Genomic DNA, 70,940 nt, shown 5'->3' on the forward strand with positions numbered 1-70,940 from the left:
CTGTTGGTATTTTATTTGTATTTATAGTTGATAGATATTCAGCTTTATATTTTATTCTTGAACCACCTTGTTACAAATCCATCTGATCTCTTCATTTTGTTAATATTTTATTATTTTATTTAATATTGTCCGTTTTATCCTTTTAAATTATTTTTAACATAAAAAGATACTGTTTATCTTAAGTCATTTTATTTGTGGTTGATTGTATTTCACTCTTTGCACATTGTTCATTTTTGTAACCAAAAGTAATTAAAGTGATTAACATGTTACCAGAAATGCATTCAGTACACCACATTAAGTGTGCCAATTGGTACTGCAAGACTTTGAATGTTAAAGTGCAAATCAACATCTGACCACTTACAACACAGCTACAATAAATAAAATGGATATTGAGTATTTTAGATTTATAGTGTGCCAATAATCGACGATTGACATTAATAGGTCATATAGGTGACATAGAGGGTCCCCAAAATAAAATTCTGCTTAGGACCCCATGATGGTAGTTAAAATAACTACAGCTACAGAAATGAACCAATGAATGTAATCCACCCAAACTATTTGGTTACAAAAACAAAAACAATTTATACAAATTGTCATACTAAAAACTGTATATACCTTTCTCATCTGTTGTTACCAGAATGATCAACGTCTGGTTTTGTGTTACGTGTTGTTGTTTGTGAGTCCATTTTTATGTTATTATTAACTGTGACTTTATCTCACAGTTTGACTTCTTTTACAGCATCTTCAAAATATACTAATATAAAATATTTTTTTATTTGTTTAAAGATCTTACTTTTCATTTAATACTGCCCTTCACATGTATAACGTTTCCCAGAAGACAAAATAAGTACTATTTACCCTGTTCTTAATCAATTGTGTTGCATTTTTTTCCTTTTCTTTTTTCTAAGATTGTCTGTTTTTGCTTCAAGAAATGTGGCGAAAAACTGATATGCGGAGGAACACCATGTCCTCTTTTTTGGTGAACCATTTGTGATACATAAGTATTCAAAAGTATTCAAAATATTTAGATTAAGTTACAAAACTTGTGTGATCTAATCAAATTCATAACAAATTAATTTATAAAGCATGTATTTTGTAATCTGTGGGGAAATACATTTTAAAAGTAACCTTCTAAACCCTGCATGCAATGCTAGCAAATTAGTAAAATTCATCCTATCAAATAAACAGCAAGCTAGTTTAATAATTAAGGAAACATGGACCATTTTCTTATTTAAAATCATTTGGATGTACCATTTTAGTTATTTAGTCTCTGTAATCTGTTACAGAACAAGGTCAACATTTCTTTCTTAGCCTCCCTAGTTCATTTAATGTTTTCAAAACTTCAAATGAATCTCTCTTTTTAATATTGTAGCTATGGTCCAATATAGCTAAATTGCGCCCTCTTGTGCCATGACTTCGTATTATGTATTCAGAGTATTCTTATAACTGTCTGTGTTTATCTTTATTGACTATATTTTTTTAAAAGTCTGAAAATTTGACAATACACAAAAGAAGTTGACAGTACACAAACACACGCACGTGCACCTTTCTTTAAACTGTTTTGGCATTTAAAAAAATGTTTATTATTATTTTGTGTTTATTAAGTTTATTAAGGAGTTTTTATGACAGTTAGTTAGTCGCACTATTTAAGTTATTTCATATTTTTTGACATCTTTGCCTCAGTATTGGGGAAAATATGCTCAATGATTGTAGTATTACACATAAACAAATACACACTTCGAAATAATAAAAACGAACCTTCCATATTTGGTTCCATATTAAAACACAAGTGCATGTTTGCATATTAGTAGACATAAGCTAGAAAGTTGTTTTCGTCAAACAGCTGTCCCCCCAATGTAGGCCAAACCTGACACGCACAGACAATGTAAAGAATCAGACGTTGTACTAATTTAAATTAAATAATTTAATATTTCTTCAAGTAGCTATACAAATACATAGTCTAAAAACAAACACAGAGAACAGAAGAACGAGAACTTGTGAAACCCAATGAAGATCAAATAAATAGAACAGATTCATTTTTGTTATTTACAATTTATTAGATTTCGTTTTTTTTTCCAATTTGTCAGTTGTTCAAAACTATTCGCCTGTCGATAAATAATAATCATATAAACAAACAGGTTTTAATGTTACAAAAGTGTAACAATACATATTCTTGATTTTCCAAGCTTTCGGCTTTTTACCATTTGTTCATGTATTACAAAGGCCCAACAATGTCCAACATTAATTTTGTTGTTTATTTTGTCACCTTAATAATTTGCTACCTTTACCTTAAATTAACATAGAATATCGGATGTAGTTTGGTAACATTTATTTAAACCAATAAAAAACCAAGCATTATGATTAACACAAGAAATGTGTTGAGTATTGTAAGCTAATGTTTATTTTCCATAAGATGGCGCTAAATTATAATAAAGTCGAATTTAACAGGTGACTGACGTTGCGAATGAATTGTTTCATTTGAATTGAATGCTTTATTGTAAATAATTTTGTCTCAACTGCAGTTGATTATAATACTTTGTATACTGTAGGCTAATGTAGTTTTATCTGCGCTACGTGAATTTTGCAGTATGATATATTTGCTTTGGGCATCCCGGGGAGTATAAAATTAATTATAGTGATTATTGATATTATTCAGGTTATTTAAACTATTGATATTGTTTACGCAACTTATGTGAGACGCAGAAACGGCACCGAATGGCCCGGATGGTTGTAGGTTGTGGCTGTGGTACAGGGTCGGAGGAGATCCGGGCCAGTAAGAGAACCCTGATGGACCAACCCCCGGAGCAACCAGATTGAGCTTCGAAAAACCTGAAAACTGGATAGGAGCGAAGTTACTCTGAAATTTATAAATTGCTTGTTCTGTGGAAGATGGCTGGCACACTTGCGCCAGGCCGTTAAAGTCAAATTTGTAAGCGTAGCGCTTTCCGTGCACCTTCGTCATGATGTTCTTGTCGTAGTAATAGCGCAGAGCTCGGCTCAGTTTATCATAGTTCATGTTCGGTTTACTCTTGCGTTCCCCCCAGCGTCTGGCGACCTCGTCCGGATCTATCAGTTTAAACTCTCCATTGGTCCCCTCCCAGGCGATGCATGCCATATTGGTGCTGTCTGACAAAAGCTCCAAAAGAAATTGCCATAGCTGGATTTGTCCACTTCCTGAAATTAATAAATTTTTGTAGGATATATAAATGTGTAGTCTAAAAAGATATGATTTAAAATGACATCAAATAAACAATCCATGTCTCCTTTTTGCATACTGCATTAGTTTTTTCAATATGTTTAATAAAAGGACGCAAGAACCTTTGCCTTTGCCTTACACAGTCTATTAATAATAATAGCAATAATTATTATTATTAATACTATTATTACTATTATTATCACTATTAATAATAATATTATGATTATTGCATTTATAAATGTATTATCTTGTTCACATAATTCAGTGCATCGCAAGACTAACCTTTTTGCACACCTGTGTTGATGGGGGTCCAAGAAGAGCTTTTGGTTTCCTTGAGTAGATTTTCCGTAGGATCTGAAAGAAAACGTTTAAATAGAGAACTGTCAGTTATAATTCAGCTGTTTACTTAGGCCAGTTTCTAAATGCTGAGATTAAAACATCTTCAAAATATTATGATTGAATATGTTTGAAACGCCATCGGTTCAACTGATGCAGGAACATATTTCTCCATAATTTTGTAATGTTCTATAAAAAAAGAAACGTATCCATAATAGTTTGCTAATAATTTAAATAATGAGTATTCTTGTGTTGCTCCACGATGCATTTGTCCAGATTTTCTGCCTAATTTCAGGGATGAGGTCAGGAAGCGCGTCCAGGAAAAAGGATATCCGATTTCCGACAAAAGAGGACATGCGTTCCGGATGGAAAAGTCATCCTGCTATGGTGCGCAGCATGCACACACAGAGCCCTAGTATCGCCCTTTTCTCTTTCAATAATTTCAGCAATATTTCTAATTTTATCCACAAAAAAAGACAATGTACCTGAGAGATACATGTTAAACATAAGGCTTCCTCCGCAGTTCTGTCGCATTGTGGTGGTGGACGTGAAAGGGTAGGCTTTCATTGGCGCAAAGATTTTTATTAAACTTTATCTCAAAACTGTGATCTGGAATAAATGTGAGACAGATTGAAGTTTCCAGGCAACTGTCACAAGCCCCATCTCTGAGACAATATTCAGACAGCAATTTCCTTCGGTGCATTGGTTTAATTAAAAGAGCAATTTACCTCTGTCATCCCTCCCCGTCTCCACAATAAAAAGGAACCGATAGAAATTCGCCCTTATCAATCCACCATCAAGGTTTAATAAAGTTTCTGCGTTAAGATCGGAGTTTCTATGGAGAATTGAAGTGTTTGACATGGAAACCGGTTCAGATCCTCTTTCTTTTCCGCCTTTTACCTCTTTGCAAACAGAAAGGCCTGTTCCATGTTGGAAGAGAATATTTACCTTCTAACTACGCCCCAGTGCATAATGGTAAACAAGAACATTTTATCCAAACATAAGTTGCTTTAATACGCAATAGACGTAAAATGATAACTTTAAACCTTGCTTTATTATCACTTGGTCGTGTTGGTCCTGGAAATTTCCAAGAATTTACATTCTAAAGCATGTATAAAGGTTTTATGCAAAAATAAAATACTGTCCTTTGATATACTTCCTTCCTCTCTAGAATTAGCACTCATTTGCTAACTTTCTTAAGATTGGATTCACTTGTACAGGGTGAAACAGAAATCACAGCCGCGTGGCTTTATGTAATTTTATGTGATATCAATGAAACACTCAAACACTCGTGAAGAAATAAAACACGAGAAGGGAAGTAAACTTTATTGTATTTTTATGTACAAAGGGAAACATGTAAACGGACTGTATGCACAGAAGTGTGTATTTATTATCTAAAATGACGATGTGGTCAAAACATTTTTAAAGCTCCATGCACGGCAGCTCCATTGGTGGTGTATAGGGGAGATAGCGCATTTGTTTCCGTGTTTAATACCCATTTAGCAGATGCTAATTTAAGTCGTTTCGAAATCCTAATTCGAATGCTTAAATATGATTTGGTATACCTACAGAAATCACGTGAGCTTCAATTTAGTAGCCTAGAGTACACAGGCTAATGCAGATGTCCTTCCCTTACCATCACCCCATGTTACGCAATACAATTCTAAATGGTAAAGTTTGAAAAATGCACGTAAACATTTGACCATTTTAAAAATGTAGAATTTATACTAACTATATACTAATATACTAATTTATACTACTATACTTTTTTCATATCAGTATGTTTATTTGACATGATATAGTTTCACCAAATATATCATTACATAACATAACAACATAACAGAATAATTAGATAGCCAACATTTAAATACATTTAATGATCTTTTGAATTTTTTTAAATAATTCAGACTCTGATTTGTAGTTTATTCGTAGTCCACCCTGCACTGCATCTAATTGGTCACATTTATGATATTAAACAGCTCACGTGTTACTTACTTTCCGGTCTCCACTTTGTGTTTCCACTGAAGCCTATTTAGGCTACTTTGTATATCACTCACACAGAAGAAGACTCCCTGCAGCAGCTTTATATTAACTTAATGTTCGTAGGGCGAGCATTTCAACTCAAATAGCTGTAAAAACAATTCCATGTCCAATTTCTCTCCAGCACGTCGATTTGTCTCTAGCGTCCAAGACTTGCTTTAGCTGCCTGAGTCCTAAAACAGATCGCAGGCAACTTAAAACAAGCCTCGAATGCAAGGCCATTTTAGATTTCCCACACAGCACGAGCAAACGAAATTTTGCGTTGATAAGCGGGTGTAGACCTCATGGTGAAAGCATCCTTCATCAATCAAATACTATGTGGAGGCAAATTATTTTGTCAAAGTATTACATAAGACTTTATTAAATCTATTACATAAAACATTGTAGAAATGTTTAATGTGATTGTAGTAGGCTATTAGGCATGCAGCTGTAATTGGCCTGCATATACTTTTGATAAATTCATTACATTTTATAATCTTTAATCCATAATTTGCTCCCCTAAAAAGTCCACTTACCCGTTCTGATATATCAGACTGCAATCTGTCTATAGCTGCATTCAGCACTGGTGTCTTTCAACCACTGCACTAGAACCAGTGCTGCACTTTTAATCAGCTAACTCTAAAATGTGTATTTGATAAGGGTGTGTACAGGTGAACATTTATTAGGAGATCCTGGACTGGGTGTGGAAGTAAGTTTTCAAACATAAACTCATTCTCTAAGTGGGTGTGTGAGTCCTGAACGGGTTATACGACAAACAAATAAGAGGCCGAATCATACCCGGATCCCATTGTTACGAAAGATTTCATTGGACGAAGAAAAAACGCTCTTCCCTTATCACCGTCATCATCAAAACGGTCCATCTCATTAGTCACGTGCAACTTTAAACCACAAAACGTTTATAAATTAACAAGAAATTTTAAGGACAGGTAGCATATCCTATGAAAGGTCAGGACCTCGGACAGTTCCAGGGAAACAAAACTGGATCAGAATCACCACCCACAAAACGTTGTTATAGTTTAGTTTAATTATATTTCATCATAACAACAACAATTTTTTTTATTATGATTCCCTAACCACCTTAATGTGCGTTCAAACATTTCTAAAAAGGCAGCAAGAAACTATTGGGAGAGGACAACTTTATTTATATAGCGCTTTTTTCAATTTTCATTGTTACAAAGCAGCTGTTCATGAAACATATTGAGTATAAGACAAATATTTAAATGATACATGTTAAAACAAAAAAAGTGAACACACACATAATTACAGACATGCACACGGGTAGCCTACATACACACCCACATAAAACACAACTCCACACACACAGAGCACAATATACACACGCAATGACATAGGCAAGCATGCACACATACGCAAACACACACACACACACACATGGTTATCTCAGAGAACAAATTTAAGATAAATGAAAGAAACACAGGCCAAATATTATACTGACTATACATTCCTATTTGTAATAATAAACAAATTAAGCAGAATATTACATTTTAAAGTTACATTAATAAATAAATAAAAATTCTGAAGCTGATGTCAGCACCCATTAGTGTAGTGTATGCAAGGTTGAAAGGATGCGTCTTTAATCTTGATTTAAACTGACAGAGTGTCCTACCGGACAGTACAAGGAAAAGTGTTCCAAAGTTTAGGCGCTAGATAGGAAAATGATCTACCACCTGCACCTGATTTTGAAATTCTAGGTATTACCAACTGACTGGAGCCCTGAGAACCTAGTGAACGTACAGGACTGTGATACAAGAGACGCTAAACCGTGTAGGGCTACCAGTAAGATTTTAAGGTAAATGCTGTGCAAAGCAATGTTGATAGAACCGGGCTAATATGCTCATACTTTCTAGTACCTGTAAGAACTCGTGCTGCTGCGTTTTGAACTAGCTGGAGTTTTTGTAATAGTTAGAAAAAGGGCAGCCAATAATCTACACTGTAAAACTACTTGCCAGGAATTTACTGTAGATTTAATGTACAATTTTGTTTTAAGCATAAACTTACCTAGTTCATACATTTTTCTTTCATAAAACAAGACTTAATATCTTGGTTCACTTTTCTTGTTAAGTAAATGTATCGTAATTTAAGAAGTTTAAAATATTTTTACAGAAGACAAGAGAAAAATGCTTAGGAAGACGTAATTTGTTTGCAGTGTTGCTGTGCTAATGCCAGTCTCTTCTTGCTCATTTTATATCTCAAAAGTCAATGTGTTTTAATTTTGATTAAAGTAATTGAAAACCGTACTTATTGGAAAGTATATTAAGTAGTAATTCAATCTACAGTAAGTTACTGGCAAACCTGCAGCAAAAACTACAGCAAATTTTTACAGTGTAGTCTTGACATGAGGCTTCGAGGAAATTGAGTATCATCAGCATAGTAGTGAAAGCAAACTCTGTGTCGAATTATTATTTCTCCTAGAGGTAGCGTCTATAGTGCGAAAAGCAGAGGCCCTAAAACTGAGCCCTGTAGACTTGTGATTTGCGTGACACCTCATAATTTATTGCCACAAATTGAAAACGGTTGGATAAGAAAGATTTAAACCACTTCGGTGCTATTCCATTAATGCCAACGTAAGTTTCAAGTCTGTGTAAGAGTCTGTTGTGGTCGATGGTGTCGATAGCAGCACCAATAACGAGATACAGCCACTGTCAGACACCAAAAGCAGATCATTTGTAACTCTAATCAAAGCAGTCTCTGTACTGTGGTGTGCTGTAAATCTGGACAGGAATTCTTCATTGGTGTCATTCCTTGGAGGAAGGAATATCATCGAGTTGAAACTATTTTTTCAAGTACTTTAGAAATGTAAGGTAAATTCGACATAGGTCTGTAGTTAACTAGTTATTTTGGGTCAAGCATTATAACATCCACCTTATATGGTAGTGTCAGAGATGAGTTTATATTGCTAAGAAGAGAATCTATAATTTCTGGGAGCATATCTTTAAGTAGATTTGTATGCATAGGGTTTAACATACATGTTGTTGATTTAGATGATCTAATGATTTTAGACAGTTCACCATGATCTATGGTAGAAAACAATTGCAATTGCTCATTGGGGGACTGTAGTTAGTTGTTTGATCAGCTAGTGTAGCTATAGCATAATTATAATCTTTTCTCTAATATCATAAGTTTTATTTGTGAAGTAGTTCATAAATTCATCACTGCTATGCTGATATCCAAAATCAGAAGTCACTGACGATTTATTTTTTGTTAATTTAACCACTGTTTTAAATGAAAATAGCCATATGATCAAAGCGTAGTGCACACAAACATAAAATATTTCAATGTTAAACTTTTTTTCAAAAAATATTAATATATGCATATATACACACAAACAATTATTTTCCATTTTTCCGAAATAGCTATTTATAGGTAGCCTTTTGTGTTAAAATTGTCATGATTTGTTTCATTCTGTAAATTTCTTCCATTTCTAATTTAAAACTAAAATTTTGTTTCTATTTGCAGAAAATGAACACAGGTCAAAATAACAGAAAAGATGCTCTATATTTTCTCAGACCTCAAATACTGCAAATCATTTGTTCATATTCACTTTTAAGCAATACAGCAGTAATATTTCTACATGTGTTAAGGAAAAGTTCAAAACATTATTTCTATGTGAACCTCCATTTTCATGTGTCTTGTCATGCGATCAGTCTTTAGACTTTATTTCACTACTGAGGTTTGATTTTGTTGAAATTCAACAGACAATGGTGTGGAAAAACCTGGCCACAATATCTACATCTAGAACTGCTGATTCTATGAAAATGTAACTCCCTATTATGGGCGCTCGAAAATAGCCAAAGAAGCTAAACTTGCTAGTGTTAAACTGGTGTTAACAAATTTACTATTTAGCAGAATTGGCATTTAAGCAAGGATGTTGTTCTATTTAAGATATACGTGTAAGGAAGGAATTGCCACAAGCAGTCTTTAACTGTAGATTAAATAATGTCTTTATTGCCTATTGTTATGACACGGCACAACATGGAGGGTTCATAATGGAAATTGGTCTTATTGCTGAATTCTGCGCACAGACTGGATCTGATTGGTGTGTGCCTGGGTGCCATATTCATTGTAGCATCTGTACTCTCCTTGGCGTCTGTCTCTCTCAAAGATGTACTGATATCCACGGTAACCGGGAAACTGATATGCAACCCAGCTGCCAGAGAAAAGGCAAATCTCATTTATTGCAGAGCAAACAAATAAGACAGGGTGCAGGGAGCTGATATAGTATACAAGTGATGCATTATTTGCCACAGAGGATAATTAAAGGGACAGTTCACTCAAAACAAAATTCTTGTGTCATTTACCCATCCTCATGTCTTTCCAAATCTTTATGTCTTTGTTTTTTTTCTGCAGAACACAAAAGATGATATCTTGAAAATTTTGGGAACTTTATTACCACAAAAGTTAAAAAATAATATCTCCGCCGCGGGCTATAATAAAAGATTGATCTGCAATGAAACGCGTGCTATCACAAGATACTCTGAAGCGGATATACTCTGCATTGGACCCCACTGACGTCCACTGTATGGACACAAACCCTCAGTGATATTTCTCAAAAAATATCTTCTTTTGTGTTCCACAAAAAGTCATAAAGGTTTTAAACAATCTGATGGTAAATTAAATATTTTTCACTCTAATATTTTATTCCTTTTAATACAGTGGCTAAAAAGTAAAGCATCAAAATGTTAGGAGTAGGCTATATAAAATGGAGAAAACACTAAACTTGGTTATGATATTTATTTTACAATCTTATTTGGCAAACTACATCGTGTCAGATCAAATGTTTGTAATCTATTGACTAATATTCAGTTATATATCTATAAAGTTCTCAAAAATACATACATCCATAATTAAAAGTTTGGTGATCCTCTGTCGTGTTGATGGCAACAATCCTTTCCCAAGATTCAATAAGCTTTGCAAATATATTGTGTGTAATGTATTACCAAGCGTCTTTATAAATTTCCCCTCAAAGCTCAGCATTATATAGTTTATACAGTATGTCAAGCACAACTGCACAACATGCATGCAAAATAATAATCTTTAACAATATGCTGTATTTGAAATAGGGGAAAAGATGTAGTCACTACTTTTGCCATTGCTGCATATGCTTTTGAAGACATACTGAACATCACCTTTAGTGGTTCATGCATAGCATTTAAAACATTCAGGGGTGACAATTGTAAAAAATGATGTTATATTCTGATATTATTGATATGTGTGATGGACAGCTGACTTACGCTCCTGAGTTGATTTTAATCGAGGGAACTGCTTTGCTGCACCAGCCCATGGCTTGAAGGGAGGGATAGTCATCACACATCTCAAATTTACGTCCCATGAAGTCTTCACATTCATAGAGGGTTATCTTACTGTCACTGTGGCTCTGTCAAGGAAAGTGTGTTTCTGTGTCATTTTCAGAGGGAACACTGTCTATTACATAACAATGCAACAATGAGAAGTTGACAGAGCTGATAGAGTTTAAATTATGTTCTTGTCCATTTATATAAACTTACAGCACATGTAATAGGTCTGAAAGAAAGCATATGCTCTGTTCTATAACTGCTGTTGCCACTCCAGGCCTGGTAACGGGGATAGTCGCCCTTTTCCAGGATAAACTGCTGGCCCTGGAACTCGGGATATTCATACCCCACCCAGCTGAGAGAGAGAAACAGTCAACACAAACTAGGAAGTAACAGCATTTTACATGGCAATGAGCTCTGCCGAACAGGATACAAAAGCCAAAGCAAACATGATGGTGTGTGCTGAATGGAGCTGCCGTTTTTCTTTTATCAGCTCATCTGTCACCACAGACAGCTAGAAAACAGCAGGCAGCTGCCAAACACACCGGCTATCTCTGATGTCTGTCTGCCTGTCTGTTTCTCACTCTGTTCACGTTTACACTCTGTGGAAATCTGCATTTTTAGTAAAATTCTGGCATTTGGGCTGTAGTTTTTAGGAAATTATGTTTATTAAATTGGTGGTTTGTGATATATTGTAGGCATGGTGTATTGTTTTGGTTGACCATTTCAATCCATTTTAAACATGCTTTTATAATATTACTTGTAATCATTTCAGAGAACAAAACAAAAGGGAATGCTTAATACAATTTCTACTAAATATAAACAAAGATACGGAGGACCACAGTCAGAAATTAAAAGAATAGTTCATTTAAAAATCTAATTTACCCACCCAAACCTGTGTTTTTATTCTTTGGAAGAAATATTTTGAGAAATGTCCCAGTGCTTTTGTGTCCATACAGTGGAAGTCAAGGGGCAGTGTTGTTTGGTTACCATTGCTCTTCAAAACATATTTCCACAGAAGAAAGTCGTACAGGTTTGGAATGATATGAGGATGAGTAAATGATACATGGATATTAATTTTCGAGTGAACTATCCCAATAGGTTTTATCTGTACATACATCCTCCAAATAACTTGTTGGAATAAAATTTACCAGATCAATATCAAAATTTTTATAAAAACATCAATCTCATCTAATATACGTCATATATCTCCTTCGTTTGACCCTTTTCCATAAAAAATCCAGACGTTACACTTACGGTCCGTTCTCCACCTTAATGGAGCGAATCTTTCTGAAGTCTCTATCCAGAATGTTCTGACATTCAAAGGTGAACTCACAACTCTTGCCCTGGAAATACTCCTCCTCGAAAACAGTGATCCTAAACTTTCCCTTCTGCTCCAGCTGCTGCTGTGGGTTCATGCTTGTTGTCGGTCACTGCACTTTCTATTAGAAAAAGTAAGGAGCCCATCAAATTCCAAAGTAGATTAAAAGGAAAATTGTGAATCGTGTTTAAACAAAGCTTTCATTCTTTCCTTATTCCTTAATTGTTTTACTTTGAGAGTTAGATGTGGCATACTCACGTACTGAGGTGGGACAGATGCAGTTTAATCAATGTGGTGGCCGAGCTCTTGTTCAGTGTTTTTATAGCTCAGGGCCCCTCATTTAGTGCAGAATGCGCACCAGGCCTGCTCACTCAGCAGCAGCCTACAGAAAAACCCCATTAGCCCTTTTGCTTTTGTAGAGCCGTGGGCCATTGTGGAGGTCTTAGACCCTCTGACTCATCAAAACTCCACTCTCTGTCCCCATGCTGGACCCTTGGCTATTCACAATAGTGAAGCTTTCACATGAGACTTTGATCGGATAGAGCAGATAATAGCAGAATTGCTGGAGATTATATCGAGCGGTGGTGTCACTGGCTGTGGGTGCTTATGGGCAGAACTGGTTGTTTGTGGCCCTCAGAAGGTCATAAATCTGTCTTGTTTTCTTTTTGCATCTGTATTTTTTGTATTGAGAGTATTTGATCAATTGATGAACTATTACCAACATGATCCAATCTACAGTTCATATGGTTATTATGACAGAATTAATATACTTTTACTACAGTGCACACAGTTACATAAGGCCCAGGCCCAATTCATTATACTAATGGCCTCTAAATATATTTTCAGATAGGCTTCCTAGAGCTAGGTGTTATAATCCCACTACTCAGCACAGTTGAATTGCCCAATAGGACATTTCCCACGCCTTATGCATGACAGAGGGAGCAGTCAAGAATATGCATTTGAACAGAACATGGAAAAATATATCTATATTTTTTATTTCAAATCATATTTTTTATTTCAAGTCACATGTATGTATTGCAGGCAATATTGTTTGTCTATGTGTTTGTCACTCTATCTCCTCCCCACCCCCATCTCATTCTCTCCCTTGCTTCTTAGCCTTTGTTTATTTGTTGTGCTAAAACCCTAAAAGAATTGCTGTTGTTCAGATCATAAATAACCATGATATGGTTTTACTACACACATTCAGAATAACTGTAAATAACATTTCAAATAAACATTTAAGATAAAATAAAAGATAAAACATATTTTGATTTACAGTATTACATGTATTATTCATTATTCACCTGAGTACAAAAGAAATGTATACAACAGAATGAAAGAAGGTGTAAAAAGCAACAAAAATAGGAAATTATTAATAACAACTTCTTTGTTTGCAGGTAAGTCATCATCAGCCTTCTTGATGACATCTAGTGGTGTGCTGTTTTATAACATGTTCTAGCACACGCTTTCATTTGGTCTTTGTCATTGCAGCATTCATTTTATCATTAATTTGTTTGCTACATATATGCAGTATACAAATCCCTAAAAAACTTTGTAATAAGCTGTGGCCGAAACATGCATGTATGTGCAGGCACAGGTGATTATTCTCACCTGTTAGGTGTTGTTTGCATTAGAACAGGTGCTGCTGTGACACAGCTGTTGTCCTGTAATCCTGATCTGACGGATCTGAATTCAGCCTAATTTTCCTAGGAAATATATTTCATTTACATCCCTTCTAAAAAATTCCTGCAAAATGATTTGTCTCTTGTGTCTCATTAATTAAATAATGAGATGAAATATATTGCTATAGATTATGAGGCTATATAAATCATATATAACTGTTACTTATATAACTAAATGTAACATGTTTACATATGAAAATATTAAACTAATAGTAACTAGTACTATTAAAATGCTTAAAATTAAAAGATTTTTCTTTTTTGCAGTGTGCACAAAATAAATATATTCACAATATTAATGTGTTTAATGTTAAGTATTATTTCTGTAAGATCTCAAATGTGATAATATTAAAATGGACAGATGCTGATAAGTTACCAGTTGAAGCTTGAGGCTGGAGCCCACGTATAGGGAACCAGTAGATAGAGATTTTCAATTGTGCTCATGATCAAGTACTGTAAAAGGAGTTAACCCCTCAGGGGGAATTTCAATGTTTTTGCTTCATATTCACACTTCATATTCACATTCACACAAAGGATGCTGAATGTTTTTTTGTGTAACCAAAAATGACTCTTCTATGCCATCGACATGAAGGACCTTTCAATCAACTATATTTTTAAGAGTGTTGGATCCACAATGCACCAGTCATGCTTTACAGAGAGATGTAGTAAATGTTTTGCCCTAGAATCACATTAAGATTTAAAATGTATTATTCAATGTAATAATCTTTTTTATTAATAAAATTTTTAGTTTAATATATGGGTACGGTTTTAATTTGTGTTCTATCGTTTATAGACTCCAGCTTCCATGAAGACAAGTGGGTGGATTTGGAGAATGGAAGGGTGTTTTATCAGTTTACAATCTTTTCACTATTAGTATTATGGTGTTTTGTGTGTGTTTGCGTGTGTAACTGTCATGCTTATTTTAAATGCAAATCAGTCTTTTGCATATCAGAAAACATGCTTCTGTATCACTTCAAGAGTATGCTGTCATATCAATATATAGACATTATTTTAAATATTAGATATTTAAACTCTGAAATGTTTTATAAATGAAAAGATTGACATTTCAAAATGTTTATTGTTGCAAAGTTTTGTAAAACTCATTTTGGTGAGCATTTAGTTTTTCTGATTTCTATGGACTTCTCGGTTTACAAACAGGTGTAAAGATGCTTTGAAAACGGGCCGTTATCTGAATAGTTATTGAATAGACCTGGTGTCCTGGTTGACGTTTTCTTCAGAGCACCATGGAAACTACTAATCCTTCGAAGGTCAAATGTGAACAGGTCCAGACAGTGCGGGTGACATCTGCTCATAATGTCCTTTATACGCAGAAACCGAGCTGTTCTGCAGACCACAGTCATACAGATATTTCCATTTAATCTACTGCCAAAGGCAAAGAACAACCACCATTTGCATTTTCAACAGCAACCCTTTTAACTGCCACATAGCCACCAGGGTACCAGTTTGACAAGCTTAATGGAATGGAACCATTGTTCTTGACATATTCATTCAAAAATTGCATTGTTCCTCTTTTAATATAGGAATGTTGTATCAAATCCTATTCAGAAATATACTAAATTACTTAAAGAAATCTGAATTATTTTCTTGTAATACGTATTTTTCTAGCAATAGTGTTTCATGCAACATTAAATATGTTGTCTCTAAAACTGATCAGACTTCATATAAATTAAATACGTTTTCTGAACTTTCAAAGGTGCCTCCATTATGAGAAATGCCATTCTAAATTGCATTATAAATGTGTATAGACAGCTAGGCTATATTAACACAAGAATAAATCAACTAAAGGAAGTTAATGGGGATACTAATTCTTATCAAATTTAACACAAAAATACTGTTATATGAAATGACATTATACATCTTCACAAGGAAAAAAGGTCTGCCCACTTCTATAGTTTTAATAGACTAATGTTAAACCGCAGGCTTATTTACAGCAGGCTATGACAAGGCTAAAAGGTAAATCTGTAAGAAACAGTTAATTACAGCGAATAAACACGTTTTTTCTATTTGCTTGAAATTTGTCAAAATGGTTTACAGCATTATTATAAACTCAGAAATGAAACTGCAGTCTTGTTGCTCTCGTGTCTCAGGTTTTGACGAAGCGTGTCTGCATCTGCGTAACGCGAGCCGAACGAACAAAACCTTTTCATCTTCAGGTATTGTGCGTGTGGCTCAACGTGAGACAAGTACAGAAAACACACAATGGTCGTTCGTCGTTGATTCCTCTTACTTTTCTGATGGTGACTCGTCCTTTGTCCTTGAACAGCCTTCACTAAACAAATGAAACGAGTTTTCAAAAGTATTCAAAAACGTGATGAGCACAACTTTTTGCAAAACCTTACTTTTATTAACAAACATGACCTCTGCAGTTCGTGCACATTTATATGGGCTATACCGTATGGAAATTACATTTCAAACTATTTAAATGCCTAAATGATATAGAATAATTATGCAATTGAAGTCATTGGCTACATCCTGTTATTAAAACCTTTTACACTGAGCAGGCAACAGAAAAACTTACCTTTCCCATCAGGCTCGTACGATGCTGTAGCATAGAGTTAATGCACAGAGACCTGAGGCCTTGCTGGACTTTTATAGGCACGCAGATGAACGCATTGATCGGGGTTCTGTCTTTAGCGCGTGGAACTCTGCTCTGGAGTCTGGACACCTGTCACAGGGCGACTTCCTCTCATCCAATATTGACACTGGGAGTCAAATGGGAGGGCCAGAGTAGATTACTTTTCTCTATTATGTCAATCATATATAGCTCTGTGCAAACCCAGTTAAATGCATTGAGACATCTGGAGCGGATGGATGGGCGCATGAGGTCAGGATTGGAAGACATGTAAAGATGCAAGCTTGAATTAGAGAAATATGCGAGATAACATATTTAACGTTACATAAGTAATTGTGCTACGCTATAGAAATTGCATGTGTGGACAGTTTTTTAAAAACAAGATTGTATTAACTTAAGCTTTTTTGTTTAATTGCCAGTCATTAATCGCTTAAAGCTCAAAAATAAAGATTCTGCCATCATTTACTCACTTTATGCTGTTTACTTGTTTCATGTGCTTTTCTTTCATGGAACACACAAAGCAGAATGACCGACAACATCAGTCTCTAAAAAAGGTTTATTTGCAAAATAAATACCAACCAACACTCTCCAAAATGCCTTGCATTTTTTTAACTATGCTTAATGAACGAAAATATTTATATTTTGAGTGATCTCTATTTTAGATCTGATACGCAATGACGTTGGAAATGTGATTAAGAATATGCTAAAACCTATTTACACCAATAACTTAAAATGCAACATTAAAGGGTGCGTCTGCCCCCTGCTGGTATTGTTAGGTATAACAGTAGCTACACGACAGTGTTCCTTAACGTATTTATTACATTTTTCTCTCGGCCTGAAAAAAGTGAACTACCTTCATAACACTGATGAAATGACAAGGCAATAATGAATTTAAAGAGGTTTGTTGTTCGAAACAAAAAAAAACACATCTGGAACAAAATAAGCATTTGTATAACTCGATTCTTTAACTCAAAATATGCTGAGATCACCACTGTGAGATTACCCTGACATGGTCTCCCCCCTTTATTTAATACACAAAAATAATACTGTAAATATCTTCTGTCTGGTACTGAAGCATTTAAAATACAACAATATCAAAATCAGTCACTTAATCGAACATTGAATTGCTTAACATTTATATTTTAGTGAACCAAACATGTGGGAAGTATCAACAGTAATAATATTATAATACTATAACTGATACAGTATACAACTGAATGGAATTATCAAGCGATAAACCTAACAGGCCAGACATGACCCCATAATTCAGGAGAGCTTCATCAGCTTGCCTGCGAGTCTTTTCAGATATGCTTCCCAGCCTGCCTTTCTGTATTCTTCTGCAGCTTTGAGACGATCTGGGCTTGCAAGAATACCTCGTCCCACAATTATGATGTCAGATCCTTTACAGCAAATCACATCTTCTGGACTTAAATACTGCTGTCCAAGTCCATCCCCTATAAAGAAAAACAAACAACAACAGAATATATGATAATAAAGAAAATACTTATTGGAATAGAACACAGTAGAATAACTATTTTGTATTGTGACTATTTTGCCATTAAGCCAATGCCAACACTATGTAAATAACAGAATGTACCTCCTGTTTGCATTCGCACTCCTGGCGTCATGTGTACAAAACCAGGCTTTTCACTGATCTTTGATCCACTTATAAACCCGAACACAAAGTCAGAGTGGTCCTCAGCCATCTTCACCTAAAAAGCATTTCACAGAACTTAAATAAGTGGCTTAATCAAACTTCAAGAGAGATGTTTCTAAAGAACTGAACTATAAATAAAACATTAGTACAATGCACACATTAAATCCAAAAAACTGTTTATCAAAGAAAGTTCTGTATCAAATTTTAACATTTGAAAAACATTGTATACTGTTTTTTTGTTAGTGAGAATTTACTGTCTAAATCTAATTCTTCAAAGAAAAATGTGTACCACTGCTTGAGTGTAATCTCCTGTTGCTAGGGAACCTTGTGAGCTCATCTGAGCAATGAGCAAACAGCCGTGACCCAGAGGCTTGCCAGGTGCACGGAGACCCTGCAGAACACCCGGACCTGGCAAAGCATGGGCATTGATGATGTGAGCCCATGATGAGATCCGGTAAAGACCACCTTTAAACCACACACAAAACTATTAAATTAACATTATGTGCGGACATTAAATTTGTAACACATATGGAAACACCATTAAAATTGTCAATTCAAACCTTCATATTGTTGCTTAACCGTGTTCCCAATATCTGCAAACTTGCGATCCTCAAAAATCAAGAAGTTGTGCTTTACAGCCAACTCTTTAAGTTTGCTAGCGACATCTGAAGTAAAATCCTCCAAGATGTCTACATGAGTCTTCAACACACATATCAGTGGTCCCAACATCACTGCAATCTCCAGCAGCTCTGTAGAATTAGTGACATCTGCAGACACACACAGATTGGTCTTCTTTTCCTCCATGATCTTCAATAGCTGAGAAGCCAGTGGATGAGTGCCAGGCAAGTCAGCACAAGCCCCATAGCTGAGCATCTTTGGGATCTTGATGGCAACCGAAGAGCCATTGTCCTTGTAAGTGTTATTTTCTTCAACAAACCTCTCCACATTATGAGAGGTGGCCAAGTCAATTCGCCCAGCTTTTACCAATACTTCCAAGAGTTTGGAGACAGAAATGACTGAATGTAGAGTGATGCCTTTATCAGCTAGCATGGAACTACCCCCCTGTTCTCGGTCCATTAAGACAACAGTATCCGTGATCTTCAGGCCTACTTTTTCAAGCACCTCAGCGGTTTCTAGAACACTGCTTCCACTGGTCACAACATCCTCCACTATCAAACATTTCTGCCCAGGGTGGATGCTTCCCTCGATAAGACGTTTTGTTCCTAGGAAATATCAAATATATTGTTTTAAGTGTTGCAAAGTGCAAGTCACACAAGAAACTGATCACTGAATTGGACCATGTCAATACTAATCACCGATCGATAAAGTGGCTAAACTAAGTCCATTCAAATTTAGGTGAATTTACTCCGTTTACCTATTAACAACTTTCATTGTGTAAGTTATTCCAAAAACCAACAGCACCAATACTTATCTGTATGCAAACCCTTCTCTTTTTTTTAGTAAATCAATGAGTAGTAGTCAATTAGGAATTTATTTCATTTTTTCAAAAGAGACAATGTACATTAGTACACATCCGTGGATGTAAATAAACCCAAAATTAGCGAGAGGCTAGATTTCCTTTGTAGTCTCTTTGCCAGATGTTATTGGGTGAGAAACTTAAAGAAAAAACAACTATTACTAATAAATACAACCATCTAAAAATAAAACAAATGAAATGTATTTAGATGCATAATCTAAAAAAAATATAAATAGAAGACACTTTGTTCACATTTTTGATGATACAGAAGCCATTTCTTAAAATTATACTTAAATGAGTAAAATGATTTATACTCTCTGATGGATTGTGGTATAACATTCCACTGATGTGATGATGTAAAAGAAAAAACAGCTTGACCTAAATAAGTTTTCCATTGTGGAATAATGCAATCAGCTCTAGCTGCACCTCTAGTTACTCTTGTTGTAACAGATTTAAAACTAATAAAATCAGCTAATGGAGGAGGAGCTAAACCATGCTTGATTTTATAAACCGAACAGCCATTTTTTTAAATAATTTTCCCAGCTAAGCAAGTCACATATGAATTGAAAATGGTTAAAACTAAGAGTTTTTTGTCCAGAATTTTAAGTGCTTGTTTATATAGCAGTTTAATGGTTTTAGAGCTACACAATGCGTACTTGAGAAATATCTGTGCTGCTTCATTTGATAAAGAATTTCCAATACACCTAAATTGAACTATATTAAACTTTTTTGCATAGCCTTTTATTGCGAGTTTTGAAACCAAGAGTCTAAATCTACCCCTAAATAAATAAAAATTCAGATACTTAAACTTGTAATTTATTTCCCAAAAATAAAGACTTCCTGCTTTGTATAAGTAGGCCTACTATTTCCTCTGAAGAAAAAGATTCAAACATTTTCATACATTTAACTTTAAAAAATTTAGCCTAGATGTAACGTTCCCATAACACCATAAAAACTACTGTGTCATCTGCGTGATGACACACTGTAGGTAAATCATTAATGTACATGATGAAGTGTATTTTTCCCAATATGGACCCTTGTGGAACACCAGTTGATAACCCTAAAATTCTGATTATGGTGACCAATTTGTACTGACTGAGAACGGGAGGATAGATAGGATTTAATCAAATTTACAAACTCTTATCGTTGCTTATCTTGTTATACTATTGACTATTGACAAAAAAAATGCCTGTAAACATAATTTCACAGGTTACTTTTTACAAACAGGCATTCATACAATGACTCATTCCAAATACTTTTGAGTCATTGTATGCATGTATGAAATATTTAGAGATACACCAATAATCATTTATATTTATACTACATACCGTAGTCTTTGGCCTCCTTTCGCCGGATAAGCAAGGGATATTGCTTAGTGGAGCAGATGATTGTGGCCAAAGGAAGAGCTGTGTAAGGAACACCACACACACAATCAAACTTTACTCCTGCGTCCTCCGCACGCGTATTAAGAAGGCTGGCGACCTGTTCATCGAAAACATTATGGTTTACACATTTGAGATAAATAAACACGTTTTGTGGTTTGCGAACTTAACATTTTAAGCAAAACAAAACTTCAATTGGAATGTCAGCATTTGCACAAATCTAGCACGTGTTTACCTGGTTCATCAACGCAGGGTCGGACACTATTACTCTAAGATCAAAGTATATTGGCGAAAATAGTCCACTTTTCAGTTTAAATGTTCCAAATTTAACGGCTTGGATGTTGTGCAGTTTCAAGATTAAACTTTCAATGCTGGCGTCATCCATTTTGAAGTAAGATTTCAGTGAGAAATCTCTCCCGGTGGCAGTGATGGGTCGTTCGTGAACGATTCGAATCTTTAATGGGACTCGGGAAGAACGAGTCGTCTCGGGGAGTGATTCGTTCAGTCGCGCATGCGCATTTCGCAACATTCTAAAGTTTTATTTTTTATTTATTAACATTGTAGAACATTAACAAAAAAGACAATCATAGTTTAACATTCACAACCAACCTTAGCTTACATACAAATATTAGAACATAATATTGCATTCCTAAGTACGTTGCATTCCTAAGTACAATGAAGACAGTGAAAAAAAAACATAAATAAATAAATAAACAAACAATAAATTAACCAAAGTGGTGGAGTAGGAAGTTATTCAAATTATAAAACCAAAATCTTCCAACACTGAGTACAAATACACTGCTTTAGGGCTTTTCAACTTTTTCATGGTCATTAAATATACTCTGAATTCCTCCTTGAAAGCCACTAACCGTGGAGGAATTTTGAAAAATTTACATTTGTGTATATAAAATTTCAATAAAAGCAACACATTATTAATTACAAAAAATAGTCCAAACTTATTAAGTTCCCACGACAATATCAGCCTTACAGGTATTCTTTGTTGCAACCAGCTCAACGCATCGTTCCAGAATATGGTTACCAAATTGCACTGATAAAATAAGTGTTCAACCGTTTCTATCTCTACCTTGCATATTTGACATACATTTGAATCACCAACGTTAAATCTTACTCTTAAAAATCCTTTTGTTGGATATATATGATTCAGAATTTTAAAATGCACCTCTTTACATTTAGGATTAATGGGAAATGAAAGAAACACAGTCCTAATTTTACACACATCGTTCTTCTCATAATGACGAAAAATATAATTTCTCAAAACTGGACCAGGAAAACAATGTTGTATTAAACAGTCGCAACATTCTAAAGGTTATGTACTGGAATAAATTCACCTGTCTCGAGTCTTCGGGTTTTTCGAGTCGCTCGTTCATCACGTGACAGCCCCGTACTCTTTTTGCGAACGAACGACTTAAACCCGAGACTCGTGAGATGAACTAAACAATTCTCTTTCCGGCTCAAAATGCATTGGTAAAGAGTACGGGGCTGTCACGTGACGAACGAACGACTCAAACCCGAGACTCGAGAGATGAACTAAACAATTCTCTTTCCGGCTCAAAATGCATTGGTAAAGAGTACGGGGCTGTCACGTGACGAACGAACGACTCAAACCCGAGACTCGAGAGATGAACTAAACAATTCTCTTTCCGGCTTAAAATGCATTTGTAAAGAGTACGGGGCTGTCACGTGACGAACGAACGACTCAAAGCCGAGACTCGAGAGATGAACTAATCAATTCTCTTTCCGGCTCAAAATGCATTGGTAAAGCGTACGGGGCTGTCACGTGAAGAATGAACGATCCGAAGACTTGTCATATAGATGCCGTTTAGATGTACAATTATGTATGTTATTCACATAATAGGCTAAAATGCTTATCGTTTTGCATGTGCTTTTATAAAAACGCTTCCTCATGGCCATGGCAGTGTTTTTGTCATGAGCCTTACATCAATTCAAAATAACAATGAGCAGCTTAGAGGTTTTGTTTATAATTGTTTACATACTGCCCATGAAAATCTTTGCTACTTACACACACAGATAGTAAACGTTTCACGGTTTATTAATGTATAAATACATGCAACCATGCATTTACATTTAGTCATTTAGCAGACGCTTTTATCCAAAGTGACTTACAAAGAAATCAGGGAGCAAAAAAAGGGATATGTTATAAAAGAGCAATAGTACGATAGGTGCTAATACAAAGTTACTAGTTTCAACAAAAGATTCAGTGACTAAAATCTGATACGGGCTTCAACCGGCAGCCAGTGGCGAGAGATGAAAAGGGGTGGGAGTGATTGTGGAATTGCCAAGTTTAATGGTGAGATACCGTGGGGTGTACTGGAAACACGAGTATTTCTGTCTTGGCTGGGTTCAGCTTGAGGTGATGCTCTTTCATCCAAGCTGAGATGTCATAGGCAGTCTGTTATGCGAGCCGCTACAGTGGTATCGTCTGGGTGAAACGAAATGCAGATCTGGCTATCGTCAGCATAACAGTGAAACGAGAAGCTGTAGTGCCCGTATGACGGGTCCTAAGGATGTCATGTAGATGGAAAAAAGCAGCGGTCCAAGCACCGATCCCTGAGAGACCCCAGTGATCAATGCATTACACATTGTATGTGTTACCAGAATGCATAGACAATAAAAAATCCATTCTATTCAAATGTATTTACAAAGCGTTTACAACGTTGCAAAGTTTGAAATTAACTTTATACGATGAAAAACAAACATATATAGAGTACTATCAGAACAGCACGCCCGGGACTTGTGCTTCTGCCAGTCTATGGAGCGATTTTAGTCTCATTAATTATTCACGCATAAAACAAGATACAAACATGCGTAAACAGTTTTGCATGCGTAAAACCTAATTTACGTGCACATCAGGGGCGTTTTCCTCCGAGGAGGCAAGGGAGGCGGTGCCTCCCCTCCCCCTCGAAAATAATCAAATGAGAATATTATTAACAGTTCAGAAATAAAATAGGACAGCTGATAGAATGTATTAAGCAAAATATGAGATCAATCAGCGTGTATAACAGTGTGAAACAGCGACCCCGCTCGAAAGAAATCCAAAGGGAGGCAGCGTTTCTCTTGCCTCCTCTAAGCTCATTGACTTTACATATACCCGCTAAAGCGTGCCGTGAGTTTGAGTGGGAGTAATTGAAAAGAATGGAGAAAAGTCACGTGAGAGGAGGCAATGCCTCCAACGGGCTATGATTGGATTAACTCATCAGCGAGATCCCGCCTTCCTGCTTGTCTTCGTCATTCATTTTAAACTGCGGGCGCTAAATTAGATTGAACGTTAATTAAATAGTTTTATTAGTTGTATTAATCGGAGTTTAGGATTCGTTTCGCAGATGGCAGAGGCAGAGGAGTTATCGATTGTTGACAGAATATTACGTGGTTCAGATTTGTTCAAAAACGCTTGTGATCAGGCTTGCTCGGGATAAGAGCAAGTTTAAAGTAAGTCACATCTATTTGATTTGATCTCTTAAATGCTTTGATTATTTCTGGGACTGCTAATAATTAAATTGATGGTATTGGTAATGATCAGGGCCAGACAGAATGCGCGTCCGCGGATACCCGCGGATATTTCCGCGGAAGAGTAAGCATCAAGTACTCTGCTGTTTAGTGTTTCAATCTGATGATTTTATGGCGTGATCGATTCCAAAGACACCCACAGTCTACTTCTCAAGCGAATCTAATAGATCGTAATCGTTTCTAAAATAGGCTACAGAACAAGCAAATTTTACCTCACGCAAAGCAAAAGTAAAAACCACTAATGAAGCAGCCTGTCTATATAAATGTCCACACGATATGGTTGTCGTGTTCGTATTGCATCACATGTTTTTGTTGATAAAAGCAAGCTTAGCCTACACATAAAACTTGGGTTTAAGAAGCGCTGCGTAATCAGACGCAGCAAACAAACACACAATAATGCAATGAGCGAACAAGTTTGTTAAAGCGCTTATGTTTTTTTCCACATAAATTCCTTTCTTCTTCATCTCATGTGCTGAGACAGTAACACTGAAAGATCCATTAAAGTAGTCGAAAACACGACTGAGATCGTCATAGTTTAAAACTTTTTTTTGATATTAAAAAAGGGGGTCAGCTGTGGCCTAATGGTTGAGCGTTGGCTTGTGATCAGAAGGTTGCCGGTTCTAATCTCAGTGCCAGCAGGTCATGACTGAAGGGCCCTTGAGCAAGACACCTTACCCCTGATTGCTCTGCAGTAATGTGTCACTGTAAAAAACTACTTGTAAGCCGCTTTGGATAAAAGCGTCTGCCAAGTGAATACATGTAAATGTAAATAAACAAGTAGGTCTATATTCAATAATGGTTTTTATAAAACATGTTGATAACATTTTTATTTAGGTTTAATTGCAATTTTGACAGCTGATTTGTAAATGCTTTTATTTTGTGAAGTTTAAAGGCCCATTCTCTCAAATCTTTTAACAAATTTATTTTAAAACCTTTTTTCAACTTATAACATATTTCAAACAATATAAAAACTATTCGGCAGATTCAGAAAAAAATTCTGCGCAGAATTAACAAAAAAAGTCTGCAGATTCCGTCTGGCCCTGGTAATGATGTAATTCTTATATAGGAAAGTACCAGAGGAAGATGAAGGTGGTGTTGATGTACCTTTTCCCAAAGCAGGGAAAATATAAAACTACAAAAATCAGAAGTACATACTGTAATGAACTTGTAGTAATTAAAGGGAATTTTTCACACATAAACACTGAAATGACTGACAAACGCACTTGTTAATAGTACAGAGATGAACAAAAATTACATGGGTAGAAATCTGCCTCCTCATTTTTTAAGTCCACCGCACACCACTGGTTAGACCTACCTGTTGCTTTCCCCTGTCTTTCCTGATCCACCATCCTCACACCTGAATAAAATGAACTCACTGTTAAATATAGCAGCCTAAATTCAAAGTTTAAATCAGCCTAGGGATGGCATCAGATAAGACAACTATTATGCAGTAAGGTTGTGCTGCTTTTGAAATTACATTAACATTTGGGATTTTAAAAAGTACAAATTTGACACACACATACATATAGAAAAGTAAGTACAGGGTCACATCTCTCTCTCTTTAAAGGTCTGTGCTGATATATACACATACACACATACACATCCTGGTCCCGAAAGGGAGTGGTGGGAACTTTGGGCACGTAGCCAAGCCGGGGTCTCAGGATAACGTGAGATAGACCAGGCCCGAACTCTAGGCAATCCGTGGCCACGGAAAATGCTTGTAGGTCCCCTACCCTCTTGATGGAAGCGAGCGCCACTAGGAGAGCCGTCTTCATCGAGAGATGAGAAAGAGCGGCATCTCCGAGGGGCTCGAAGGGGGGCCTCTGGAGGCCCGCCAGGACCACATTGAGGTCCCAAGAGGGAACGGAGCGCGGACGGGCCGGATTCAGCCTCCTCGCACCCCTCAGGAACCGAATGACCAGGTCGTGCTGTCCCAGAGACTTCCCACTAACTGGTTCGTGATGAGCAGCAATTGCGGCTACATACACTTTCAGCGTGGAAGGGGAGAGATTGTTCTCGAGTCTCGACTGCCCCTGATTACTCTGCAGTAATGTGTCACTGTAAAAAACTACTTGTAAGTCGCTTTGGATAAAAGCGTCTGCCAAATGAATACATGTAAATGTAAATAAACAAGTAGGTCTATATTCAATAATGGTGTTTATAAAACATGTTGATAACATTTTTATTTAGGTTTAATTGCAATTTTGACAGCTGATTTGTAAATGCTTTTATTTTGTGAAGTTTAAAGGCCCATTCTCTCAAATCTTTTAACAAATTTATTTTAAAACCTTTTTTCAACTTATAACATATTTCAAACAATATAAAAACTATTCGGCAGATTAAGAAAAAAATTCTGCGCAGAATTAACAAAAAAAGTCTGCAGATTCCGTCTGGCCCTGGTAATGATGTAATTCTTATATAGGAAATATAGTACCAGAGGAAGATGAAGTTGGTGTTGATGTACCTTTTCCCAAAGCAGGGAAAATATAAAACTACAAAAATCAGAAGTACATACTGTAATGAACTTGTAGTAATTAAAGGGAATTTTTCACACATCAACACTGAAATGACTGACAACACTCTTGTTAATAGTACAGAGATGAACAAAAATTACATGGGTAGAAATCTGCCTCCTCATTTTTTAAGTCCACCGCACACCACTGGTGCACATAGTATATATTTACATGTACGAAAAGCAATTCACGTGCGTAAAACAAAACTATTTTCTCACAGAGTACGTTTCGCAAACATACAACTGCGCACAAAACTTTCGAAAGGTTAAAATGTACACGGTTGTATTGTTATGCATGTCCTAATCGTCACACACGTGTGAATCGCATTGGACGTGTGTGTGTGTGTTTTTTGAGACTCTCCTGGCAACGCAACCCCTACCACTTGGTTGTCGTACTCTTTAGCCAATCAGATTCAAGCTTATCATTCAACCAATCACAACCCGCTGAGGGTGCAGGACTCAAGGAAAAGGGCTCTGCGCAACTTTAGTGCAGTTTGGCTCAAATAGAACGGAAATGACGCAGCATCACCCTCACCGCACGTTAATCCTCTTGTTTGAGATGCGCATGCCTCGCCTGAAATGTAGGCGAGAGTAGGCGGCTGCAGTAAGGGGAGGGGTCAAAAAAGACCTTTGAAGTCGGACACTTTCTGATCTCGCTGTTTTCTCTCCTGCAAACATGAACAATGGAGGAGATCGCGTTAACGTTTTTTTATCGCAGACGAAGTGGATGTAATCGAAATACCACTGTTTTTACATGAATATGGTTACAATAATAATCACTGAATGTAGTGTCAAATAATGTCCAAAAAAACATCTTACACAACAATATGTAAGACATTTTCAAGGATTGTATAAACAAATGGTAAATTAAGTAAATAGCAAGTTGCTTTTGAGAGACAGAGGTCATAACAAATCAGGGGCGTTTCCTCCGAGGAGGCAAGGGAGGCAGTGCCTCCCCTCCCCCTCGAAAATAATCGAATGAGAATATTATTAACAGTTCAGAAATAGAATAGGACAGCGGATTTAACGTATTGAGCTAAATATTAGATAAACCAGCGTGTACAACAGTGTGAAACAGCGATCCCACTTGAAAGAATTCCAAAGGGAGGCAGCGTTTCTCTTGCCTCCTCTAAGCTCATTGACTTTAAATATACCGGCTAAAGCGTGCTGAGTTTGAGTGGGGGTAATTCAAAAGAATGGAGAAATGTCACGTGAGAGGAGGCAATACCTCCAACGGGCTATGATTGGATTAACTCATCAGCGAGATCCCGCCTTCCTGCTCGTCTTCGTCATACATTTTAAACTGCGGGCGCTAAATTAGATTGAACGTTAATTAAATTGTTTTATTAGTTGTATTAATCGGAGTTTAGGATTCGTGTCGGAGATGGCGGAGGCAGAGGAGTTATCGATTGTTGACAGAATATTACGTGGTTCAGATTTGTTCAAAAACTTTTGCTTGTGATCAGGCTAGCAGCAAGGCTAAAGTAAGTCACATCTATTTGATTTGATCTCTTAAATGCTTTGAGTATTTCTGGGACTGCTAATAATTAAATTGATGGTATTGGTAATGATGTTATTCTAGGAAATCCCAAATGTTCCAGAAGAAGATGAAGGTGGTGTTGATGTACCTTTTCCCAAAGCAGGGAAAATAAAAAAATCAGAAGTAGGCCTACATACTGTAATGAACTTGTAGTAATTAAAAGGAATTTTTCACACATAAACACTGAAATGACACTGGTTTTCTGACAATCGCACTTGTTAATAGTGCAGAGATGAACAAAAATTACATGGGTAGAAATCTGCCTCCTCATTTTTTAAGTCCACCGCACACCATATTGTGTAATTTCTGGGTTGTTTTGAGATGATTTGATTGGGCTTCACTGCAAAGTGCAGTATTATGTACCACAGTTATAATCTACCTGTTTTAGTATTAAGAAGTATTCATAGGAACATTAGAATATGTGGGAGTATTAGTAATATAATCAGAAACCACATTTAACCACAGTTGATTATGCAATGATTTAAGGGCCATGATCAGCATACTAAGCCATAATCAAGTATCATTCATTTACATTTATCAAACATATATATTTACACTTATGATTTAAGAGCACAACACTGTTTTATTCTCACTAACTATATACTTACTCACACTTATGGTTTAAGAGCACAGCATTATAAAAATTCAGCGTTGTCTAAAAACGCATGACCACTCCACATTGAATTAATATATACTTACTCACACTTATGGTTTAAGAGCACAGCATTATAAAAATTCAGCGTTGTCTAAAAACGCATGACCACTCCACATTGAATTGAAGCAGTATGTTCATTATACCAGTTTAATGACTTTATAGCCGCAGGGACATCATATGTATGCACGAGTTACAGTTTTAAGCATGAGTTCCATGTCTTATGAACATTGAAACGATGTATACAATTGGCACTATGTTTTAAAAAAAGGAATCGACGATTGGCTAACCACAAGTAAAAACATACTTGACTGCTGAAAATCTATTGGTGGAAAGTCATGTCATGTAATGAAAAGATAACCGTAAGGTATTTGATTGGTTCGAAAGAAGCCCCCCTGTCAGAAATATTACTATAATTATGGGCTTGAAAACACTGTAACGGGAGATGCTTTGGGAAGATCTCACTTTGTTTGGCATGCGCAAATAAAGTTAACTTTTTGACACCTGGACCCTCTTCGTCTGAGCAATTTTCCACAACAACCACTGTAACAAATGTTTGTCATTTAATAACAAGCAGGTTTCTGCCACCATTTCACGTCCATAGTATTTTTCCATACCATGCAAGTCAAAGCTGCATTGTAGCAAACGTTCTTCAGAATTTCTTCCCTTGTTTTAAGACCCTGACTCTTCTCAGATGAAACCACACAAAGATGAGGCATAATGGCTAAACAGTCCATTTATATATGATTATCTTTTTTTGGTTGATATTATGTGATGTATACTTTCTCCTTTTTATGTTCCTGTTCTAAGCATCAATAAAAAAAAATTAAAAAATATATATGTATGTGTGCATGTATATTTTTAATGGATTGATTTATTAATTCACACAAACATACAATAGAATAAAGTGAAAATTACAACAAGGAAGAATTCTAATGAAGAGAAATATAAAATAAACGCATGTCCTAATTCTTAACTCCACTAGGCGTGTTTTGTTTTTGTTTAGTTTGCATGTAAATATAAATAAATAGATGGGTAATCTTATTCTTAGAATAAAGAGAAAATGTATCAGTTGACATTCTCAGCCAATGAGCATGAAGCTGTGTCGTCAGTCAGTCGTTTCCCATCATGCTTTTGAATAGCGCAGTTTTTTGGCACACGTGACATCAGAGCAAGGCGGACGTAACTCGGACACTTTTCTAACCGGCATGCAGCTCGCGGTGTTTGACTTCTGTTTTTACTGGAATGTTGCAATAAGATGCCACTGAACATTCTTTGACCGGCATGAGTTCACATTTCTTTACATTCAGATAAACACCAGATGCTTTAGAGAACGCTCCTATTATTTGAATTGCAATGGGTATTTGGTTATCGTTTTGGAGAAAAAGGGTGGTGTCATCTGCTAATTGTGTTATAACAAGTTCTCTATCGATAATAGTCATACCTTTAATTGAACTGGCTTTAATATGATTTGCAAGGAGTTGACTTATTATCAGAAATAAATAAGGAGAGACCGGGCAACCCTGCCTAAAACAGAAGTCAAATACCTAGGAATTACAATAAATAAGAATCAAAAGAATAGAAGTTCATTAAACTTTAATCCTGTTATCCAAAAAACTCAAAAGACGTTTAATCAATGGCTTCTAAAAGACTTGTCATTAAGATGGAGAGTTCTGATCTCCAAAGCAGAAGGCATATCCCGGTTAATTTATACAGCTATGGCTCTTCAGGTTGATGATAAAATATCGAAGGAGATTGATAGGATGCTTTTTGGTTTTGTTTGGAAAAATAGGATACATTATATAAGAAAATCAGTATTAATGAACTCATATGAAAATGGTGGTCTCAATTTCCTGAACTTTGCTACATTAAACAATACATTTAAAATCAAGTGGATTAGACAACTTGTTAGGTATCCAGTCTCCTATTTGGAATATTATTCCCCTCCATATTTTATCTAGTCTGGGTGGCATAAATTTCTTCCTTGTTTCCAATTTTGATATTAACAAAATACCTGTAAAACTTTCTGCATTTCATCGTCAAGCTTTTCTAGCTGGGAGTTTAATTTACAAACACAACTTTTCACCACACAAATACTTTATCTGGAATAATAAGGACATTCTTTTCAAACAGAAAACTATTTTCTTTGAAAATTGGTTTCGAAATAATATTGTTTTGGTAGACCAACTTTTTAATTCAGATGGCCTTCTTTTTACTTATAAGGAATTCTTGTCCAAATATAATATTCCTATACCACCAAGGGAATTTGCAACTGTTTTTGGAGCAATTTCTTCTAAAATATGCATGTTATTTAAACAACAAAAAGATTAGATTACCAGCAACTTCCACCCCTCTCACCAAATCAGTCCCTTGTAAAATATGTTTCTCCAGTCATTATAATTATAACAGGTCAATAAGAGCCCTTTTTCAGAAAGATATTGTTTCAAGACCAAATGTTATTGCTTACTGGAGTCAGTTTGTGAGTGATGTTGACTGGAAAAAGTCTGTCTTCTACCCAATCGCTATCTCTTAACAAACAAGGTTAAAGAAGTATCTTTTAAACTTCTTCACAGAATATACCCTGCTAAACACCATTTAACCAAATTTAAAAAGGATATTGATGAAAGTTGTAGTTTTTGCAAAAAGAAGCCTGAAACAGCTGTTCATTTATTTTGGCACTGCCCTTATGTATCTTTTTTTTGGCGAAATGTACTTTGTTTCATTGTTGGAAATGTTGATGAAAATTTTACATCACTGTGGAGTTTACAATACGTAAACTCGAAAGATAAACAACCCCACACTTATTTTATAAAAAAAATTATTTTAATGGCTAAGTTCCACATTCATAAATGCTAATTTTCAGGGAAAAGGCCGTGTTTTGTTGCATTTGAAAATAAAGTGAAGCTTTATATTGAGACAATATTGCCCTCGAAGAAACAAAAAGCTATAAAAATTCTGCAAGCATGTACACACTTTAAAGTATTCCTATAATACTGACTGTACCTCCCCCAGCTTTTGAAATGTACTGTATTTCTATAGTCTGTTTTGATACTTTCTTCAATTAAAATAAACTTGAATTAAAAAATAGCAGCTCGCGGTGATCACTGGTGATCGGTTCTGCGCAGATTTTGCTCATCTCAAACAAGCCTTATCACATTACGATATTTTCCACACTTGCGCAGCTTTGTGGGTACAATTTATTATATTTTTTTACTGTTAAATAAAATACAATACTCAATTTACTTCGCTGCTGTCCACCTGGTCTCATTTCACTATGCGTTCTGTCAAGTCAGTTTGAAATACTGTAATGTTTCCCCTGACTTTGTAGTTCTTTCTTCATGTAAATTAATATAGTCTAGTTAGACATACGTGTTATGTTCCTCATTGAAGGGATTATTTTACTAATTTAGATTAAATGGATAGATATATTAGCCTATATAGACCCATACTAATAAATTACTAGATTACTAAAGTTAACTAGTATTATCAGATTTTAATAAAAAAAAAACGACACAAACCGTCTTTGACAATACTACTGACCGCAGATAGAAACATGGTAAGGTAAATAGACAAGCCATACAGCAATGTATCGCAAAATGGGAGGAAACTGAAGATTTGCAGTCGATAAAAATACTTTATTCCACATGTAACCAAAATCATCTATGTTAATGTAACAAGTCTATTATTTTGGATTGGCAACCTGATGAACATTTCTTCAATGTTCTGCGCGTTCAGAATTGGAGAGAGGCCAGTCAAAGTAAAATCTTGAAGTTTATTGATCAGAAGATTCAAAATACAGCTGGGTGGGTTGCCTCAGACTCAGTCTTACAAGAGAACTGATATCTTACAAAGGACCGACTCAGAAGAACAATTTTACATGGTATTTATAATCCTTCTGGTGTCTTTTCTTAGCTGGGGGGTTGGGGAAGCCTGGGCACACGTCCAATCCGCTTTCTTTCTTAGTTCTGCTCAGCCAACTAGCTCACACTGCTTTTCCCGACCATTTGTGGAGCATCACACGAAACCCCACACCTTCACCAAATTCCGACGAGCTCTGCGTAATCTGATCTTTACACACACACACACACACACACACATATTATTCTGGTACAGAAAGTTCACTCAAAATCAGCCCTTAACTCAACTCACACACTGGTTATATTTTCAACATATTATGCACAGCTAGTGATCAATAATGAAATCAAAAAAGCACATTAAATGTAAAAGCACGTTTAAACCACAATAAAAATCACAATAAAAATCCTTCAAACCACATAAACACATCGTAATGGTAACGTAAACAACATTTAAAAACATAAAAACTGACTCGCCGTGAACGGTTCAACTATGTAACGTTAGCCTACAAAACAAAATATGTGCCGCCTGCACCAAAGCTGCGCAGAGCCCTTTTCCTTGAGTCCTGCGCCCTCAGCGGGTTGTGATTGGTTAAATGGTAAGATTGAATCTGATTGGCTAAAGAGTACGACAACCAAGTGGTAGGGGTTGCGTTGCCAGGAGAGTCTCAAAAAACACACACACATGTCCAAGGCGATTCACACGTGTGTGACGATTAGGACATTCGCATAACAATACAACCGTGTACATTTTAACCTTTCGAACGTTTTGTGCGCAGTTGTATGTTTGCGAAACGTACTTTGTGAGAAAATAGTTTTGTTTTACGCACGTGAATTGCTTTTCGTAAATGTAAATATCTACTATGTGCACGTAAATAAGGTTTTATGCATGCAAAACTGTTTACGCATGTGTGTATCTTGTTTTATGCGTGAATAATTAATGAGACTAAAATCGCTCCATACCAGTCACAGGTATCCTCGGGATGGGCGTAATCTCTCCTCTGATTGAGGTTGGCATGGAGCTGGGAATTAAGGCATCCCAAGGTAACGTGGAAGACAGAGAGTAATTAGCTCCAGTTAATAAATTTGTAGATAATTGTTATTTGAATTTGATCTTTTTCTTTTAAATTACACAGAAAGTGGAATTTCTTTATTTTCCATTTTGGAATCCAGCCACCAAACTATTTGGTTGATTGGCAGGGTTATTTATCAGAGGCTGTTATTTATTTAATCTTACTAACTCAACACCATAGCCCATTTATGTTGCTTAACAATGAATCATGTAGAAACGTGTTAATAAGAAAACTGTTAATTATTTATTTAAATGTTTAAATATATGTTTCCCTCAGTGTAAATAATTGATGGGCAAGGAACATATTGCCAAACCCAATAATATTAGTTTTTTTATTTGGTTGGGACTGTTGTTGTTTGAATCATTGTTATAAGCCCTTTCCCATTTTTGTTTTTTTCAACTTGCTTATTCTTGTCTAGTAGATACTGTATGTTTGTACATTTGTGTTAACATATTTCTAATCATAGAGAAAACATGAACTGAGGATTTGTGCCAGCAGTTTCTTGCAAAAGCTGTTTTTATACAAAAAACACATCCATGTTTTTATGTTTCATTTACTTTATATTGTAATATCTTGTGTTTTGCATTTGGAAAGAACATGCATGCTGGCAACACCTACATTGTGTAGCCTAATGCATTGTTGCATCATTTATTTATGAAACGTTGACTCTCTGTGTATGTGTTTAAGTAAGGGAGATGGGCACTATTAAAATGTCCTTTTTTGTCTTTTGGTCTCTCTTCTCCTAAATATCCTTTGTTTCCAGGAAAACACATAAACAACACATCTGCTCATTGTTCTTTTGAATTGCTGTAAGGCTTTTGACAAAAAAACTTGACAAAATAACACAAGAGAAAATGTAACAAATCTTTATTTCTACACGGATCAAACAACATCTTAGTTTTATTGCAGTCAAGTTAAGAAAATTTGTGAAAGTTACGCAGCAGCAACCCCCCCCCCCCCAAAAAAAACACAGCAAGTAGGGACACAGGTTACACGTACAGCTTGAAAATAAACGACAAAACGTGTTCGATTCGATGTTGTTTAGAAGTATCATCCACGTAAGCTACACAGCAAAAACATTGCCGTATGGTCATGAGAAAACGTTTTTATAAAAGCACATGAAAAACTATAAGCATTTAGCCTATTATTTGAATAACATACATGTAAACGGGGCATTTGACAATCGGCTGTATTACCATAACCAAATAATTAATCAAAAACCAGCTGAAGAACAGCCGACAACACTTCGATCACATTCCATTTGCTTGTTCGTAGTTCTAAAGGCCACGCCCACCGTGGAACGAACTGGGAATATCCACACTAACCCCGCCCAATGGAACAGTTTTTCTCAAGAATTGAATATTAGAGAACACCGGCTTAAAAGTAATCAGACAATCCAGTGAGAAATTCCGGAACAATTATACGTGTTTTTAGCGGGATTTCAGGGTGAAAAGGGCTTGTTCGACTTGATGCGGCGCGAATTTCGGATCGCTCTCGCGGTACCTCGATGTCATACGCCTGTCTATTGTGTAGTTGTGTACACGTGATACAGCGGACAAAATAAAAGTCTTAAAAAGTGTCACGTTATAAATATTTGGTTAAAGTCTGAAAGAATCTATATAAATGTAAAATTAACAATTTGCCTTTTATCAGCGTCATATGTATTAATTTATTTCGAAATGTAACGACTTTGTTTTAATAAATTAATATTTACACAGTCATATTGTTATCAACATCAATAATGATTAACATAACGATATAATAATTAAGAAAATATGCTAACACACAAACTCTTCGTGGTGTATTTCATCTTCATAAATGTAAAGTTACTGACTGTATACTAGACATGATAATTTTCTTGATTTAAAACTGTTCTATGATTCTCTCTTCTTTGCTTAGTAGGAAGCTTTGGAAACAGAACTGCTAATGAAAAAAAATGGTTTCATTATAAGGATTACAGCCTATTGATTCTTGAAGGTGACACTATTATTTATTGTGATGGGTGTCTTTTTTATTATTTATTTAGCTGTATTGATTTATTTTTGCATAAATGTATAAGATGTATATCTTTATCTTCAATGCAAAAACACACTTTTATTTTGATGAGATTGCCACAGATCGGTTTCAAGTGGTCAAAAGGGTCCTTGAAGCTCACAAGCAGCACTTTTTTACATCTTCGCTTGATTTTGTTATTTTGTTCATTAAGGACCCTGTTATAACGTGTTTTTCTTATCACTGCCTGTAAAAGTCTGTAATCTATGCGGTAATCAATGTGATATTGTCGGGCCAAAGGTAATGTTTTGTTACGACCGCACTGCTATAAAATGATCTGTTGTCAGCAAATTGAAGCGCTGGTCATGTGCTGAGCTCACTGTCTTCATACCGACTTCTGTATTTAGGCAGCACACAGTAAGGATCATGAAAAGGAGACTTCTGTTGGTATCAAACTCTACACTGTATGGTGGAGGATATCTGGAACACTGTCAGCAGCAGATTCAAGACTTCTTTGGAAAGTAAGTTAACATTATTACTGATAATAACAATAACAGTAATAGAGTAATAATAGAAAAGGTCACTTTTAGGATTTTTGTATGTATATAGTGACATCTGGAAGAGTACAACCTGCTCTTCCATTAGATCTCAATTGTTGTAGATCTCAAGTGATTTTTTTCACCAGGGAGGTAAAGAGGATTCTGTTTGTCCCGTATGCACTCCATGATCGAGTTGCCTATACCAAGACAGCCAGAAACAAGTTCAAAACATTTGGTTTGTTTTTTGGTTAATTGTAAGTCGTGTGTTAGGTGCTGTTACTGGAGGCTTTGCCTTATCCGTGCTCTGCTTTTCTGAATGATCTTCCAGGCTATGAGGTGGACAGTGTCCATGAGACATCGGATCCTGTGGAGGCTGTCAGGAAAGCTGAAGGGATATTCATTGGTATGGAAGGATTTTCCTTTGCTGAGAATGATTAAACCACACTGAACTCTTTCAAAATAAGTGCATAAAAAGACTCACTGCACATATCCATAGGTTACAGTAATTATCTAATGTTTTTTGTGTGTCTCTAAGGTGGTGGTAACACATTTCGCCTGCTGAAAGCTCTCTATGACAACAAGCTTGTAACTGAGATTAGAAAGAGAGTTTTACAGGTGAGTGGACAAGTGTTTTATCAAAATCTATATAAAAATGCAATTTATTTATTTATCAACCGTGATGTATGTGTGTGTAAATATTTTTTCATAGGATGGAATACCATACATGGGATCTAGTGCAGGTACAAATGTGTCCACCATAAGCATCAACACTACTAATGACATGCCCATCGTCTATCCACCCACATTTGCTGCTATTGGTTTAGTGCCCTTCAACATTAATCCTCACTATTTGGATCCTGATGTCAACAGTAAACATATGGGGGTGCGTCTAGCATGTCATTCACAAAACAACTTATCTATTGTTTATTTTATCTATTGTTTAATGTAGAACTCCGTATGTTTGCCTGCCTGAAATCCAGATTCAGCTGTATTCATGTTATTTTTTGAAGGACTTATTTTAGCATTTTACAGGAAACACGTGAGCAGAGAATTATCCAGTATCACGAGGAACTGGATACAGCATGTGTTCTGGTAGGACAAACAGTTGAAAGTATCTAGTTTACTTGGGTTGTTTTCTAGTGTAGTTACTGTATAATTTACTGACAGGGTCTCAGGGAAGGATGTATGCTCTTAGTAGAGGATAACAAAGCCACACTGCTTGGGTGCACCAAAGCTCGACTATTCCAGAGGTAATTGTTTTTTAGACCCCTGGTCATGCAGATATACAAACATAGAGATTATTAGAATACTGGCAAATTAACAATGTTGTTGATTTCTTTTCTCAGAGGGCAGCAAACCACCGAGCATGAACCTGGCAGTGATCTCAGCTTCCTGCTGACTGATGCACAATGAGCTGCTACATAATATACAACACACAAACTTCAATTTTTACAAATCAAAATAATAAAATTTGTTTTTTATCAACCAGACAAGTGGTACAGTTGCAAAAATATTGTGATGTCCAGTTTATCATTGTAGATTACAACAGCAGAATCTTTAGACACAGATAAAGTTGGTAGTAAAATCCTTTACAAATAAACCAAATGGTCAGTTTTGGGGTAATATCAACCTTAAGATCGAAAATAAATGTTACTCAAGGTTTTCACTATACTGATAGGTCAGATGTTAACTATTGGTGGTCCACCAAATGTGAATTCTTTTTTTGTTTTAATGGATAGTCTTCCATAGTCATGAAAGAAAATTGTTACACCCATAATGGTCTATTTCTTATAAATGGGCACATGAAAATGGAAATACAGAAACTATTTTATGTTCTATAAAGAGCCACCCCTTTTACATTAGTTGGGTATTATTGCTTCAGGTTTGCACACTTAAATTCACATTTAATTCAGAAATCTTGCAGAGTATATTGTCTCTCAGAAACGTGCATAATCTGTCACATCCATAACTTTTCCCTATTTTTAAGATTGAGACTGTTATTTTTCTGTTGTCTGGAGTCATCAGTATAGTAAAGTATAAAGAGATGGTAAAATATATTGGTAGTAAATTCATTCTAAAATATATATTTCAAGTTTTTACTGAAAATGTCACATCCATAACACTGGAAATGGCCAAATGTAAAGCACAAGCCACACTGATGAGACAGAAAATAAACATTACACCAGTATATTTGTTTATTTGAATTATGGAAGCATTAACAACATTGGTGAACAAACTCAAGGAAAATGTAAGGCAAAAATAAAATGAAGGCGGAGATCTATTTTAAACAAAATTATGTATTTTAACCATTTGTTTAATGTTCTTTGATTTTACAGACCTTTTTTTTCAAACAATAGTTTCTCAGAAAAAACAAATTTTTATATCTGTGTAAAAAAGCATATTTTTGTCTGAAATACTACAGTTTACAAATTTTCATTTAGACAACATACTTATGGCAACCCAATATGGGTAAATTAATTTGGGAGCAGCATTGCTCTAATACATCAAAATATGAAATCCAGATTATGTTATTAATACGATGGATTTTATATTGCAATATATGTGCAGTCGAAATTAAATTCAACAACTATGAACAGCTTTTAACCAGACAAGAAATCAGTCAATACAGAAAAAAATTATTCTAATAAGGCCAGTTATGATTCATCCATATTATGATTTCCATATGCGTAGATGTATTTTCTTTCATAGAATGGCAGCCTCAGATCTTAAATAAGTCTAAGAACATGGTTAAGATTTTGACCAAGAGAAAACTTACAAATAAACATGAACTAAAATATTACAAAGGTGCTCTGTCCATAATCGGTGGTTAAAAACAAACATGCTACAATTTTATTGCAAAGAGGTTTTATACAAATGTAACTGAAAGAAACCCTGCACTAATGCGTTAACAGTAGACAAACATACAAATATTCTCAAAAAATTACAGTTTAAGCCCACATACTAAATCTAGAGGATTCCAAAACCGCTGCCTACAGGCCCTCACAGCAGAAATTTGGCTGCACAAAAAAGTATTTCCAACAGAACAAAAAAGCCATCTACCACTCTTTTGCATATTGTTCCTCAAAATTAAATCTATTAAAAGTCATTTTTAAAATAATGATTAAAAAATCTCTTTTCCATTTGTATTATTTCAAGTTCATTACTTTTATTAATATTTGTAAACACAAATTTTAAGTATATTAATATCTACACCCGACTGCGGAAATCAAAACCTCATCAAGACTCAGTGCAGTTAAACAACAGAAAAGGAAGTACATAGAGCTTTAGTCATACAACATCACCCCAGATTATTCAATACTTGTGTGTACCATTCATATGAATGAGTGGGCATGATCACTCTTAGATACCTGAAATTCTGACCTGCTAATGAAGATTAAAGTGTTCTAAGAGATGTATTGCATTCACATCAGCATCAGTACAAGTGCCATTAGTCTAAGTTTGGCGCGCTCCTGGAGGTGTGGCATCATTGTGTTGATGAACACTGTGATGCACTGCAAAAAGATCTCAGGCCTCTGTGTTTCTTTCTCCATTCTCCTGAGGCTGGAGCTGCTCTTTTTCTATGCTGTCATCCTGGGGTGGCCGGACACGTTTAAAGAAGCCCACCTGTGAAGAACAGATATGATTATGAAACTGACAGATAAAGTTGGGAGCAGAAACATCCAAAAGAAACAAGTGATACAGTTGTTTACCTTATACATGACAAAGATGAGCAAAGCCAAGAGCAGCAGTCCAGCCAGTACAGCCAGAGCTACCACCCATCCAGGAACAGGCTGAGTGAGCTCTGAATTCACCCAGATCACCTTAAGAGAGGCCTGGAGAGGACAGACACTTGGTCATGATAGTCAGATGGACAATCTAAACAATATAACTGACTAACATCATGTTTTACACAGCAATAATTATTGTACCCAAGAAAACTTCATTATTACTTCCTACTTACTAATGTCACGCTGGTTGCAAGATCAGACACCAAATTTTTATAAGGCATCTCTACAACGCTGAAGGAGGCGGATGATCGAACAGTGTATGACTTGTTTTGATTTTCAGCCTGGAAAAAAACCCACTTTGTGTTATTATACTAGCACTAAAACTAGATTAATAATTTATTAGGCAAACGAAGATTTTCGTTACCTTGAGAAACGTGCTCACGGCTAGTCTAGAGTATATAAATAAAATGGCAGTCTGGCCTTTCTCAAGACGCCCAACCCAGCACTTAATCTCCTGACACTCCCCAGTCCCACAATCCTGTGCAGGTACACACAACCAGTTAGGCTCACACATTAATGCACGCTGGTGTAAAGGACACATCTTAACAGGTCTATTGATGCACAAACTTACATTTTGTTTTAATACCAGACACAGTATAAATAAAAATATAACAGAAAGATAAAATATATTTTTATTGTCAGGCAAGTGTCAACCTCTGAAAATGGTTTTGGTGTTAAAATATACGGTTTGTTTCTCAGGAAATTAAATATAATGTGTATTTTTAGAGCTTCTAAAAGACATCACTAAATGAAAAAATAAGATGTATACAAAACAATAACGATTTACACCAGTTGTCATTTTCGAAGGATTACACCCACCCGACTTTAAATGAATCGTGTTGCTTTCATTGGGATCACTGAATGTTTCTATATATTGCAATAGTTGTGTATGAGTCTCTTGGTTGTCCTCAATGTGAAAAGAGTAATCTTAACATCATACTAATAATAATTACTGTTGGACATGAGTCAAATATCCAGAAATGCTGAAAAAGCAAAGATTCTGGAGGACCTGGATGATTATTCTTTGTCAACATTTCTTTCGTGAAATAACTTGCTCAGGGCAGGACTTTTCCCCAATTTTCAGCTTTTTCCAGATTCTGCAAGGGGTGTGTAAACTTTTAAGCAGCACCGTAATTCTAACCGCAATTTGTCAGAAAGTGATTTCAAATCTTTGGTTGCTTTCAATTATTGCCTTTCAACTTTTAGAAGGTGTGACTATACCAGGATCTCCAAGTGCTCCTCTCCTTGTTTTTCCTCCAGGTCTCGGCGTTGTCTTCCCTCTGCCCTGTCTCCACTGGTCGAAGTCTCATTTTTATCAGCTAATCTGGGATTCTAGGTAAATGAATGCATAAAAAGCATACTTTACATGAAATCTTATATTAGGAGTAGGAATGCTTTACTTTACCTATTTTCTAGCTTCAATATCAATTTGTGAACAAGCAAAGACAAAACGACTAACTACGTAGGGTACTTACCACCGACAACTAATTTGTCTGTCTGAATTGATAACCAAAAACCTGCGTAATCCAGCAAAACCAGAAGTAAAAGTGCTGGGCTTTTTCGAAAATTTCAAAGGATGGTAATTTTAGTTTACAATGGCAAATAACAGGTTAGAACCCTTGTTTTAGCGCTGTGGATGACTAACAGGAAAGTTGGTTATCCGCCGTCTGTAGTTGCTTGTTTATGACAACACATATAATATTATAAATATTATTATAAATTCTAAAACAATAATTAATATTGTAGGATACATACGGTTACATTAAGAGGGTTGATATCCCTGTTTGAACTGCAATTCATGTTGCCATCCACTTCTAATTTGGTGATGTAAAGCAGAGATCCGTTGTTGAATCTGTAGGGCCACTTCACATCCAAAATGGCCTTACTGAATGTACTGGGCCCTCTGTTCCTCAGCTAGGAAAAATAACATTTTACCTCTGGTAAAAACTGTAGAAGTTTGATAGGGAAGATAATGTCTTGTGTCGTAGTGTCTAATGTTTAATGACTGTGTTTCTACCTCATAAATGTGCTGAACAAGAGGTCCAATGTCATCCTCTAGAGCAGGTTTCTCTTTTGGCTGCCAGTTAGCGATGGGTAAGAAGACCTGCTCTGGTGCTGATACACTACAGAAGCACAGAAAACATAAATAAACCACGAAGATTGTGAAGCACTCTCAAATGTAAAGGGGGTCTATTATTAATATTAAATGTAAAAATTAATTGCACAATTAAATTATATTATTAATTAATTCTTGTTATTTAAAGAAAAATAGGTTCTATATCGCATTTCTAGTTGGTATAAAAAAATCTCATAACTAAAAATGAGTTCATAAAATCAAAGTGTTGATATGACTTTAATTGAAAGTAAGATGTCAAAACACATACCCTCGTAGTTCCACTTTTGCCAGTACAGCAAGCTCTGTCACCACTGACACCAGATTACTGGTTTTATTGAACTGATTTGAACTGTAAAAAAAAGGAAATGTTTAACTTTCACAGCTGATCAGAAGATGGCACCATTGCATTAAAAACCGGTAAAGATGGGCATCGAAATGAGGATGTGAAGGAATATCCATAAAAGGCAATGCAAAGCATAACGTTGTCAATTAGAGAGAAAAAGTAAACACTAAACGCAACAAAAACGCTGGCAGTCAACAGGGAACTGTGGCTTTAAAGCCAATGCTGTCTTATTTAAATAGGGAGACAGGAAACAGATCTATCTAATAAGAACATATTGGCTTTATCCTATTATGTACAAAGAAGTAAAAACCCTTTTATCCAAAAACATTCTTAAATTAGCATTCTGAAGCAAATCGGGTTTAAATTGTGCAATAGCAAGCAGTGTTAAAGAACTTCATACCTTTGTATCTGCAAATCAAACTTGACTTGGGTGTCCTGTTCAGACAGCTGATGCACACTGAAGCGCAATCCTGCGATTATCTATGAAATATCACAATTTTACAGAAAAAAAAATATACCACTACTGTAATAGACAAAGCACAGTCTGCAATATTCAAATATTCAGTACAGAGCGGAGAAAGATGATGGTCACCTTGGTGCCTCCTTTCATTGGGTTGCCAAGATCACACACCACCAGCCTGGTCTGATTCTCTTTCTTGAAGGCACAAGACAGCCTGGACAATGTCTGAAATATTTGAATAAAAACATTTTAACCACAAATCTAAAAATTTTGCTTCAATGAACTTTCTCTACTACAAGGATGTTCCAGGGTTCAGCATTCAGTATCAAAATACCGCCAAGCCCTTAAAGGGCTAAACAAACAATTTCTACTTGTACAAACTGAAGGAGAGGTCAAAATTATGTTTAGTGGTACATAAAAGCATTCTACAGATTGTTAAATAGCTAAATTTATATTGATTGGAACATTAACACCAAGTTTAGTAAAGCATCCCCACAGAAGTGAGGATGGTGTACTATATTGGATTTAAATAAGAACTAATGCTCACTTCGATGTTCCGCACCACTCCAATAAAATCTGCCTGAGATGGTAAAGTGATGACAAGGTCAGCCTCATATGCCCCTTCCCCTCCGTTCTCAGCTGTGACCTCTAGGGTCAGGGGATTATCATCACCTATGTAGATCTGTTTCTTGTCACTGGAGAACAAAACATCATGACACACACACGTTAATCTATTCTTCCACACAAGATAATGTAGGGCACTGATGGACCAATGACTCACCTCACAACAGTCAGTTTTAAGTCTGGCTTGCAAATATTGTCCTCACCACAGTCCAGGAGTATGTGGGCCTGGAAAATCACAGAGTTATGAGAAAAGTGGTATAATTGTAATTCCGTGAAAAACCTTCACTTTCCTTTGACCTATGCAATTGTTTGTGATCACTGGGTGATTATTTGGTTTTTAAAAAGCATTCATATTTAAAATGTTCTTAATAAAACACTTTCTGAATCAGAAAAAAATCACTATAGACCACTTCAGAAGACACTGGTCCAATGCTGCTCCAGAACTTCCTGTTTCAGTTTTTAACACACATAAATGTTTGAACAAATATAACCATCAGTACATTTATAACAAAATATCAATGTTAAACGAATATCTTTAAGATTTAATAATTTATCCAAGTTTAAAATAATTTAATAAAAAGTGCTGCTGAACAAGTGTTTATATCTTGTGAAGTGGTCTATAAATTACATCATTTATTAAATTATTGTATTTTACAAGACACTTTTAGCGCTGCAGAAAATACTATTTCGAAATTTCCTGATTTCTAATGGGTGGTTTTTTAGACTGCTTTGGTCAGCTGCTTGGATACGTCAACGGCGCCGCCATATTGGTCGTGGCAAGAGAAAAATGTAAACAAATGCAAGTTAACAGGGGGCTCCGCTTTTTCGGCATTAAAAGCGCAATAACTTTACATTTCTTAACATGTCAATAGTTGAGGATATACATGCAGCACAAATACACAGTGTCTCTAGATACTGTACTTAAATGATCAATATTTAGACGTGTACTTAAAATATCAATATTTAGACTTAGAAAAATTTACCCATCGATAACTGGAGCCGAAACATACCCGTACGCCACGTAAATTAAAGTAAAGTATTGAAACCGGTTGAGAAAGACCGCAGCAACAGCCGTCGACGTACGATCAAGCAGCCAACGAGCGGTCTAGTTATTTCTGATGTCTATGCTACAAAGTTATGTTTTTTCTAAGGCAAGTTTATTAAAGATACTTAAATGTCATAATAAATAAGGCCTAGTCCTGGCTTAATCTAAGCCCTGTCTGGGGAACCACCCCTGATTAAAATAAATAAGTAAATCAGACAGCAAAACATAATGCAAACATGATTTAAGCCACATCTCAATGACTTCAATCAAATAAAAAATGCAAGAATGTTTCCTGTGAATAAGAAGTGTTATTCTTGTCATTTAACTGGTGTAACATGGCGCTTAAAAATGTTTGCGGCACAAGGTCGGCATAATCTCAGGGAAAATGCCTGATGATAAAATGTATATCTTACATCTTTCATTATCTTTAATTGATGGTCCTTATATTAAATTCTTGTCTGAAGGATATGAAGTATGTGTAGTCACATGTGTCTGCATGAATATCTTGAGTTTATAATCACTGAATAAGTGCCCGTATTTTCTACTAGGTAAACTGATAAGATGTTAATTTCCTTGTTTCATATTGTAGTGAGGTAGGCGGGACGAGAGCCGGGATTCGAGGCCGGTGCGTGAGAGATAATGAGCGTCAGCTGTACGCACACCGGTCTCATATCATGAAGGAGATCGGGAGCATAAGAGGATGAGCGACCGGACCGTCAGTGAGAGAGGAGTTTATGTTGTGGTTTTATTCTTTTTGTATGTCCGGCAGTCGACCGTATGGGAGCCAACCTCGTTTGTTTATTTTATAAAAGTATTTTTGCGTTTGCCGGTTCCCGCCTCCTTCCTTATATGGATCTTTGTTACACATATGTACTGTACAGGGAGTGTTTTGAGATTGTGTACTTTTGGGACATTTCTGACTGCATAGAAAGCTGCTAGATTTCTTCCAGGCAAACTTGCACAATAAACAAAGCTTTGCATTTCCACACGGTGTGGAAAGATGACTTAAAGAAAGATAAAAGTGAATCATGACAAGACGCAGATCTAATGGCATATATGATAGATGTAACTCCCCCACAATAACCCTGTCCATCAAGCGACTACCGATCCCGTCTGCGCACATAGCGAGGAAAACCCTTGTACCTGCTTTGTGATATTTGTAGGAGTGGACTGGTCAAGGATGGGCAACAGGCCAGTCTTATCTGCTGCTGTTTTGTAATCCAAGCTGTACTCCATAAAGACGGAAATGGGTGTGATCTTATCCCTAAATTCTGAGTCATCCTGTAAAAGTGATAGAAAGTGCCAAAAGAGGAGAGAGAGAGAAACAGGGCTATGTCAAATGAGCTCAAGACTGGGGAATTTCAGTGCAGCTTACAGCTCTACAATATGGTCTTTTATGTCCAGCTAAAGACAGCTTTGGCTTTTTCCAGGTCAAATCCTTCTTTAGCTCTGTAACGCATTGTTCTCTTTTTGAAAACCCCAGCATGTTCCAGTGCCAAACATCTGGGCTATCAGCCAGCACGGCTCAGAAACACAGCACTAAAACATGTTTTATGACAAAGGAATCAGCACTTCTTAAGCAAGCCAAGTACAGCGAAACACAAAACTTGAATAGAGCTCCGTGATTTCACAAAGCAATACTGGCATAAACAGCTGAGGTGAACGCAGACATCCTTTAAATGAACTACAAGTTGCACACAAAGGTGTTTTTTAAACAAATTAATGTATTAATCAATGCTCTCACTATTAAATAGGCCTGAAGCTCTTCACAGGCCGGTCCCTGGTTGTTGGAGACAGTCATGTTCTTTGAATAAGAAGACATCTTGTTGTGGACGAACAGCACACGTTTGATAGCTCCCTTGTGTTTGAGGCGGTCCAGGGTCAGATCAACCTGAAAGCCTGTGAAGAAAAGGTTCTTCCAGGTCAATAAGCTTAGTTTCCCAATTTAAGTTGTAATGCAATATAAGCACAAACAGAGATGGTTTTTTTGTGTGTGAAGAGAGACAATTGAAAGAAAACAAGCAAGAGAAATATCTGCTCAAACTAATTGAATCCATCAAATGACGCTTTTGGTTAGAGTGCATGAAGTACACTTCTATAAGTTCAGTTTGCCTTTTCAAGTGTCTTCCTCACACTTTTGTGTAAATACCACCAAGGTACTTTCGGTTCCAATAAAGCCCTTTTGGATTTTTTGATTCAGTAGTGGCAAAAATACACATTTACATGTAGGCAGCAAAATCCTCCAAAACTGACGAACCTGACAGCAGAGAGCAGCTTATGTATGACAGTAAAAAACTTAATTGAACATCCTAAAAAGGTGTGTACATATACACCAGCAACAAATATACATAACATAACATAACATATCATATAACACACAACACAACACAACACAACACACAACACAACACAATATAATATAAGGGTCTTGAAAAATAAAAAAACACCTATGTTAAAGGAGTAGTTCACATTCAAAATGAAAATTATGTCATCATTTACTTACCCTCTTGTCATTTCAAACTTGTATGACTTTCTTCCACAGAACACAAACGAAAATATTTTGAAGAATGTTGTAAACAGCCCCCCCATTCACGAGCATTGGGTAGAATAAAAGTGAATGGGGGGCTGTGCTGTACTGTTTTTCAAAAAAGTCCCTGTGAACCGGAAGATGCGATCGTTTTTAATTCCGTATTTTGATGCATGTCGGAGTAAAAATGGAATTTTGAATGAGAAAAATGGTGGGCGTGGCTTGCTTTTGGCAATTTTTGTGAAAACTGTGATTTGAGTCGATGTATAAAAACAGCCGTTGCATTGATGTTTGTCACTAGGCCAAAAGTGCATTTTCAGAATTTAACTGAACATTATAAGGGCGCATTAATTTTTAAAAGAGAATGACCCACATTGATAAGCTTTTTACATTAAACGCTGCAATATTTCACGACATCAGGAATTTTAATTATCTATTATTTCATAGGGACTTTAAATAAATTACAACATCTTTTACACACTCACTGTGCACTTTTCAACTGTGAGTATCAGATCTATTTAAGACAGGCTTTGCACACATCCGTATCGTAACCTTTGCAAAACGGTAGTAATTAGCTCAACCAGACCATAGAGGAACTTCAAAGCTCAGAGAAAAATAATGAATTGGCATCATGATCTGTGGTCTGTGGGTCTGGTAGCCATTACACCCCAGACTGTGAGATTTCTATGAAGACTTTGTAAACGCCGGACGTTGGGCTTTTAACGGCCGTGCATCGTACGTCCGGCTCCAAACATATTGAGGTACGAAACATTGAGCTCTGCTTTCCCCCTACAGCAGTACTCATAGCACACACACCGCAACAGCAGGGCTCCATTTACAACCTCATGTGCTCTTTAAACTTCCAATAACATCTTATGCCCCACATTTAACACATCTGCATATATGTATAGAAGCGAGTACTTACGAAGAGAGGATGGGGCTCCCTTGCCACTTGCCTTCAAACAGTACTTTACAGAGAAGCTAAGAATAAAAACATGGTACTTGTAAAGTGAGATTGTAAAGGAACAGTATATTGTCAATGCATGAAAGTCCATATTAGTGACAATAACAAGCATTTTAGATGGATGAAACAGTTTTTATTTAAAATCAAGCGAACACAAATAATCAAATTATCAGTTGTGGTGAGCAGACGTGACGTCACCGGCCTCGCGCAGTTCCCTCATGGCTCTCGTCCTGCCCCGCCCCGCCCCACTCACCACATCAGTCATTTAAATTATTTCGTTTGTTTTTATCATTAATCGTTTTTTACCATTAAAGCAAATATTTAAAAATCAATACCCCCAAAAAACATGCTCCTGCCTTTTTTGCTCTGCCCTCAACGCTTGCTTACTCTCTCTCCTCCCCCCTAATTGCTGACTGGCTACAAGAGTGTTATGGTGTTTTGTGGATCGGTCCAATCCTCCAGTTTTTCTTCCGTTTACACAAACAGAACAGATGAATGAATGAGGCATTTATATAGCGCTTTATTGTGTATTGTTGTACACCCAAAGGGGATTATAATCATATGAAGAGGGTCTCTCATCAACCACCACCAGCGGTCTAACCGAATCATTTTCTATTTAAATTTTTAACTTAAAAAAATAATACATAAAAAAATGAATTGAATGTAGAACTTTTCTAATCTACCAAAGCCACACACCCTGAAAAGCACCCCAGTGAGTTTTAACTAGATTGTTTGTGTTACAAGAATTGTCAAACAATTAAATTCTTTGATGAAAAACAGAAGGATCGCTCACCAGGACACCGTTGTGGTTGTTCCAGGCAAATTGCAGCTCTTGTCTTCAGGGTTCAGGATCTGTGGGCTTATATCAAGCGTGGTGTTCACACTGATGACTGGACGAGCCCTAGACACAGAAAAACAACCATCAACACTCCACCATTTTAGACATTTCAGATGAGAAAGCATACATTTCCTCATATGATGGAAAAATCTAACAGATAGGCCAATAGAGTCTGGATGGAGTGAATTATTTAAATTCAAACTAGACACCTTTATTTTTTTTCCATTCTGCTTTTATGTTCCCTAGCACCATAAAAAGGTTTATGTAAGGTGTCAATCAATGCCTGGTGGTCTTCCACAAAGATATATAGGCAGAAAGAAATCTTCCACCATGTTTTGTTCTTTTAATACCTGCAGTAATTGCTTTTACTACCTCCACATACAGCAAATGAAAAGTTGCTGAATTAAATTAGAGTACTTTTAATGGTATATCCGGCCTTGATCATAAAAGTCTATCAAATGCAGGTGTGGCTTCAAAGCGAGCCATAAGCATACTGTACCTGTATAGAACAGCTTTGTCAGCCCCAAACACGCCAACAACAAGGTCTAAAAGAAGAGAGAGAAAGAATAAGAGAGAGATATAGAGACAGCAGAAAGATCAGCTTTTCTTACTACTGACAAACACAACTTTTCGTTTTGTAAATATCAGCAAACATGTGTGCGTAAAAAAAGTATTCAAGTGTTGAAATATAACCTGGGTATCCATTTTGATCCACGTCAGTGCCTCCGTGCATAGCGTAACCAAAGCTAGAAGGCATGGAGGCCGACGCCCACGTACCCTCCAGAACTTGAGAGGCGACAGGATTGGGCCCGGTGGGACGCCCGTTATGAATGTATACCAGTCCACGGTTGAACTGCCCTCCATACGGGGCTGCAATTGCCACATCTTTAAAGAAGAGAGGTGTGGTTATTTAGTAACAACATGGTTAGTGGTTATTTCTGTGGCTCTTGAGTCATGATTACTGTTCTGTAAATACAGTGAGTACTGTCTGTCTGTGTTGCAAGCCATTGTGAGAACGTACTGCTTTTCTCACACAAGCTCACAAATACATCCTAAAACAAAGTGAGGCAGGTTAAAATAGTACCATTATATCCATCCATGTTGAGGTCTCCTAGACTGCAGATGGAGCTTCCATATCGAGCATAGATCTCAGAGCCAGTGAGTTTGATGACAGTGTTGAAGGTAAAGCCACCTTTGCCCAGGTAAACATACACTTGACCCACTTCCCTTAGTTTCCCATCTGAGCCACGGTCCATGAACAAAGGAGCTCCCACCAATAAATCCATCTTCCTGTGGAGGGGAGTAAATGTTTACAGCATGTGTTGTGTTTAGATGCTAGTGTAATAACCAAGCAGTTTAAATAACAATACTTTCTTAGTCAACTAGCTTAAGCAAAATAAGCTAGGTTTTGCTGGTGAACAGGTATACCATTAAACCACAGTAAACCCGGGACATCCATGCTGGTGTAAGCTGTTCTTAAAACATTTGAAAGTGATACTGACAATCACAGAGTTCTGAGAAACATAAATCGGATGAAATCTAATTTCTCAGGTCATAAAAATAAGTCCCTTTCTAAAGACAAAAAAGTTCAGGAGAAAATTTCGAGAACCTTATCTTCACTGTTGCACAATGCCTGATCTCAATTTTTTCAAGTTTTCTTTTTAAATGCTGTCACTGAGAGCTCTCTTGACATTGCTGTGCATACATTTAGAGTCAGGTTACTTGCCTCGACTGAAACATGGAACTCAAGAACATAAAACATTAAAACATCAATAAGACCTTAAATAGATTTGTGTCTGAGGAACAGAATATGATATCTGTAGCAAACATCAAACTCCCTTTAGTGAATAAAAAATGAGAAGACAGCATTACTTACCTATCATTATTAATGTCAACAGCTGCCACAGAATGACCAAAGTAAGCGGCCATCTTAAATGGAAAGAGAAAGATAATTTAGATATGACTAGACTGACACATGTAAAGAAATAAACATTGTGATGCCTATATTAGTTGAGTTCCTTAACGTGTGTATATACATATCGCATGTAAGTCTTACAGGAAAGTGATGAAAACATATACAAAAAATAGAATATATATAAATAGATATCAAAATAAAAGGTTTATATGAAAAAATATATATGTTTCAAATAAGAAACCCTTGGAATGTCCTGACTGGCCAATCAGAATCAAGCATTCAAATGAGACGTTTAATAAATCCAGATGTTATAGGCACCTCAGGGAAGCATCCAAGATGGGATGCCCAGTATATTGTTGTTAAAATATTACTATTAAAATTATTGTTGCCTAATATTACACCAAAAATAATTATAAATATGTCACTGTCGGGGCTCATTTCTGCGATAACAAGCGGCTGCCTGTACATTATCGCTTACTTATTACACGGCTCATTTGAATGCTTGATTCTGATTGGCCAGTCGCGACACTTCAAGGGTTGTTATTTTCAAATAACAACCTCTCAAAACCAATAACACCCTATTACCCCATTTCTGCAAACATTTTGAAAGGGGCAGTTTAATAATATACAAAAGGAATTATAAATATGTCTTTTAATAACATATATGACATTATATTTATAAATGATAAAATCAAATTGCCTGTTCGTGACGTTTCAACGTGGTTTCTTACTTTAAACCCGAAACTAAATGGCTTTTCCTCGCAGGAGGTCTGCATTCGTTAAAAATGAGCTAATAAAATATTTAAAATTCACATTTTATGTCCAGTTTTTTCCTCATGTGGCAAGCAACCGTGTAATAAGCGGGATTATGTACAAGCAGCCGGCTGTTATCGCAGAAATAAGCCCCGAGATTGTGATCAGGACCCGACGCGTACTTATGAGCTTGAAGTCAAAAATCTCTGTTGAAGCTAGTGTCGAATCCAGCTTGATTAACTACTGATGAATCAGCACTGTGATTGATTCAGCTAACACACAATCTGCTAAAACCCAGAGCTACCCCCCTCTCTCTCTCATGCTCTCTCTCTTTTCTTCCACACCCTTAGGTGACCACGACTCTGCTGTCAATAGTTTCCAGATGTGGCAGTGGTTTTAGGACATGAACCATCCGCTTGTAAACAGATGTTGAAAAGAACTGGCCCATGACCACATCATCACAGGGCAGCATTGGATGAAGATGTCATGTGACCTGCAGGCCGCCCATACACAAGCCTACTCATGCATGCTTTTACCACACCTCATGATACACATTGCTCAACACCCAAGAACTACCACAAGAGTTTTGTAACGCTTACCTGTGTGCCTGTAAAATTATACATAGATTCCATGTTCCTTGCGTTGAAGATGTTGACCTAGCAAGACAAACACAGATTCATGCTGGTGATTGTAAAAGGATGGCATTATTTTTACACGTTCACTTCATTACCAAAAATACTTTTAAACTTACATAGCCGAGAGCCTTCTCCCCTCTAGGAACTCCTGTGACGTAATCTAAAGAGGCAGAAAAAAAATGTCTTTATTGACCAGGAAAGCATGGTACAACCATAGAACAGTTAAGCAAATCCCATTATGCACAATTTCAGTTTTACTAAGAAATCGCACATACAATCAATGTCATCCTAAATCCTATGTTTAAAATAAAACGAAGAATGACAAATTGTTCTTATACATAAAAATGATTTTAAGATCAGGCTGCCGATCTATCAAAAAAATACATATCTTACCATCCTCGCCATCCTCATTAAAATCGGCAACGGTCACAGAGTAACCTATAAAAGAATCATAATACTTCATAAATAAAAATATTATCAAAATAATGGTGAGCACTATACATTTTTATAAACATGTTATAAACTAAATATTAGGTTCTACATCTAATTCTCGGGTAACTGAAGTGCAAAACAAAATAACAAGTTTCAGGAGACATCATAACAAAAACAAACAGACTCACCCAAATAACTATCATCATACTGAGACACAGCTGACTTTGTTGATAACTGGTTATTGTATTGAGTTACAAACTCCTTATTGTATTTGCTGATGACCTCTGTGATGTCATCTGAGATCAGCTGACCTGAAAAGTGCAAAATAGTCAATTTACAAATATCTTCAATATTACAGGATACAGAGGTGTTTTAATACTGTTAAATACTTAAATGAATCTACAAAAAACACAAACACAACAAATTTAGCATTTCCGATAACAAGAACTGTATTTTAAAAGAGATAGGCTACACAATCATACATAATCTTGGTTAAAGTCCTCTTTCCTAAGACTGACTCATTGCATTGAATAAGCCTTTCAGATGGGGTTAATTTAACAGAAAGCAATGATTGTACAAAACAAAAAAACATTGAAGCCGAGAGTGATACCATTTTGCTCCTGCCAGAAGCAAAAACAAAGCCAAAAATAGCTTTTTTGAAAATGTCTTTTACTATGGCAAGTTAGTACCTATCTATTCCACAATCACATACTGCCATTCTCCTTTGTGAAAGCATTTTGCCCTCAGCAGGATGTATTCATTATTACACCCGCACTCAGCAGAAAAACAAAACACAGTAAAAAGAACCAGCTATTAAAAAGGCTTTTAAAATCAACTTTTAAAAACAAGCACTGTGGGTCATGAAATCAAGATGTGTCATAAATTAAACTCTTTTTCTGGGCTCAGTTCCTAGCATGACGCCGCCCAATATGAGGTCATAACATAAGTGCCACTCAGTAAACAACTATTTCAACAGCTTAATGTATTGCTTCAATGAAACCAAAGGCTCATCTCTGGTGCAGCAGATAGCTTATGACTCTGCATTACTGATTGACATAAAACACTAGTTTCCTCTGGGTTTTTCTGAAAGGTGGAGCTTGTGGAGCAAATGTTGTGCAAACATCTTTAACCAACCCACAGCAGAAACTCCTGACAGAGCACATTGTTTGCTCCCTGTTTGCCATAATGCCTTTCAGTTTCGAATCCATGGAAGCATTATAAAATAAAGCAGTTTACCTTGCCAATAAAAACTTCCTGGACCTCCAATAACCACCCGATTCTTCTAAAGAAAACAGAAAAACATATTTTAGTAAGCAAGTTTGAAAAACTGTTATATTAAAAAAAAATATATATATATATCATTATTTTGCATTTATGCAGGTATTGTGGGTGTTTCTGTGGCTCAGTGGTTAGACCATTGCAAATGTATGGCATGAATGAAGTCGCTTTGGATAAAAGCTGTTGAATTTTAACAGAAACTATTATTTGATCTGATCGTTATTTTTGGAACTAAAAAACATTTTAAAACAAAGTATTGTGTTATTTCAAGAAGTAGATAATATGAACTTGCTTTCTTTGCAGCATTTAATCTCTGAAAACATTGCATTTGACAATAAAATTTAATAATATTTTCATTTTGAATAGGTAGAAATGTTGTCATTAGTCCACAGAATGAAACAAAAATTATCATTTGAATTAAACATGTAGCTAGAAAGAGAACATTCAAAACAACTGAAAAGAATCTTGGAGTGGTCTCTTATTTTTTCAGTGAGTTCAAAAGCAGTTTGTGACATTATTGCAGACTTTTAATCCAAATTATATTATTAGCACAAAAGTATGAGCATTTGTTTTGTCCTTGTTATTCCAGCAAAGAAATCTGTCTGCTTCATAAAAGCAAGGTCATACATGTCACAAATTTGTCCATTTAAAAATGTTTAGAGGGAAAAAGGTTTAGGTTTAGAGAGAAAGGTTGGCTACTTTAAAAATGCTAAAATTAAATATTTGATTTATTTCTGATTTCTTATTAACAACAAAACATTTTTTATACATGTTATATGTGTGTTTGTCTTACTATACATATGCTTGATACATTTGTGTCATCCCAAAGTTTTAGACAAATGTGAGGGGAAGTATGAATTAAGAATTAATAAATGACCCCATACCTTTAATTGGTAATCTAAGTGACTCATAAAGGTCTATGTGGTATTAGGATTAAATTAAATTAGAATGAACCTTAAAGCAGCCTCATTTGAACCAACTCTGTGTGTATGAAAAATGTAACACAAACAATACCTTCACAAAGTCAGCACTGAAACCTGCTTGACAAAATCCTTGTCCCTCTGGTGAGTTTGAGTCTGACAGATAAAACAATATGAGCCTGACTCATAAAACATAGTCATTTATATATTCAAGACAAGCAGAAAATAGCTTTGAAAAAATATCAATGTAAATGAAATCAGAAACAGGAAGGCTATATTCAGACACATGAACTTTCCTAACCATATGACATGTGGCACATCGTCTGCCGGGTATCATTAACTCACACCTATTATCTTAAAATCATGGTTGCTCAGTACAACTAGAGATGGAGAGAACATGACTATTCTATCCCATAAATCACAGTTATGGCATTACTGACAAAGGCTAGTAAGTATGACCCACAAATGGTGACAGGAGCAAGCAAAGCACTGTGATCATCTACATACTGGAGCGGCAGGGTGAATATTCCACAATGCTGTTGCCTTTCTTCAGGTAACATGTCCCAACAGGCTCTCTTTCTGAGAATCCATATGTAGTCCACTGGTAGAGAGGAGCACATGCCTGAACAGAGCAAAAAACACATATAGACATTTTATCTAGCGGATGTGCGAATAAGACCTGAAAACCAGTTGTTTAATAATAGGTATGCTGGAAATGCTTTGTAAAAATCTGTTGATTCTCCTTACGTATTCATGTTATCATGTACGTATGTGTGTTTTTTGCTTACAAACATAAACTTGTAATTCTTTGATATTTTTGCTGTAAATATGTCGAGAAATCATCATCATTGGATGTTTCTCGGTTTTTCTTATTTTCCCCCTGAAGCTGCTTTGGAACAATGCACATTGTGAAAAGCACTATATAAATAAAATTGAATTGGATGTAGCATGGATAGAGACGGTTGTGTTTTTCCATTTGTGTGTGTTTATACATTTATAATATACTAGTTTATGAGGATAAGCTATTTTCAGCTAGTGCAAAACGTGTTATTAAGCTAGTTAATATGTTGACAGGGTCAGTAAAGTGAATTACAAACATAAAATGATTATTTTAATCTCGTAGATTCATATTTTAATACGCCACCCTGACATACTGACCAGTATATGGTCACCAGAGGACCGCACTGTTGCTCCAAACCACTGATTCGATTTGAACTCCATTTGTTTTCCAGTGGAACCTTTCCTGTCATCTGTGATAGGACAGAAAAAAAGGAAGGAGGAGTGGAAGACGGACAAGATGGAAATGAAATTGATCATGCCCTTTCACCATAACCGCTAAAAATCATATGCTACATTTTTAATCAAACATTCATGAATCAAACATCAAGCCGAGTTGACATGCATCCCATCTCATTCTCTTTATAACCAAACCATATGAAGTTCATTCACAGGTCATGAAGACCAACAGCTGAAGCTATTCGTGGCATCGTCAGAAATCACAGAACATTTTTCTAGCTTTTCAGTTCAGCTGTTAACAACCAAAATGGACTTATTGGACATTATTGCTGTAAAGGCAAGAGTTAGTTAGCGGTGAAGTATTTGGGGATGGTTAAATGACACCTCTAAACTGTTGATCAAAAGTTCCATCTTAATTTGACTATGACTTGAATGCTCTAACTCAGAGAATAAAAAAAGAACAAAAGCACACACATCAACCTCAAATGGGTGCTCGACCAAAATAAACGGTTTATATACAAAAGTCGGCACACCAAAGCTCCAAAAAATCTATTGATTAAAAGACTATAGATGGCGTGTAACGTTTCGAGCAAACAGGCTCTTCACGATCAGACATTCATCTTTTTATCAATAAAGTGAATAAGCCAGCGATTGGAGAATTCAGACATCATTCTAAACATATACAAAATGACTAAAACCAGATTTAATTACAAAACGTGTACTTCCAACAATTTCTGAGGATGAGTTTTGTCAGTCCTGACACAATACCTGTGTGCATGTGGTGTCTACACGCTCACACATGTGAAGATATGTGCTGACCTGTTCACGGCTCAATGCTACATCCGCATACAAACACGCTTGGTTAAGGTCTTTGCCTCAAGCACTGGTTTATCTCAGCCATGGTTTCAACTTTAGAAAGCAGGCAGCAGCTGTTAATTTGTCTGTGCTACTGAGCTGGAATTTCCCTGTGTTTTTCATGGTCAACAGTCATAGAGACGGTCAACAACACCCAGGCTTTACTAGAATTAAGCACTTATTGTTAAACAAGCTGTTAGAGTCGTTAAAAGTACAGACACCAAACATGAATGCTGTTCCATAAACAATGTTTTTTCCATCTCATACTTTCAACATTTTGCTTTAATCTAGGCTGAGTGTAGCCTACTCATCCAACAGTCAGCTGGTCGGCCAGTACAGCCACGTACCTTACAGCAAAACATGTCAGGACACAGTATGTGTTGTTAATACTGGAGAAAAGAATGTAAAGCTTCTTTTATGAAACAGGAATTATTAAGTAAACACTGTTCTATTACAGTAAGTTTTTGAAAAAAAAAAAAATCTGAAAGGCAATGGAAGATACTACACTCAGAAAATCACAAAAAAGTTTATGCAAAAGCAATAAGCCCCAAGAACCTTGCCACATACTGTAATAGAGCAGTGTTTATATTTGTTTTTATATTTACGAATTCCATTTTATCAACCTAATGCAGTAACAGTCAAACACTTTTATGTGTATCTAAATACATTTAAGTGCTGCTACATGGTTCTATTCCAAAGGATTTTCTGAAATGTGAAGAATAAAAATAGTCCAGTTATTGGTGACAAACTCTTAAGTTAACGTTTTTTTGTTTGTCCGGGGTGCTCTTGAAGCAATCCAGCTTGGCTTGCAGTGTAAATTAGGCCAGACCAGTATATAACCGCCGCTGAATGCCAATGAGATCGGGCACAAAAAAGCTGGCATAAACAATACCTCAATGCAACGGAAGCCTAGACAAAGTCCTGTTATTGAGAGTTAAACCTAAATCCAATTTGTACCGATTTTATTCTGAGGAATAGTATTTAATAAATATAAAAAATAATCTAATCTAGTTAGCAAACCAACACAAGAATATGGCTACAATAAAGAGACCACCTTGTCTATAAACACGCTTTTGCGACCGGATTCATTGCAGGCCATTGGCATGTATGAATTCAAAAGAACAATCTGTAACAACCACACAGTCCTAGATGAGCCTTGACATGATCCCAAGGTCCCTCCCCTGTTATCTTTCCTCCACCTATTAAAAATATTTGGAGCAAAGCTGATCCATGACCTGGTAAATCATCACAAAGGCATTTCAGAAGTCTTATAGTATCCTAAGAACACTGCACCCATTCCACCAAGTAATGTGAATTTACACACTGATGCACAGAATACATACATAATAGCAGGGCAGACAAAGAATACGCTATGGTGACTGAAAAACAGTGTAACGACTTACCAGTGCTGTCAAACTCAATCTGTGTGCATGTGCCGCTTTTGTGCCAAGGACAACTAAAGACAGCACCCCTCTCAGTTACTGAAGAAGGGGTTTGATCTGAGGTGTTTGCCCTGGGAGCGCCCACCAGTATGTTTAATCTGTAAACACATGGTAGATAAGTGAAAAGAAAGTAATGTAATGCTATTACATTTGATGTGGGATTGAAAATTCTATTCTATTAAATTATATTATCTATTCATGCATACTTTATAATATAATATAAGCACTAATATTTACAATATGTAAAATATAGTTTAATGTTATAAAGTAATTGCATTTTATTTTTAAGCTAACCACTTAGTATTATTTCGCCAGTAAAAGTATTAATTATTTAAAAACAATTAACCATCTCCTTATTGTTGTTAATCTTTTGCAACATTGTTTATTAATGAACTGTCATCGCATATCAATCCAGTGTATAAAACAAATCTTTGGGCACTAAAAAAAGAGGAAAGAAATCCTATAGTGCCCAAAACTCCTGACCAGATCAACAATTCATCTACTCACTGTTTGTTATCAGGATTGAAGAAAGCCACAGAAAATCCAAAATAACTTCCCGGAGGTCCTGAGAAAACCGAGGTTTTGCTTATGTCCAAATTAAAAGAAACTGCGTGTTTAAAGCAGACGAGAGCCAACAGAGGCCAAAGCCAACAGCAGACTAGATGTTTTCCCATGGCAGACGTATAGAGAGTTAACAAAGTAGCAGGAGATCGGGCTGTATGTGTGTGTGTGTGTGTGTGTGTGTGTGGGTGGATGGATGGATGTCTGGATCAGCAGTAAAGACGATCGGCACTGACTCCACACTCCATAATAAAACCAGATGAGTTTAAATCCCCGCAACACGCTAAGAGTTAACCGGAAATGTGCGTTACATTATTGCAGGCAGACGATCCAAATAAAGCCCGTCGGTTTCCAATCGGTCCCGGAAAATAGAAGCAAACTTCTGAAGTAGGACACGGGACTCTGATGGAGAGCAGCGAGATGTCTCGCCGTACAGGAAGTAAAAAAAACAACCCACTGAAACGTCACCCCCCGTTACGTCACCGCGGACTTCCGCAACTTTTATCGGTGGGTATATTCAATTTGTTTTAATGTCTGGATTATTTAAGGTCTCACAAAAAACGGAGACCCCTTATGATTCCAGGGAACAAGAATAAACTGTATGGATGCTGTGCTCAGTTTTAAAGGAGTGAATCAGTGTTGTTAAATGTCATTGTTTTACTTTTTTAAATCTTTCTCGTTGGCTAACTTAGATTCCAGAGTTTTAAAGACAAGGGTTGTTGTTTATTAAGTTGTCTTTAATGTCTTAAACGACGTATGTATCATTTCACAAAAATCCGTTTTTTATCAAAAGTCCCTGAGCCAGACTTTCCACAGTAACTTTAAATACAAATTGCATTTCTGAGTCTAAGGACATTTTATTCATATATGGTCAGCGAATCCTGGCTTTGAACACAGTAGTGAAGTATGCCTACAAGAATGTGCTCTGTAAATCCCCCAGGGTCCCTCACTGAGGTTAGACAGACATGCATTGGCATGAAACACCAGATAATGGTTATGTTTGGCTCGTTTTTGAGAAATTCGGATTTAGATAAAAATGTCAATGTGAAATGGGCTTGTATTTCCTGAGGAAATAAATTACATTGTTTGTAAATTGGAACAGAACAAACGTTCACTTTTGTTTTAGAACTGTCCAGTTGTGCGCGCAGTCATAAGGGCTTTTGGGTCCATGTGATACTTTGCAAAATTATTGTTTGCTTGGTGGACATCTAACAAATACAGGAATACAACGTATTTCAATAGTCATCTACTTTTCAGTCATCAGAACATTAATGTGATTTATTTGTAGGGCAAACGTACCTTCAAAAGCCTTAAGCCTTTTTAACACGAAGTGTCCAGATCCAGTTTTGTTTGTGGATTAAGATAAATCTTTACAATATCTTCAAGTCCTCGTCTGTATTAGTTATTGTGCAATAGACTGGTGTTCTGTCATCATTTAATCACCCTCAACAACATTTGCTTAAAACTACTGGCAGCACTACTAGCAGTTTTCAGGCATTACTGCCTTTTTTTCATTTGAAGGAGGCAGAGAGAGGGTGTGGGATGTTTTCTCATATAGATCACAGGAAATGCCAGTCCTCTGACAGTTTGGGCATGTCAGCCCACTCTCATCAGTTCAGGCAAAGCTAAATATTTTGAGAAATGTCTCAGTGGTTTTGTATCCATCCAGTAGAATTCAATGGAGTCCAACGTTGTTTGGATACCAACATTCTTAACATCATTTTTACTTAATGCAGAACATGAGGGTTTACGGTGCTTTAGCACCTATCGTATTATTGCTCTTGTATGACATTATGGCTTAACGCTCCCTAAATTCTTTGGACAAATATCTGCTAAATGATTAAATGTAAGGTGAGTAAATTATGAAAAAAAACCCACTTTTTTTAAAACTACATAAACTCATATATGATCTGATATCCTTTTATTTACAATTTCTTGGTGTGTTGGTGGAAGGGCATTTTAAAACAACTGAATACAAAAGAACGTTAATTACTAGTTCCTCTTACATGCTCATCTCTTTCACTCTCTCACTTCCCAATAGTACTTCAAACATCAAATCTGACTAGCAAGCATGTGTCTTTCCACATCTCCTATTGTAAGGCCAGATGCCACATCTGCATCAAAGTAAGTTCACATTCATCACCTCAATCTCATCAGCAGATTATTGAACACCCAAGTTTCAGTATTAAACTTATTCCCCATTTACATTCTGGTCCTGATACAGGCATGCAGTTGGTTACATTTTAAAACTGAAATGATACAACTGAACCAACCCCTTTGTATACATTAAAGCAACATTTCACATCAGCAGAAGAGAGAGGGGGAAACTATTGCAATAGTGCTTGCAAGTTATAAAAGAAGGATGTTGTATTTTATGCTGTTTTTCAGTAGCACGACCTTACAAAAATGATCAAACTTTATTTCAAAAGAGAATGCAGAAGACTCAAATCAAAAGCCTAATAAATATTCTGGAGTACCACAGGAATTAAGATGGGTCAGATTGTAAGACCCTCACCTGATACTGTGCTTTAGGGGTAGATTGCGATAAAAAATATCAAAAAGGGAAAGAAAACCAATCATCAAATTGACATAGATCAAGAGCCACATTTACTCCATTCTATCCTGTAGTTTCCCTGGACGTCACGGGTTATTAGGGTGCATATTGCAGGCAGAGCGTTTTCTGCCATTGCAATTTTTGTGGTAGCTATCAGTGAAAATATTGTCATTCACTTTAAGCCATGTATAGTTCATGAATGATGAAATGGTCACAGCTTTCACTCCTCCAGGTCCAGTGTGTTAAGCTCCTCCTCCAGTTCATCCAGGTCCTCCCCAGTGAAGAGATTCTCATCCACCGGCACCGCTTCCGACTCATCCTCACCATCCTCCAGAGTCTGGCCCTCGCTATATTCTCCGTTCTCTATGGCTCCACCCGAGGCCTCACTCAGTTTATTGTCTAAAAGGTAAATAGAACAGCCAACATTAAAGACAAATAAAACATTGCTTGTCTTCTGAAGAAAACTAAGAGGATCAACAACCTTCAATTCACTCACAAAAGTTAGCATGGCCATCAACAGGCCTCTCTCAATATAGTCTGAAAATACAGCACCGCTGGGGAAAGCAACTTATGCTACTAACGTTTAGCTGTACTGTCTTTTTGTTTGTGACTAATATTTATTAAACAAATTTATATCTGTGCGTTTATCTGTTTTGTGCACTCAGACTGCTAATATTCAAAGTGTTTCGAGTTTATAAACCCTATAGCTCGCATGTTGTTTAAGCGTGATCGCATCACTGCTTTCCATAAACAGCTGTATTGTCTTTCTGAAACAAAGTGTATATTATATATTATTTAATATAAACAGTTAAGTAGTTAAATCAGCCTCAGGTTGCTGTCCCGTAAAGCACAAACCGAACGATGCGGAAGTCACAAATCCGGAAGCGTGAAAAAGGCCTACTGGTTATAAACATTCTTATACTGGCTATGGCCCATTGGGCTATCTTGCTGCATGAAAAAAAAATCTGTCATGAATTACTCATGGTACCCTCATGGTGTTCTAAACCTGTCTAGATTTCTTTATATGGTTAAACACAAAGATGTTTGGAAGAATGTTAGCAACCAACAGTTTTGAGGCCCCATTTACTACCATGGTAGATATTTTTTTAAATGGTAGTCAAAGATAAGGAAGCCGCTAGGTGTTACAATGCTACAATGGAAGAAAACACATGCAAATATAAAAAACCCAAGCAAATTCAGAAAGCATCTTCATTAGTTTGGCAACACATGCCCTTCAAATACTCGCAACATAAACAAATACAGATACGCTGCAAATTCTAGCAACACAAAAATGTGCTGCAGGTGGCACGGACAACAACAGAAGTGTTTCAAGGGGACTCAAGGAGAACCACATTTATAAGCGGAGGTGATCAGTTGAATTAGTAAATATCTTCCTCAGAGGACGGGCACTAGTAAACGGGAAAACAGGCAAATGGCTCAGTCTTTGCTGTGGGGCATTTGAAAGGATTTTAACTGCATATAGGTATCAAGTTAGTTTTTTATTATTTATCAAGATTATGAATGATAAAAACTAGGGATGCACCGAAACCACTTTTTAAGGATCGAGTACGAGTAACAATACTTTTTTCCTGGTACTCGCCGATAACAATGCCTGTTGTAGTTTTTTTTTTTTTTTTTTTTGGCAATTTTCTAACAACACAATGAGACTAATGAACATATCAGCATCTTTATTTTTAACAACTTCAACTCATATTATGAAAAAATAAATCAATCTTATGTGCTTATCACAAATTTCCAAAGCCCAAATTTCACAGTGTCCAATAACCTCCAAAGGGCATAAGCATGCAGATTGCCATGCGTGGGTCGTCATTGATTTTGAAATATTTCCACACTCACTTTCTCTTAACGCGAATGAAGCGTTGAGAGAAAGTGATTTACATTCATGCGATTCGCATTGGAACATTCTGTCAATTACGTCACATGAGGTATCGGTCTTTGGTTTCAGGGAATTTTTACAAGTACGTGTACACGAGCTTGGAATCGGGCCTGATACCGATACTGGTATAGGTGCATCACTAATAAAAACAGATATTCTTGTCCGGCTATTGTTACCAGGCAAACGAAGAACAGCGAGTGTTATCTGCTGTCTGCTTTACTGTAACCGACTGAACAGATATTCTTGTCCGGCTATGGTTACCGGGCAAACGAAGAACAGCGAGTGTTCTCTGTTGTCGGCTTTACTGTAACCAGCTGAACATTAAACATGATCAACGATAAAGAAAATAGGACCCCAATATACGTAATTTGTTGATAACTCCACCTACGACTATGGCCACAGTGAAATAAAGTGTCCCAGTTCGTTTCTGTATTTGTCTGTGTTGCAATAATTTGCAGCGCGTTTCTGTGTTTGTTTGCGTTGCGAGTATTGGCAGTGCATGTGTCGCCAAACTAGTATAGATGCTTTCTTCCATTGTAGTGTGGAGACACCTAGCGGCCACCTTACAAAAATGCCCCAGTTTACTTTCCTAAATTCCTCAAAATATCTTCTTTTGAATTCAACAAAATAAAGACATTTATACAGGAATGTATAATTTGAATATTCAAAAGAAACAAGAGTCATAGGTTGGAGGATAAAAAGAAGCTCACCATCCGTGTCATTCATGGGAGGAACTCTGGCAGAAAATCTGTCAGCCGCTGCCACTGTTATACCAGCATTATCCACCTCTTTAGGGATAAATCTAGTGAGGTCAATATCCTGAACGTTTTCCATGTCCTCCATCTGCATAGACAATCATATTAATCACAATAAAACTTGCTATGATAGATTAATACAAATCAGAATATTACTTGCAATGCACCAAGACCGCTGTGATAGAATTCTCTAATCTATAACACTAGTTATATATTGTATAGTTTGTTTATAAGATTGTGACAGTGTTGCATTATGGGTAAACAGTTGTCGATATACTAACCTCATATGAAACCTCATCCTCAGAGTCGTCATCTTTAACGTATTTAGTATCATCAGCCTCCTCATCGTCATCATCAACAAGCTCGGGACGGAACTCGAACACTTCTCTTCCACTGACCTGCATGACAATCGTAAAACAGTGAGATGTGTGCCATTCAAAAGCAATGAAAGTCCCAGTACAACAGAACAGCAAGACAGGATACCATATAGTGACTTAATCTTAGCTTACCCCAAGTGCCCTCCCAGCTGTGAAGTCAGCTTTCTTTCTTTCCATGTCTTGCTCTGCTTTAGCCATTTTCTCCTGCCTTTTGCTTTTCTTCCAGGCCAAGAATGTTTCCAGAGTAATTCTGGTGACGTCTGGTCCAAGGGCAGCTCGCTACAACAACAGATGACCATCGTGAGCTAACAGATCTAACGCAAACAACACTGTTACTTGAATATAAGAATTGGGATCTTCTGCAAATCTATGCTTGCTCACCTGAGTCTCTATCAAGTCTTCCAGCGAGATCTCCTCTTCAGCCTTTTCTTCCTTCTTTTTGTCCTTCTTCAGAACGAAGCCCACAGGAAGTGCATGGCGGTACATACAGTTGTCACCTCCCCCAGGACAAACCCAAAACCAGCCGTATTTGTTGTTTTCAATTGCATCAAGGAAATGCTTGCACACCTTAAAAGAACAGACATTATACATAAAAATATAATTCAAATATTAAATAACCTTTAAACATCAATGTTTGTGATTAGAAAGAAACACTACATTTATATACATTTGTTGGAAATACGTCTTAATCAAAACCTACAATTTGTGTCTTTGCTTTCTTCAGGTCAGCTTCTCCATGTTTCTTGTTTACAACTTCCTCAAGCTTCTTTTCATCCCAATTTTCCATTGTGTCTGTAATTTTATAATCAAGATTCAAATTATAAACAGAATCGGGCTTCAAGTTTTTATAACAAATAACCAACGACTAATTAAAAAATTAGGAAATAGCTCATACTTAAAAATGCATCCATGTACAGCACAGTATAAGACCATATTCAACTGATATGTAATTGATAGTGAGACAATACTCAACTATTATAAGTGTAACATTGGACTCACCTTTCTCAAGGTCTTCATCTCTGCAATCCACATACACGCTTTTCTTCTCGCCTTTTCTCTCTAAACTGAGGTCATGGGAGAACTTACACTTATCACCTTTGGTGCACTGGCCTTGCTTGAAGAAAGCACAAAGCACTGACTTGGGATCCACACCTGAGAAAAAGAACAAATCATTAAAAAATATTAAATCCATAAAAATAAAAAAAGAGTATCATCTTGTTGTACACTGGTATATTCTTGCAGTTTCATTGATTTTCGTTTGTATGCCACATGTTGATCATTTACCAGATTGGTCATGTAAACATTTTTAATTGTATCATATCCGTCATCATTTACCTTTGCTGACTTTCTGAACTGCCACTACAGGCTTAAAAAGCTCATTCAACTCATTGAGCTCCTTTTTCTTATCATCCTTCTTTTTGTTCTTATCACCTTCAGCAGCCCCAACCTACAGACAACCAAACAAAATAATTCACATAACCGGATCAATGGTCTGATAATTTGTTCTTATGACTGTGATTCTAACCTGCCGTGGTCCACTCTTGACTTGTTGTGTTACAGCTTTGATGAACTTTTGTTGTTTAGCTCCCTTTTTGTTTTTCAGACCAAAAGTCTTATCCTGAAAAACATTATACAGATCACATTGACAATGATATCATAGGGTTATTAAGACAGACTTTTAAAACACACACATCATAATACAGGCTATTTTATGGGGGAAACTTGCCAGATAAAAATACTTGTGGGATTATCTCAAACCCACACCTTATGCGGAACATCAATTGATACAGAAAATATAAAGCAGTTTATCTTCATCACCCTACGTTAAATAAGGAGACAACAACGACGAGGCTGTCTAGATGGACAGCTGGGTTTGAAAATGTTAGCAGCATTTCAGTTATTCCCTCTACATACACAATCTTACTGACAACAACACACTGGCGTGGCTGCCTAAACCAACTTAACAAATACATCGAAATACAACTCGAAATCATCCAATTTCATTCATTATAGTTATTACACGTCTTAAACCTAGCTGAAATGCGACAGTAAGTGAATCAGAGCACAAGGCCCGGAGTTCAGCATGCAGCATGTGTGCCCATTCGTAAAAAAATCTCACCTCAATGATCTTCTCCTTCTTTTTCTCCTGGGTTTTCTTACTTGCCGCAGCTGGAGCTGGTTTTTTCGGAGGCATATCGCTAAAGACAGACCACTTTAAAAGTAGAAAAATCCAGATGCCGCATGTATTGAGCTGTGTGGGATCACAGGTTGGCGACGGCTAACCGCACTAGCAGCAGCGTGCCGCGTTGCATTCTGGGAGGACGGGAGCGCGCACGATGTCCGCACATTTAGCAAAACAGCGACCTCTAGCTGTACATGCCGGGGGTGCTTTTTGATGCACATTCGTCATTTTAAATTATTCATTTTAACAGTGTTTAACACAGGGGCGTCGCTGGACCCCTTTTACTGGGACATGTGCACCAGTATAAATCTGCTGTGCCCCGGTATATATTTCAAGTTTAAGTTTGAACAATTACGTTTATTTGTTAGTGTAATCATCTACATTGATAATTGCGGCGAATACGGATCTATATGCAGCGTAGAAAGCATTTTAAACGGTCCGAAAACATAAACTCGTGGCCTACTTTCGCGCAGAAATGCAAATTCCGCGCACGTCTGCGTGTTTCCTTGCCACAACTGCAGGACGCAGCTGCGCATGCAGGCGCGCAAGGGTGACGACACGCAACTGGGGTAGGTTTTGAAACTATAGTACGTTTCTAAATAATATATATTATCTTATTTTGACTCGATCATGAATAGATGGATCAGAATTCGTTGCTGCAAAGGGAAATAGAATCAGAAAGGAGATATATGATTTTAAGGGAGGTAACTTATGACTTAATAAACTTAAAGACTTAACATCGTTTTATTTCTCCCTGAACTCTCTGTAAATCGCTTTGGATAAAAGCGTCTGCTAAATGACTAAATGTAAACTACTGTACATCCCCAGCCAATCAGGTCTCAGACATTAGAAGAAAATATCTCTTGAAAACCTTTGTCAAGCCTGAAACATTGCATGGTTGCTTAGAAACAGATTTGTGTTATGTACTTGAAATATTGTAATTGTAATTTATTGAAAACATGTAATTATTCATTGTTATGATTGTGTAATGAATGCAGATGTGGAAGAAATAGTTCTCCATGCTTTCACCATACCTACTGTGAAGCATGTGTCATGATTCTGCTGCATCATGTCATGTTTCTCTTAGTATAGTGGCAGGATCATGACAGAACCTCATGTTTAATGTGGAGAGAGGCAATTATTATGGTCTTACAGACACTCTCTCTGGTCTCGTCTTTGTTCCCATCCTCTCGTTACCCTCGTTATTGATTAATGCCCTACACCTGTTTCCCTCTTGATTTGCTCCCTTACTTAATACCCTTGTGTCTTCTGTCTTGTGCTGGTTCATTGTGATTTGGTTGGTGAGTTCATGTCTTGTCAGTTTAGCTATTTGTAGTTCATGTCAAAAGTTAATTTAAGTCTTGTTTAAGTGTAGTTAGTTTTAGTTCTGTCCTGTCATGTTATTGTATCCCTGTTTTGTTCTGTTACCCCCATGTGGGTCTATGTTTTATTATTTATTATTAAAATATGTTAACCCCTTACCCGCTGTCTGCACCTGGGTCCTCTCTCCGTGTCTCACCACGAGAATCATGACAGCATGGGGGTGGAAACATCATGCTTTGGGGCTGTTTTTCTGCAAAGGGACCAGGACAACTGATCCGTGTTAAGGAAAGAATGAATGAGGCCATGTATCGTGAGATTGAGTAAAAACCTCCTTCCATCAGCATGGGCATTGAAGATTAAACGTGTCTGGGTCTTTCAGCATGACAATGATCCCGAACACACCGTAAGAAGCATTTCAAGGTCCTGGAGTGGCCTAGCCAGTCTCCAGATCTCAACCCCATAGAAAATCTTTGGAGGGAGTTGAAAATCCGTGTTTGCCCCAAAACATCACTGCTCTAGAGGAGATCTGCATTAAGGAATGGGCCAAATTACCAGCAACAGTGTGTAAAAACCTTGTGGAGACTTACAGAAAACGTTTGACCTCTGTCATTGCCAACACAGGGTATATGACAAAGTATTGAGATTTACTTTTGTTATTTACAAAATACTTATTTTCCACCATAATTTGCAAATAAATTCTTTAAAAATCAGACAATGTGATTTTTGGGATTTTTTTCTCATTCTGTCTCATAGTTGAAGTGTACATAGGATGAAAATTACAGGCCTCTCTCATCTTGTGGGAGAACTTGCACAATTGGTGGCTGACTAAATACTTTTTTGCCCAACTGTAAGTATACCTATTTACATTTAGCAGACGCTTTTATCCAAAGCTACTTACAGAGAGTTCAGGAAGCGACATGTCATACAGGAGCAATCATACAATTGGTTTTTTCATAAGTCCACAGTTCCACAAAAGCCAGAACAATACCTGTTGAGAGAAAGAGATAAAGGGTTAGTTTAACACATTTATTTAACACATTTGTATTTCTTTTTTTTTCAGTATAATTAGCCTATATTTACCACTGACTGAACCAAGATGCTTGTTTCCAACATTCATGATTAAAAGCATGATGCATAGTTAAAAGTATATAAAATGTATTTTTAGTATATATGTTTCTTTTATACATTTTATTTTAACACATCTGTATATCATTTTTATATGTATGTGCATTTGTACCTAACCACTGACTGGACCATGATGCTTGTTTGCAACATGCATAATTAAAAGTAACGTCATTTATGGGAAGGAGAGAGGTTTCGGTGAGATTAACTAGAAGATAAGCACATCTATAAATGAAGAGGAAGGCCCCTTGAGCGATATCATTACGAGCTGATTTGATTTATCAACATCACACCAAATGTGTTCCCCTTGTCGATGTGACGGATAGTGTCTAATCACAAATGGACACACTGCTGTAGCCATCATTAACTCTGGCAGTTTTTACAAGCGACTGCCTTTTCTCCTCCTGCTGCATATCAGATCCTCCCATTCAGAGCAAATGGAAAGGGAGTTGATGAGTCTTTTGTTAGTTAACTTTGCCTCAGGAGCTTTCGAAGAAAATGTAGCTGATGAGAATTTACACTGAATGTGCAAAATACCCGACTCACACAAGAATTACTAGTTACTAGGAATGAATAATAAAATGAAGTTTCAAATAATATACTGAGGATTCTTTAATTAAAAACCTTTTGCATGGTTTGAACACTGTTACATTTTTGTATAAAATGTGTTCTTGTGTTAAAAAGGAGTCTGACCATAATATATAGACTTTCTTACCTTTTGCCTTGCATTATCATTCTGCTGACTCAGCAGACGGATGGTCTATTGCAACACATATTCCTGTGAGAAATCCAACAGAGAGAATTGACAAAAACACACACTCTTGGGTAACAATAAAAACCACAGCTACAGAAATATACCTTTATTATTCATTTTACACGGCAGACATTTGTGTAAAATTTACTTTTGTGGCTAAATATGTGAATTTGGGGAGGTTTAGTTATATTTTCTACTTTTATTATTTGCTTAAGTTTACTATGCAATAAAAATGTATGTCTCCATCATCATATAAATAAAAAATGTTGAATCTTGAACTCACAATAACAGAGTTTGTGTGGAAAAACAGATAACACATTTATTTTAGTGTTTTGATTGTGTTTTGTTGTGTTAGTGTTATTGTGTTTTTTTTTGTTATTGTTAAATTTATATTACTTGGCATGCACATTAAAAAAACATGAATTTTGAATCTAACAAATAATTTAATTAAATTAAACAACAAAATCATAATTTAAAGATAAACAAGTAAAGCATATTTGTAAGTTTATATATAACAACAGTACACTAAATTATTACAACTTT

At 36.3% G+C, this 70,940-nt stretch overlaps 6 protein-coding genes across 10 annotated transcripts; 1 reads left to right on the top strand and 5 right to left on the bottom strand.

Moving 5' to 3' along the window:
- Positions 1-1,872: 1,872 nt before the first annotated feature.
- Positions 1,873-6,192, bottom strand: fev (FEV transcription factor, ETS family member). Of its 2 annotated transcripts, XM_079463798.1 has the most exons (4): positions 6,088-6,192; positions 4,018-5,745; positions 3,479-3,550; positions 1,874-3,174 (listed from the first exon to the last, which is right to left on the bottom strand). In XM_079463798.1, exons 2-4 carry the CDS (start codon positions 4,097-4,099, stop codon positions 2,627-2,629), a joined length of 702 nt encoding a protein of 233 aa, XP_079319924.1. In that variant the 5' UTR covers positions 4,100-5,745; positions 6,088-6,192; the 3' UTR covers positions 1,874-2,626. The 2 variants fall into 2 exon arrangements, with proteins under 2 accessions (XP_079319925.1, XP_079319924.1); XM_079463799.1 differs by lacking the exon at positions 6,088-6,192 and having other exon boundaries at positions 1,873-3,174; positions 4,018-4,231.
- Positions 6,193-6,695: 503 nt separating this feature from the next.
- cryba2b (crystallin, beta A2b) lies at positions 6,696-12,589 on the bottom strand. Its single transcript, XM_079463742.1, has 5 exons — positions 12,464-12,589; positions 12,142-12,326; positions 11,098-11,239; positions 10,825-10,967; positions 6,696-9,740 (listed from the first exon to the last, which is right to left on the bottom strand). Exons 2-5 carry the CDS (start codon positions 12,300-12,302, stop codon positions 9,593-9,595), a joined length of 594 nt encoding a protein of 197 aa, XP_079319868.1. The 5' UTR covers positions 12,303-12,326; positions 12,464-12,589; the 3' UTR covers positions 6,696-9,592.
- A 4,279-nt stretch (positions 12,590-16,868) lies between these two features.
- Positions 16,869-22,389, bottom strand: umps (uridine monophosphate synthetase). Of its 2 annotated transcripts, none has more exons than XM_079463763.1 (6): positions 21,229-21,517; positions 20,940-21,093; positions 18,695-19,357; positions 18,424-18,599; positions 18,075-18,189; positions 16,869-17,931 (listed from the first exon to the last, which is right to left on the bottom strand). In XM_079463763.1, the coding sequence occupies exons 1-6, from the start codon at positions 21,376-21,378 to the stop codon at positions 17,744-17,746; spliced, it is 1,446 nt and encodes a 481-aa protein (XP_079319889.1). In that variant the 5' UTR covers positions 21,379-21,517; the 3' UTR covers positions 16,869-17,743. The 2 variants fall into 2 exon arrangements, with proteins under 2 accessions (XP_079319889.1, XP_079319890.1); XM_079463764.1 differs by lacking the exon at positions 21,229-21,517 and adding an exon at positions 22,343-22,389 and having other exon boundaries at positions 16,921-17,931.
- Positions 22,390-36,280: 13,891 nt separating this feature from the next.
- Positions 36,281-38,986, top strand: LOC306898751 (alpha-aspartyl dipeptidase). Of its 3 annotated transcripts, XM_079464494.1 has the most exons (9): positions 36,281-36,462; positions 36,570-36,683; positions 36,848-36,936; positions 37,030-37,104; positions 37,237-37,316; positions 37,411-37,584; positions 37,734-37,793; positions 37,869-37,951; positions 38,048-38,986. In XM_079464494.1, the coding sequence occupies exons 2-9, from the start codon at positions 36,589-36,591 to the stop codon at positions 38,112-38,114; spliced, it is 723 nt and encodes a 240-aa protein (XP_079320620.1). In that variant the 5' UTR covers positions 36,281-36,462; positions 36,570-36,588; the 3' UTR covers positions 38,115-38,986. The 3 variants fall into 3 exon arrangements, with proteins under 3 accessions (XP_079320620.1, XP_079320622.1, XP_079320621.1); XM_079464496.1 differs by lacking the exon at positions 36,848-36,936 and having other exon boundaries at positions 36,299-36,462; positions 38,048-38,888; XM_079464495.1 differs by lacking the exons at positions 36,281-36,462; positions 36,848-36,936 and having other exon boundaries at positions 36,515-36,683; positions 38,048-38,888.
- itgav (integrin, alpha V) lies at positions 38,874-59,908 on the bottom strand. Its single transcript, XM_079464492.1, has 30 exons — positions 59,380-59,908; positions 58,834-58,970; positions 56,498-56,589; positions 55,847-55,961; positions 55,434-55,495; positions 54,378-54,423; positions 53,330-53,452; positions 53,103-53,147; positions 52,826-52,869; positions 52,674-52,730; positions 51,283-51,335; positions 50,491-50,696; positions 50,100-50,291; positions 49,906-49,951; positions 49,362-49,469; positions 48,530-48,585; positions 46,822-46,976; positions 46,221-46,358; positions 44,190-44,257; positions 43,956-44,103; positions 43,541-43,633; positions 43,349-43,428; positions 42,874-42,954; positions 42,507-42,612; positions 42,245-42,403; positions 41,711-41,821; positions 40,854-40,967; positions 40,663-40,770; positions 40,412-40,534; positions 38,874-40,325 (listed from the first exon to the last, which is right to left on the bottom strand). The coding sequence occupies exons 1-30, from the start codon at positions 59,544-59,546 to the stop codon at positions 40,227-40,229; spliced, it is 3,132 nt and encodes a 1,043-aa protein (XP_079320618.1). The 5' UTR covers positions 59,547-59,908; the 3' UTR covers positions 38,874-40,226.
- A 1,163-nt stretch (positions 59,909-61,071) lies between these two features.
- Positions 61,072-67,398, bottom strand: zc3h15 (zinc finger CCCH-type containing 15). The gene is made up of 10 exons (XM_079464493.1): positions 67,136-67,398; positions 66,542-66,634; positions 66,352-66,463; positions 66,016-66,168; positions 65,717-65,808; positions 65,398-65,583; positions 65,149-65,295; positions 64,921-65,037; positions 64,595-64,727; positions 61,072-62,386 (listed from the first exon to the last, which is right to left on the bottom strand). The coding sequence occupies exons 1-10, from the start codon at positions 67,208-67,210 to the stop codon at positions 62,208-62,210; spliced, it is 1,287 nt and encodes a 428-aa protein (XP_079320619.1). The 5' UTR covers positions 67,211-67,398; the 3' UTR covers positions 61,072-62,207.
- Positions 67,399-70,940: the final 3,542 nt, after the last annotated feature.

This window comes from Barbatula barbatula (assembly GCF_947034865.1).
Source record: "Barbatula barbatula genome assembly, chromosome: 9".
Classification (NCBI taxonomy): Eukaryota; Metazoa; Chordata; class Actinopteri; order Cypriniformes; family Nemacheilidae; genus Barbatula; species Barbatula barbatula.

Bases quoted from the DNA above. Each gene is read 5' to 3' on its own strand.
- LOC306898751 (XM_079464494.1), top strand. From the start codon at position 36,589: ATGAAAAGGAGACTTCTGTTGGTATCAAACTCTACACTGTATGGTGGA. The intron at 37,105-37,236 runs GTATGGAAGGAT...TGTGTCTCTAAG, and splicing joins AGCTGAAGGGATATTCATTG to GTGGTGGTAACACATTTCGC. The intron at 37,585-37,733 runs GTGCGTCTAGCA...AGCATTTTACAG, and splicing joins TCAACAGTAAACATATGGGG to GAAACACGTGAGCAGAGAAT.
- itgav (XM_079464492.1), bottom strand. From the start codon at position 59,546: ATGGGAAAACATCTAGTCTGCTGTTGGCTTTGGCCTCTGTTGGCTCTC. The intron at 40,968-41,710 runs GTATAGTCACAC...GTACCTGCACAG, and splicing joins AGGAGCACTTGGAGATCCTG to GATTGTGGGACTGGGGAGTG. The intron at 40,771-40,853 runs GTAACGAAAATC...GTTTTTTTCCAG, and splicing joins CCGTGAGCACGTTTCTCAAG to GCTGAAAATCAAAACAAGTC.
- zc3h15 (XM_079464493.1), bottom strand. From the start codon at position 67,210: ATGCCTCCGAAAAAACCAGCTCCAGCTGCGGCAAGTAAGAAAACCCAG. The intron at 66,635-67,135 runs GTGAGATTTTTT...AATGTTTTTCAG, and splicing joins AGAAGGAGAAGATCATTGAG to GATAAGACTTTTGGTCTGAA. The intron at 65,296-65,397 runs GTGAGCAAGCAT...CTGTTGTTGTAG, and splicing joins AAGACTTGATAGAGACTCAG to CGAGCTGCCCTTGGACCAGA.
- fev (XM_079463799.1), bottom strand. From the start codon at position 4,099: ATGAAAGCCTACCCTTTCACGTCCACCACCACAATGCGACAGAACTGC. The intron at 3,551-4,017 runs GTACATTGTCTT...GTTTTCTTTCAG, and splicing joins GTTTAACATGTATCTCTCAG to ATCCTACGGAAAATCTACTC. The intron at 3,175-3,478 runs GTTAGTCTTGCG...TATTAATTTCAG, and splicing joins CAACACAGGTGTGCAAAAAG to GAAGTGGACAAATCCAGCTA.
- cryba2b (XM_079463742.1), bottom strand. From the start codon at position 12,302: ATGAACCCACAGCAGCAGCTGGAGCAGAAGGGAAAGTTTAGGATCACT. The intron at 11,240-12,141 runs GTAAGTGTAACG...TCTCTCTCTCAG, and splicing joins ATTAAGGTGGAGAACGGACC to CTGGGTGGGGTATGAATATC. The intron at 10,968-11,097 runs GTAAGTTTATAT...TTTCCTTGACAG, and splicing joins TCAGACCTATTACATGTGCT to AGCCACAGTGACAGTAAGAT.
- umps (XM_079463763.1), bottom strand. From the start codon at position 21,378: ATGGATGACGCCAGCATTGAAAGTTTAATCTTGAAACTGCACAACATC. The intron at 19,358-20,939 runs GTATGTAGTATA...GATATTTCCTAG, and splicing joins AAAGGAGGCCAAAGACTACG to GAACAAAACGTCTTATCGAG. The intron at 18,190-18,423 runs GTACACATTTTT...AATGCTTTTTAG, and splicing joins GAGATTACACTCAAGCAGTG to GTGAAGATGGCTGAGGACCA.